Source organism: Petromyzon marinus, chromosome 62, assembly GCF_048934315.1.
Source record: "Petromyzon marinus isolate PM22_M1 ecotype Great Lakes invasive population chromosome 62, UKy_Petmar_22M1.pri1.0, whole genome shotgun sequence".
Taxonomy (NCBI): domain Eukaryota; kingdom Metazoa; phylum Chordata; class Hyperoartia; order Petromyzontiformes; family Petromyzontidae; genus Petromyzon; species Petromyzon marinus.
The window spans coordinates 10790991-10863079 of NC_133728.1; the positions used below are offsets into that span (position 1 = coordinate 10790991).

Below are 72089 nucleotides of genomic sequence, written 5' to 3' on the forward strand. Positions count from 1 at the left end.
AACGTCGTGGGTTTTTTGCTTTTATTATTTTCAATTTATTATTTTATTTCTAATTTTTGATTTAAATTGTATTTTACTATTTTTATTTTTATTGTGGGTGTTTTGCTATTATAATTATAATTTTTATTTTTTTTAATATTAAATAAAAAAATATTTTATTATTTTTCTTCTTTAATTAAAAAAAAATAAGATTCTTTGTTATCTATTTACGTGACTTTACCAAAAGAAGAAAGACTATAAAATATTTAGAAGTGAAATTTTGATTTAAAGCTTTCGTGACTGCAGTAATTCATATTCTTAGTTCTTTCGGTAAAGTCACCTTGAAGGGAAACAACAAAATAATAAAATATATATAAAACAATAAAAATTCTCACGACGTTTCGACCATAACACAAACGGTCGTCTTAAGGTGTGTTGGTTTGCAAACCAACACCGTTTGTGTTATGGTCGAAACGTCGTGGGAATTTTTATTGTTTTATATATATTTTGTTGTTTCCCTTCAACGTGACTTTACCGAAAGAACTAAGAATATAATATTTAGAAGTGAGTAATTTTTTTTAGATTTACGATTATACTGTAAATCCCTTTCATGAATCAGCCCCCCAATTATAGTATCCCATCATGTTCTCGTTATACTGTCCTTGGTAGTGTAGTGTTGTAAGGACGAGCAGACTTCTTATGGAGGCACACTCTGTTTATTGTATTATTTCCTTATACAATGCTTAACACACACAGAGGGATATTCGGTCCCCTCACCCGATACCCTAGGGAGGTACAGCCTCCGGACCTGGCGGGACTCACACGTCTACCGCTAACCTCCTTGATACCTAAGGAGGTACAACCTCCGGACTTGGCGGGACTCACACGTCTACCGCTATCCTAGTCCTCCGGCTAGGACCTAGGGGAGGCTATCTGACCCACCGCTGGCCCGGTGGGTCCTGACCACTGGGTATGCCGAGCCTTAGCCCTTAGAAGGGCTGAAAGGCTGGTCCAGGGTTCTAGCTAGGCTTCAGCACAGTCTTCTGTCTTCGTGCAGGGAGAGAACTCCTCGAGGTCCGTTGGGTCACCCGTCTTATACCCCTTCGTGGCCAGGTAGAACCAATCATACATTCCCACGTGGAACCGTCTGATTGGTTCGCACCAAACCCTGGCCACGATCCGTTTCACCTCGACTGACCCCAACCGTTGTACCCAGGGGTAATGCTGCACCGCCCTGGTGGCAACGCGGGTTACGCAACAGCGCGTAGTTAACACCTCTACAGTAGCAGCGTTCAAAGTCCAGTATATCCTGGTGAAAGCACTCGCTTGCTCCTCCGAGTACGCTCCCATGTTCTCCTTGAATTTATCAAGATGAGCAGCAAGGATATGGACTTTGAGGGACATCCTACAGCCCATTGTGCCGTAGTTCTTGACCAGAGTCTCAACCAGCTCCACATAGTTTTCGACCTTGTGATTACCCAGGAAGCCACGAACCACTGCGACAAAGCTGTTCCAAGCCGTTTTCTTCTTACTAGTGAGCTTCTTCCGGAATTTATTGCACTCGAGGATCTTATTTATCTGTTTGTCCGACGAAGACACTGGCTTTGATCTTTGCCTCAGACAGCTTAGGGAAGAAGTCTTGATGGTACTTGAAGGCTGCCGACTCCTTATCTACAGCTCTGACAAATTGTTTCATAAGGCCCAATTTGAGTGCAGTGTTGGCATCAGCACCTTCCGGGGGTTCACCAGTGGCTCCCACTTGACGTTGTTCCTCCCCACAGAGAACTCGGTCCGCTGTGGCCAGTCCCGCCTGTGGTAGCGCGCCTTGGTGTCTAAATCTTTTGTCGTAATTTTGTTATTACTTTAGTATAAATACATGTTAATTTTTATTCATATGTTGTTTTTTTCTGACTTTATGTGAACGAAAATACACATTCACCTGTTTTCTCATTGAAAATAGGTACATTTCAAAATATCAATGTTCTAGTCACAAAAACAAAGTTTGTGGGGAATAATAGCCATTTTCTGTACTTTTGAGGCGTAAGAAATTAGGAAATAAGACTTACTACCCAGGAACCAAAAATAATAATTTTGTTACACAGTTATCACGCTGCCGTTAGAGCTACACATATAGCACCATCAATGTTTCACTCACAGTGTTAGACAACCTTGAGGAACGTCTGCTTAGCGATCTTCAGAGACTTGACTACGGCATTTGATGCCGTTCATCATCACGTTCCTCCAAACCAGTTAACTCGATTTGGGCCAAAGTGAAAAGGCAACAGATTGCTTCGTGTAATTTATTTTGATGGTAGGAAACTAATGTATAACGCTGGGCAATCTCTCCTCTAACTACAGCCCACTCAGCAAAAGTGTCCCTGAGGGTCCTGTGCTGAGTTGAATTCTGTTCTCAATCTAAGTTAATACTATCGCAATTACATAATCTCATTTAAAATTCTACTTCGTGTCTTTTACATCATCAATTTGTACCCAAAAATCTTCAATAGATAATGTACAAGCAAAATTATTGGATGACTTTAGAACATTTAACACACCGAATAGCCTTGAAACTCCACCTGACTGTAAACAGGAAAATGTGAGACTTTTATGAGCCTGTAATCGACAACAGCTCAGTCCTGTTGCCCTTTGTCCTCAACTAATCCCTGCAGAACACGAATTTGCATTTGCTCCTCATACACGTATGTCATTATTTGTCTCACTAATCTTATCGACTTCTAACTTCAAATTAAAAGTTTTTTTTAATGCAAATTTAAGAATGAAAATGGGAACCCTGTATAGAAACAAATTCTAATCCTCGTCGTCTTCTTTTTTTGGCAAGCATTTTTTAAATCATCTTTCAAAAACCCGGAATACAGTAAGGAATATCAAAAGGAGGGAGCAACAACACGTAGCGTACAACAGGCCGAGGCGTTAATGCGCCCTCGTGATTGGGGGAACGAACGAGGGCATCCGGGCTCGCCACCCTACCATGGTATGGGTAACGCTCGGAGCAGCAGTGTGTGTCTCGGGCGTGGGGGGGGGGGATGGGAAAAGGAGGGGAGGGCATGAGGGGGATAACAACATAACTGAAGAGAACCCAAAATAAAATCACACAAAAACGATGTCCAATATTCTCAGTCGTGTTATTTCCCAGGAGCAACAGGTTCCCGTGTGATAGGGAAGGTGCGTGGTGTCCAGAGTCCATCCCAAGTCCCATTCTCCATGTCCACGGCTTTTCATGCTGGGTTCGTGGCCTTGTCTTCCTTCTCCTTCCCTTTTAACGCATGGCTCAGATGTCCCATTCCCGCCACTAAGAGGATACTTCTACCTACAGTCCCCAAGGGCGAGGTTCGTGGTCTTTTCAGTTGGCCAGAAGAGTTTTCCTTGCCACTAAATAAAGAAGGTTCGAAGCAGAGCGTGCTGGTGCCTTGTTAGTCCTCCCCCTTGGGGACTGTAGGATATGGTTAATGTGGTTAAAGTAATCTGTAATGTCTTGGTAAACACCTGAAATAGTAGATATCCCTGCTCCGTGTCCTGTGGGCCTCGAGGGCAGTCACGTAGGTCCCATGGATGAAATTTTAACTTGATGAGTATCAGCGACAGTGTCCTGGGGCTTGTAGCTTGGCCCCATCATATCTGTGTCCACTTCCAAAGAGGAATGTCTTGTTCCCTAAGCCTTTCCCAAGAGCTCTCTAGTTTTGGACCTTACACGGCCTGCCTCTCCATCGATCAAGTGATTACACCTCTACCAGTTTGTATTCCCCCCCCCCACCAACCAGTGCAGCATTGGGGAGGAAGAATGATCCAGGTCTTTATCCGGGGATTTGATGATGGTATCTCTGATCTGATGATATCTGAAGAAGAGTGATCGTGGGATGTCGTGGTGTGCCCGTATTTGCTCCAAATTATTCGCCCTCCCTTCCTTGGTTAACAGATCACCCACCCAATCCAGGCCAGTCGCTTTCCAACTGGGCAAGCTAAGTCCCGAGCTTCCCAACTTCAATGAAGGGTTACCACACAACAGGGATCGTCTGTGTATGGGGGTGGACATTTTTGGTATTTTATCCTTGCATATCCCCAAGATGCTAGTGGCCGTCCATGAGGGTTTCACACTTTGGGACGTATTCCTTTTAGGGAAGAGGGCAATTCCAGCTGGTGACTAGGGTCTAACGGAATCCTCCTCCCTCGATTTTCCGTCCCTTTCTTTGACGGGTTGATCCAATGTTGAATGTTCTGGAGGGGCGATTGCTTTGTGGTACTTAAGGGAATCTGGAAGGGCAAGTACCCCCCCCCCCTCCTCAATCCTAGGCAGGGTAAGTAAGTGGTAGTCTATACGCGCTAACTTATGGTACCATATGAAAGAGGCGATGCAGGAATGGAGTGTTTTGAAGAAGACCTTCGGGATGCAGGTCTGGCTCATGTGTAGATGGTGTAGGAGCATGGGCAAGACAATCATCTTTACGACGTGGGTTCTGTGATCGACTAAGAGGTGAACGTGCATTCATGCCTCAAGTGAGGTGGTGATCTCTTGGAGAATAGGGGGGCGGGGGGGGGGGAAGAGACATTGTATCAGAAGAGCAACGAGAGAGACAAAGGGATAATCACCCCCAGGCAATTGATTTGCGTTGAGCACCACCTGAAGGGCATGAGCCTCTCAGGTGGAGTTCTCCTACAATGTGGTAGCAGTTGCGTTCCTGAAAAATGCCGCGTTATGAAAAAATCGTGTTATAATGAATAATATACAATGTAGGGGTAAAGCACGATCTGCGATAACATGTGAGAAGGATGACGCATGCCACTATGTCGTTCTCAGGGCCCTATATCATTATTAAGGCGCTTTTATCATTCTCTGGGCGCTATGTCATTCTCAAGGCACTACGTCGTTCCCAGGGCGCTATGTCATTATTAGGCTGCGATGTGATTCTCAGGGTGCTATGTCGTTATCAAGCCGCTATTATCATTCTCAGGGCGCTATGTCGTTATCAGGCCGCTATGTCATTCTCAAGGCGCTATGTCATTATCAGGCTGCTATGTGATTCTCAGGGTGCTATGTCGTTATCAGGCCGCTACGTCGTTCTCAGAGCGCAATGTCGTTATCAGGGACGCTACGTCGTTCTCAGGGTGCTGTGTCGTTCTCAGGGTGCTGTGTCGTTCTCAGGGTGCTGTGTCGTTCTCAGGGTGCTGTGTCGTTCTCAGGGTGCTGTGTCGTTCTCAGTGCGCTATGTCGTTCTCAGGGTGCTACGTCGTTCTCAGGGTGCTGTGTCGTTCTCAGGGTGCTGTGTCGTTTTCAGGGTGCTGTGTCGTTCCCAGGGTGCTATGTCGTTTTCAGGGTGCTGTTTCGTTCTCAGGGTGCTGTGTCGTTCTCAGGGTGCTGTGTCGTTTTCAGGGTGCTGTGTCGTTCTCAGGGTGCTGTGTGATTCTCAGGGTGCTGTGTCGTTCTCAGGGTGCTATGTCGTTATCAGGGTGCTGTGTCGTTCTCATGGTGCTATGTCGTTCTCAGGGACACTATGTTGTTCTCAGGGTGCTGTGTCGTTCTCAGGGTGCTGTGTCGTTCTCAGGGTGCTATGTCGTTCTCAGGGACACTATGTCGTTCTCAGGGTGCTGTGTTGTTCTCAGGGTGCTATGTTGTTGAATAGTAGCATTGAGCTCAGAGTTATCAACACTCGAGTAAGAATCGTGTTTAATTATTAAACGGAACTGCGTTTACTGCTAGCAGTGCAGTTGTGAATGCGACATCGGTCTGCAAGAGGCTGATGCAGCAGCACGAGTCGTGCACTTCATTGTAATTGTGCACGTTTCTGCAGTTCATTTTCGACAGTCGTTTATAGTGACTACGTTCTAAGCGCATCACTTTGTCTGCTCGTGTTGCTGGTGCTTTCGTATCTACAATCTAACAATGACTTGTTTATGGTGATACTGCATTGGGGGCATATCTCCTTGTCTAATTTCTGAGATGTACTTTAACCACCCTCTTCGCGTACATCTTTCCTTTTTTCGCGAATTATCTATAGAGTCTGATATAGATGCAGATGCATTTGGTCACGTACGCTTACAAAGCCCTCCTTGAGAGCTTTTCAATCCTTACGTCACCTTCCACGGAATAAATTGGCTTCATGACCGATTGTATTTTGTTACTCATTTGCATTTTCTAGGATCTGGTTGATTCTTGACTTAAAGCTTTCGTGACTGCAGGAAATCATAAGAAAAATATTTTTCTTCCTGCCTCAGCAGTCCGCCTGCTGTATTTTTCACCTGAAGACGATTGCTTGTGTTGCAATCTAAACGTCGTGATCGTTTTATTTATTTATTATTTTTCTATCTACGTGACTTTACCGATAGACCAAAAGAGTAGGATCTGGTTGATATTTAGATTTTTCCCAAATAGAACTCTCATGGTTCATTAAGCGTATAACGTTTCTTTACAGTCCTATCATGTTTAGTAAGTATATGGTGGGAGGGGGGGTTAAAAATATCGGGCGTGGTGCTGGCAAACCACTCCCTCGCGTGCCATGCCGGCCTTCATAGTTGCTCGCTAACAGCACTTTCCCCAACAGTCTGTTAAGGCTATACGGAGGATCTTTGTCTTTGTTATATATATGCTTGTGTTTATTTTATTGTGCGTTACGATTACATGATATATGTAAAACAAACCTACTACTTTAGTTGTAGTTGTCTTTTTTCTACTGCAGTGAAACTAAGTGACGGTAGCCGGAGGCATTCACCCTTTGTTTATAGGCAGGCTCACAAACTGTTTATGATCTCGTATCAGGGAATGGGGCAGTAAACGTAGGTGTAAGTCAGGTCAGCACTGCCACCACTGATAGCGAAAAACAATTTGGCCAGGTGACCCATCGTCCACTGTGAGTGTGCATGTCTGTATGAATGCGGTTCTCATGGACACAACACCTTATGAGTCTTTATCCAATTTATAATTGTTTTTTTTTCATGACGTGAGTAAAATGTGTCATACACACATTTCATAATTTGCCATGTGAACAAACTTACCAGTGTATGACTGCTTCAGCACACTGGTGTGTTGGAGAGCAATCCATAACATTTGTATGCACGTACCTAGCCAACCATGATAATCTAAAGTGCGGGGGAGGGACAACAACCTTACACAAAAATTAGTTTCAAAGTAATTATTTTTCAATCTAGATGATGATTTAAAAGTGCATCGCTCCAGTGGCTTCCCAATATTGGAAAGAAGAGCGTTCCAAACGGCTGCAGAAGCGCGTCTGAAAGCGCGTGATACAGTGTTTGTCTTTTTTGATGGTCAGCCAAAAGGCGCTGCGTGAGGATGATAGTTTATGTTCCTTATCTTACCTTCATGGAATTTATATAGCCCCTTAATCAAGGTGCTTACAAAATAATAGCAATGGTACAACATTTGAATGCAATCATGGGACCTCCTTTGCCAGTACCAAAATATGAGAATAGGTTTTTCCTTTTTTTCTGGCAACAAAACAGGTTAAATTTCGATTTAAAGCTTTCGTGACTGCACGGATTCATCTTCTTTGGTTCTTTTGGTAAAGTCACGTAGAATGAGAATAAAATAATAAATTGATAAAATAAATGGAACTTTCTACAAACAAACTGAGGGCACCCCAATGGGCTCCCCCCTATCTCCGGTTGTAGCCAACGTATTCATGGAAAAATTTGAAACTGACGCCATCCAGACTGCCACTCTACGCCCGACCTTTTGGAAGAGGTACGTGAATGACACCTTTGTCATCTGGCCACATGGCCAGCCTGCTTTAGACCAATTCCGCGACCACATCAATTCCATACACCCAGCCATCAGATTTACTACCATGGAGGTCGAAAAAGATGGCAAACTACCATTTTTGGATGTCTTAATTAATAGGAGACATGATGGTTCAATGAGCCACTCTGTCTACAGGAAAGCTACCCATACAGATGCTTACTTGAAACCGGATTCCCACCACCATCCATCCCAGAAGAACTCCCTCATCAAGACTCTATACCATAGAGCCCAATGCATTTCCGACCAGGAACACATTACCAGTGAACTCAAGCACGTACACCAGGCTCTCAGGGCTAATGGTTACTCCGACTACACAATCCGCAAAGCCATCACTCTAGTCATGAAGAAGGATCCTCTTGTGGAGCCACTCAAAACCATCACCATACCCTACATTGCAGGGGTCACTAAAAATATCTCCAAAATCCTGAATAAACACAAGATCCAGGTCCGATTCAACACAGTACATAAAATCCGTGATTTAGTTCCATCTGTAAAAGATGCTGTTCCAGACATACAGTACCCGGGCGTTTACAAACTAAAGTGCCTCTGTGGTAGTAGCTACATTGGAGAAACCAAACGACATATCTCGGACCGCATCCGCGAACATAAAGCAGACTTGAAACACGGTAGAACGAACTCCTCTGCCGTGGAAGATCACTGTTATAATTCAGTGGGCTCACATGACATTGACTTCTCCAAGACGGAGGTTCTTTGCAAACCAACCGGCTACCATGTGAGATTCGTTCATGAGGCCATTCACATATACAAGCACAGAGACAATTTCAACCGAGAAGATGGATTCTGGCTTAGTAACCATTGGAAAGATGTTTTAAACCATTTCCGTTCTTAATTAATTGTATTTCACGATGACCTTCAGACCGCAGCTCTTTCGCCAGCATTGACTCTTAATACCTCTCACACCACGGTTAATGGTATGGTTTACAACATGGAGTATAATAGCGCCTCGCAGCTGTCTCTCTCCCCCTCCTCTGTTCCGACCATGGATGAACTCTTCCGTCTGAACGGGGTCCGTAGCTATCCGTGTTGCTAAAGTTGAGGGTAAGAATCCACCCATTTTTTCGCCATATAGCATTGTGATATATAACGACTTATTGTTGGTTGCTTAGCTGATTGGAGAATATAGAGTTTAATGATGACATTAAGGTAATTTATATTTTAGTTTTTTATTGGTTCACTATATAGTATTCATTATATATTGTATTGTATACCCAGTTACTGTGAATAGCTCAGATGTGTAGGCCTTGACTTCAACATAGCCATTTCTGTGACCAGTCACTAGCTAATCACTCAGTTATTTCAATGCTAAATTCGCTTAGTTATTTCAATGCTAAATTCTCCTGTTTGATTTGTACTAGGTGCCTCGGTGAATGTGTATGCTCTGACTTTAACATAGCTATTTCTGTGACCAGTCGCAAGCTAATCACTCAGCCATTTCAATGCTAAATTATATGCTAATTCCTTTGTCAAGGCGCTTTGTTTCTTCTCACACAGCTTAAAGGTCGTGATCTGAGCGTGGCTTTTTCACTACAGCGCTGTCCTACCAGACAGTCTCGTCCCTTCACCTGATGAAGGCTGCTTGTGTTGTGGCCGAAACGTCGTGAGAATATTATTGTGTTATTTTATTTTATCAATTTATTATTTTATTCTCATTCTACGTGACTTTTCCGAAAGAACCAAAGAAGAGAAAAACAAAACAGGTGTTAAGATGTTAAAAGTCCAAACTGAAACCTTTTATGAATGTAATGGTTGAGATGAGGTAAATGAAATCGATGAGAGGAAGCAAAGGCAAAATCTGTGATGTATGAATTCGGTGAAAGCGAAATTGATTACAGTAAATTATGATGTATATAGATGGAGAATTTATGGTCGTAGTTATAAGGGGGAGATTAAGGCGGGGTCGTGGGGTAAGCTAGGGAAAATAAGTAAGTTTTGAGTGATGAGTGGAATCTTATCAAAGGTAACTGCTTAATGTGGAGGGGGAACTTTGTTCCAGTGAAGGGGGGCAAGAAGAGAGATAAAGAGCGAAGGCGTGGATTGATCACAAAAAGTAAGAGATGGGGGAACAAAGAGAGACAGCACCCACTGAGAACGAAGAGGGCGAGAAGGCACACGTTGAAAGATAAAGGAGTGGCAAGAAATGGTGAGGGGCAAGACCACGAAAGAATTTGTAGACCATCGTGTGGAATTTGAACAGGCAACGGTCGTAGATAGGGAGCCAGTACAGTTGCGCGAGGAGGGCCGAGGTATGGGAATTTTAGGGAAGGTTGAATATGATCTGGGCAGAGTTGTTTTGGATTTGTTGATGGGGGCAAAATGTAAAATGGGAAGACCGAGCATAAGAAAGTTGCAGAAGTCCAGACGAGTATGGATAAGCGAATTGGTGAGGAGTGTTGTAGCAAATGAAACCAGCAAGCACGGGTAGTGGCAAAAATGTGATTGGTGAAGTAGAGGGAAAAGTTAAAGATAACAGCAAGGTTGCGGGCTGAGGAAATAGGGTAATATAGAAAAAGGAGGGGAAGTTAATGGGGAGACAGGGAGGAGGGGAATGGGCAGCAGGGAAAAAGATCATTCAAGTTTGGATAAAAACAAGGCAAGATAAGATGCAGCAGGCGAGGTCGGGGGAAAAGGAAGGAGAGGACAAGAAAATGTTGATGTCATCTGCGAATAAATGATGGGGATAGTTCAGCGAAGGAGAGATGCAAGTGGTGAGATATATATATAGAGAAAAGTAGGGGACCAAGAACAGACTCTTGGGGAACACCCCCAATGAAGGAGGCTGGAGGGGGGGGGGGAGTGGCACCGACTGAATGAAACGGCGGAGGTGCGCAGAGAGACACGACTTTAGCCAGGAAAGTGGTGCATCGGAAATTTCAAAAGAAGAAAGAGTAGAGCGAAGAGTAGTTGGATGGTCAATCATGTCGAAAGCTGAGGACAGATCGAGGAGTATAAGCGTAGAAGAGAGGCCAGCATGGGCAGAGTTAACCAGGTGATTCTGAACCGAAGAAAAGCCATATCGGTTGAATGAGTGAGACGAAAACCAGATTGGAATTGGGGGTTGAGAGAGTTAGAAGATACGTAGTGGCTAAGACGAGAGTGTACCAAGCATTCTAAGGGTTTGGAGAAATAGGGGAGAAGGGAAATGGGGCAGCAGTTGGCAGGTGAAGAGGTGTCAAGAGAAGATTTTTGAGGAGCAGTAGAATAATGGCCGACTTAGAGACTGCGGTGCAGACACCAGAGGAGAAGGAGGAATTGAAGAGGAACACCAGTTAGGTCAGAATTAAAGGAACGAGTCGGGGTGAAAGGGAAGTTGGGATGGGGTCGAGGTGAGAGGAAGTGGGATGGGCCTTAGAGATGATAGAAGAGAGTTATGTATTGGAACTTGCAGAGAAAATGGTGACAGAGTCATTATGAATATGACGTAGGGGGAAAGGCTGCTGAGGTGAGCTAGGGGAGGAGAAGGATAGAAGGGTAGAACAAATAGGGTCGATCTTCGTGGAGAGGTAACAGGCGAAGTCGAGATTTGATCAACAAGGTATTGTGGTTAATTCTAGATTTGAAGCTTTCGTGACTGCAAGGATCCATAGTCTTTGGTTCTATTCGGTAAAGTCACGTAGGTAAAAAAATAAAACAACAAAAATCACGATGTTTCGGCCACAACACAAGCGGCTTTCATCAGGTGAAGGGACCAGACTACCTCGAAGACAGTGCTGGAGTGAACACAGCTAAGCTCAGACCGCGACCTTTAAGCTGTGTGAGAGGAATCAAGGTGCCTTGACACAGGAATTAGCATAAAAATTTGCATTTAATTGGCGGACTTAGCATGATGAAAGGTGAACATGTGCAGGTCGGCGAGGGGGGGAGGTGTGAAAAGGGAAGAAAAGGGAAGCTGCGAAAGTTTGGGGTGCTACTGCTTGAAAAAATATACTGTACCATTGAAAATTAGTTTAATGTTTGGTTCGATTTAGAACATCTTTCCAATGGTTGCTCAATTTGAAACCATCTTCTCGGTTGCAATTGCGTCTGTGTTTGTAGATCTGAATTGCCTCCTAAACAAATCTCTGATAAAAACCCGTGGGTTTGCAAATAACCTTGGTATCGGAGAAAATTATATCGTGATCACCCACAGCGTTGTAACAGTGATCAGCTACGGCAGAATAATTCGTTCTGTAATCAAAGGATCATACCATGGTGGGCTGTTGCCCACCATGGTATGATTCTCACCGGGACTAAAGCAGGAAGTTATTTTTCCCCAATTACATTCCTTGAATAATTATCAAATAGAGCAAGTCAAGATCTATAAGTATCTTGGGGTCATCCTGGATTGAAGATCACATTGATTATATTGGTAAAAAGACAAAAATAAAAATTGGTTTTCTCTATCGACACAAGCACTGCTTCCCCCCAATTTTCCGTTTGGAATTGATAAAAGCTACCATACTGCCTCTACTTGACTACTGTGACATCGTGTATAAATCAGCCCCAAGTACTGTACTGAAGAAGCTTGATTCCATCTATCACTCGGCCTTAAGATTTACATTGTACTGCCCATATAGGACTCACCACTGTGATCTCAACATTGAGTCAAACTTAACATCTCTTAATGTTCGACGGCTTGTGCACCAGATCTTATTTATTCACGATGTACTTACAAAAAAATCCGCAGACTACCTGCTGGATATCCTTTTTGTTTCAAAGAACAAATTTGACCTCAGGTCTTCGCTCATTCACCAGCTTCACATTCCATATTGCCGTACAAAAACTGGAGGAAGGGCCTTTGCTATTGATGTCCCCAGGGTCTGGAATGCTATTGCCAATAAACTGCAACTTGAATCGCTACCAATGAGATATTCTTTCAAAACTGCTCGAGAGTTGTACACCCCTAGCTGCCACTGCTATTCATTGGCGTAAAATAAAATAAAATGTTTCGCTCCGGATGACGCTGCAAAGTATTATCTGTATTTTGATTTAGTGTGCTGATCTTAAAGGTGCATTGAATTTTTTTTTTACTCCGACTGATGCTTCTGTTGTTGTGTAGTAACTCATTCAGCCAGCTATGGCTCTAGGGTTTGGTGTTACATGTTATTTATGTAGTTAATTGTAAAACAATCGGTCACAGTCTCTATGATCACTGTTACATTGCAATAATGGCTTTATTTTTTGGTGATTTCGAAAAGTTTTTTGGTTTGGACATGTTTGTTTTGTTGTAGTACGGAGTTAGACTGATGGCCTTGATCTAAGTTTTCTTGTGGTTGTTGTTGTTTGACTTGCATCCCACTGGGATTTTTTGCACACAGCGTTGGTGTACGGTGCTTTTTCAGGAGTATTTTGCTGTTTTTTTCATGAATTTTCTGTTTGCACAGTCACATAGTCACTTGAAGATGTTTTCTTGTTCGTGTTTTTTTGTTTGTTGTGGTTGCGCCCGATTCAAGAGCCGAATGGCTCACAGGGCTATACCAAATAAATAAACTGAAACTGGACCCAGCCTTCCAGCCATTCTGCGTGCTAAAGCTCGGCGTATCCCGTGGTCAAGACCCGCCAGGCCAGCGGTGGGTCAGATAGCCTCCCCTAGGTCCCAGCCGGAGGACTCTAGGATAGCGGTAGACGTGTGAGTAAGTCCTGCCAAGATAGGAGGCTGTATCCTCTTAGGTTAGCAAGAGACCTGTGTGTAGGTCATGCTAAGTCCGGAAGCTGTACCTTCTTAGGGTATCGGGTGAGGGGACCGTATACCCCTCTGTGTGTTAAGGACTGTGTAAGAGAAGAATTGCAATAAACAGAGTGTGCCTCATAATAAGTTTATTCGTCATTATAAACACTACAACTGGAGTCAGAATTGGTTGAAAAATGGAAACAAGAAGTTCAGCCCACGTGCGAGGTCAGAATGGAGAAAACTCTGACGCACTTGCGGGAACCGCCAACTCCGCTGAAAATGCCGGCGCATTGCCAGCCGCCCAACCACCGGTTCAGCAGCCAATTGCTCCGCCTACCATGGGGGACGGACTCCGGGCAGTACACAGCCGTCTCGCCCAACTTCTACATGCTGCCGCCTACATTCTTGACGAAATCAACTCGGAGGTCGCGGGCGGATCGGATCAGCCGCCGGCAGATGTTTCCACCATCGGCCAAGACGGACATTTTGATTTTCCCGCCGAGGAATCACGTGATCCCGCTGGAAGCGGAAGCCAAGGGCATTCTGGGAATGCTGGGGGCCAATCACACCCCGCAGCGTCATCAGCACGCGACGCTGTTAACTCGCGCTACTCAGCCGACGCCGCATCATGACAGTACCGACAGAGTACAGTAGACACTATCGGCCAGGCGATCACCGATTTCCGGCTCGAGACTGTGCAGGCTGAGGAAGAAACGATGTCCGCCCTCCAACAGCGCCTGCCCATCTTTCGTGAATTCGCGTCTACAGGGGGCGACTGGGCGGCGTTCCAGCATTGCTTCCTGAGCCACCAAGAAATGGTGGGTTGGTCGGACGCACAGGCGCTCCGAGTGCTAACGGCCACCCTGGACAACGACACTCTCGCCTCGCTCCTCACCATCCCCAGACAACAGAGGGCGACTCTACAATCGGCCCTCCGACGGATGTCCGACGTCTACGGGCCTCTGTCCGACGTCCGCAGCCGGTTATATGACAGGCAACGCCGCCCTAAAGAATCTGTACTGGCGTTCCAGACCACTCTACTCGCGATGGCAAGAGCGGCTTACCCCCGCATGGACAATGAAGCCATCGATGCTATCGTCCTCCAGAAGATGCTGGAACTGGCGCGCGAGCTGCGCATCACCATTCAAGCGGCGGACGAGGAGAGTATGTGCTCACTACGAGCCGCTCGGAGCATCCACGCGCATCTATTGCTCCACAGGGATTCGACCATCACCGCCTCGACTTCGACATCGGAACCTGCCAGCAGGGACGACGGATTCTCCCCCGACTGGGCCTTCATGGCAACCAGGTCAACGGGCTGGCGATCGTCCGACCACGCAGGTCGCCGCGACGACCAGCAGCGGGGACGGCCTCCTCCACGCAGCGACGTATCGTGCTTCATCTGTGGCCGACGAGGCTACATCTCCTCCGAGTGCCGTGCACCTCGACGACGCTCCTCCGGATCCCGAGGCCAGGACTACAGGACGCCCACGGCATCGCGGCACAATCAGATGACACGGGAGTGACAGAGCCGTGCAGGCCACGTTCGGCCTCGATGGACCATGGGTCGTCAGGAGTCCCCACGGAGATGCCTCCGGACCCGACTGACGCTTGTGTTAATTTTCCTGCACCTCCCGTGCGCCAAAGAAGCTGCCCGTCCCCTACGATGGCCCCGCGAAACACACGCGAGCTAAATCTCGCCGGTTTTTGTAATGTTTACCTTGCTTGCTAACATGTTTCTGGTTCCAAATCGGTTTGCAACACACGTCGCCTGCTCTGTCACGTCTTTGTGTATTCTGTGGCATGCCTTTTTTGCCCTGTACATACGTTGTGTTATTAGGAGGGGTATTTATATGGGTTTCTCTTGTTCTAATTTGTTCGCGAAGCTCACTCACATTTCTTGCGTTGTTGGGTTGTTCGGGGTTTCGCATTGTTGCAGCCGGGACAGCTGGAGCTTCCGAAGGAGGTGGTGATGTAGAGGTGTTAACTACTCACTGTTCAGTAACCTGCATTGCCACTAGGTATCAAAAGGGCAGTGCAGCGTTACCTCTGTGTGAATAACAATTGGGGTCAGACGAGGTGAAGCGGATCGTAGCCACAGTTTGGTAAGAACCAATCAGACAGTTCCACGTGGGAATGTGGGATTGGTTACACCTGGCCACAAACGGGTATAAGGGTGAGCATGCAGAGCGCGGGGAGTTCTCTCCCTACACGAAGACCGAAGCCCAGGCTGAAGATAGACAGGACCCTGGACCCAGCCTTCCAGCCCTTCTGAGGGCTAAGGCTCGGCATATCCAGTGGTCAAGACCCGCCGGGCCAGCGGTGGTCAAATAGCCTCCCCTAGGTCCCAGCCAGAGGACTCTAGGATAACGGTAGACATGTGAGTAAGTCCCGCCAAGATAGGAGGCTGTACCTCCTTAGGTTAGCAAGAGAGCTGTGTGTAGGTCATGCTAAGTCCAGAGGCTGTACCTTCTTAGGGTATCGGGTGAGGGGACCGTATACCCCTCTGTGTGTAAAGAACTGTGTAAGAGAAGAATTACAATAAACAGAGTGTGCCTCATAAAAAGTGGATTCATCATTATAAACACTACACAATCTTAAGGCGATTTCAGAGGGGACTTTTGCCAATAAAACATGATGAGTGTGTGTGAGGGCTGCCACACATTTGATAACCATTGGGGTGGCGGGGGGTTGTGACAACAGCACAATTATGATGATGGGGGCTGTTTCCACAATTTGTCAGGGGCCCACTAAAGGCCACCAGGGGCGGAAGTGGTCTTGCCCATGGAGAACACTGCTGTTTCTTCTGCAGCAGTATTTCCTTCTAGACCTCTCTTATTCCGTGGAAAACACTTTGCGAGCTTGCTCAAATCTATACTGGCACAGCACACACCTAACCAAAAACGAACTTGCGTATTTTTTATCCTTGCATATGATGGCAATTTGTCCTGGAGCTAAAATTTGCCAATGTCCCAGGTGTTTGTTCGCCCCTACTGGGATTGGAACAAATGCATTGCAGCTCACTACACAGATCGCCGGCTTGAGAGAGAGGACCGGGGGAGGTGGGGAACTGACGGCTGCCTGTTGCCACCACTACACATCAACTGTAATGGGGATATGAATGAATCGGCGACAGAATGAATGATAAACTTACGTTAAAAATCAGGGAAGCCAATCAGCGTCCATGTTGGAGGTTTACTCTCCCAACACACAACCGGTGTAGTGCTGAACTATTAACTAATTGGCACGTTTTCTTTACGTTACAAACCCTTACTGATTGGTTGTGTCGGGTGGTGGCAGGTTTAACGACACATCTATATTTAGGCGATGTAACCCCCAAAAATATCTCCTCTATTATGAGTGCCCTAAATATGTGCTTTTTCGATCAACGAATCGTCTCTTTTCCAGAAATCGTGTGACAGTAATCACTTTAACCGATCGCCGTGATCACTGCTCGAACATAAAGAAACTTGGTTCCAAGCAGTTCTTCGAGATTTTCAGCGTTTAAATAAATCGTTCGATTTCCGTTTACATCGAGTTTTTAATCGTGAACCCAATTAAAATCCGTTGATTCCCGTTCCAGTATTCCTTACATGGGCAAATTCACGCCCAATAACTCCATATGTGGGCCTCAATAATGTGTTAACTTAATGTATCATTCATTCTGTCGCGGATTCATTAAACAGTGGTCCCTAGGTTAACGTTTTTTATCCGTTTTATATAACGGTTAATCGAATATAGGAATGACACATTTAACATCATTCATCCGTTCTAAGTTGACCTTAATGTAAACTTAAAAGCCAATCGAGGTCTAAACGTCTCATGAATGGTGCGTCGCTGATTGGCTGATGGTGTGACTCAGCCTCCACTTATAAGCACTCGGATTGGCCGGAATTGGCGCCCCCAGGTGCATAACGTAAACACGGTACCGTTACATCAACGTTTGTAACGTTGAGTCGACACCGTAGGGGCTCTGATGGGAGGCGAAACGTTAACCGAAAAAAAACGTTAACCGATGATGCCACTGTTAACCGAGGGACTATTGTATCTTGTTGCAGCGCAACCAATGGAGAGGGGAGGGTCGGGGGGTTGGATCGGCCACTGAACGGCACAGCAGGAGAAAGTTCGTCTGTCCCAGCTCGCTAACAATGACGGTTCTTTCCATTCCTATAATTCATAAATATATAAATATATACCGCGCCACAACCCGCTGGGGACCTTTCCCCCAACAACAGCGGCGACGAAGCACTTACTCGAGTGTAACAAAGAGGTTGGGCAAACGCTCGAAACTGGTTTTCATTGGAGTTGCGTACGATTGATTGCCGAGGTGTGGAGAGCCGCCTTTAGGCAAGGCAGAGAGACTGCAGATAAGCAACTCCTGCATAAACGGCACTGACCTTATGTAACTGAGGTTAAACAATTGGATATTTATTTTTAATTAATCACGTGATCAAATTTCGTTATTTTTTTACAGGCTACAGCAGCAGCAAATCCTGAGATAATTTTAGCAAAACTTCAAAACAAGAGCGATCGGAAGCATGTCGGAGAACGTGAATTAGTTCCATGAAAAGGAATCGTGTGAAGATAGTGTAACGACTTGTCAGTTCAAAATAGATCAAGGAAAATCTAAGTAAAACAACTGCAGACGTAATCAGGTAGAGGAGGTCTGCATGTGATGGGTGGAAGAGGGAAGGTTACCGAGACCGAGCATTGGAGTCACATCCAGACCTCTGGGCGTCACTCCAACACGTGACATGCCAGGTGGTGTGATAATGAAACGATAAGAGCACGTGTGTGGGCGTTGAACTTCTTTTGCACCGTACATCGTCAACCGTGCTAATCGGAGGTGAGTAGTCCTTGGATTTCTTGGCTGAGTAACACGGGGGGTGTGGGGGGGATGTTGGTGGGGAGAGCCTAAGAGTTGGTCCTCGGATGGACGACCGATCTAGTTCAGCCAATGTAGCCCACGATGGGTTGCTGCATGACCACCTGCACGTTGGCCACCTGCAGCTGACGATGCTTGACCTCGCGTGCCATCTGACAAATGGTGCACTGATAACAGAAGTAGAGGCACACGCAGTCGTCGCAGATGGAGCCCTGTGCGACACACACAAGCGCGAGCGGTTATAAACACACCACACCAACACAGCGCATTCCATGCACACATTCAGCTATCTATAATGTCATGGTCGCCTTGGCCGTACCTGACGGTTCTTTCCATTCCTATATTTCATAATATATATAATATATATACCACGGCACAAGCTGCTGGAGACCTTTGCCACGACAACACCGGTTACGAAGCATTTACTCGAATGTAACAAATAGGTTGTGCAAACGCTCGCAACTGGTTGCACGTCACTGGTTGCAGGTCATCGTTTTTTCTTTCGATTCCATTCCAATGACGTGCGTGTGTACGTCATCGGAACGGATCCGAAAGAAAAGGTAAAGTAAAATAATGTTATCGATACTGAGTCTCCCATCATGTCCTGATGCGGTTGATGGTTCCACCACCAGTGTGTTCGAGGAGGAGGGGGGAAGCGGGAGGAGGGAGGAGGAGGGTGAAAGCCAGGAGGTGTGATGTGTGGGTTTCAAATGAGGAGGTGTTTATTCTGGACGTCTGTGCAGTATCACTCTGTTCGACAGAGTCCTTCCGGATCTGTTTGAGATTCTAGGATGGTGACAGCAGCAGCAGCAACGCAATCCCAGAAGGGGGATCGGGACCTGGATCGGGTTGAGGTCTTGCTTGATGATGACTAAGTTGGTTGTCTTTGGTAAACAAAAAAAAACGGTGTAGACTCCCTTGCAGTTTGCATGTCTCTGTTGATGTTCGGTGGCAGAATGTGTCACCAGAACAGGGCGCCAGGGGATTGACATCACTTTAAATGCTATGTCTACGATGCTGCATTCATGTCAATTAATAGTTAATTGTGCATCTGGCAGTTTTGTGTACGAGCTGCCAGGCCAGGCTGGAGCTCAGTGCCTCTGCTGCTCCTGAGCAGATCGGTGATGGGGTGACGGATTGCAGCGCATCAGCTGAGGCACCCCCATGTCGTTCCTGCAAGTTTCTGTCGCAGGGCTATTATCTCTCTCTCTCTGTGTGTGGTCTTTTTGTGTTGCTCTCTCTGTCTGCGTGTTTGTAGTGGGGAGCGGTAGTATAGCGGTTAGCATGCTACGCTACGAACCTGGCGACCCGAGTTCGATTCCCGCTCACGGCCAACACCTGTGACGATTATTTGAACCAGTCTTGGGCCTCCCCTAGGTTGATTCAACCTCAAATCAATACCTGGTGCAGTGTGTAAACATCTCCATTGGGGAGACAAAGGCGGTCGGGCGTGCTGTTGGCCACCCAACTCCTCGTGTACCGTTCCGGCCTTCATAGGTGCTTGCTAGCAGCACTTTCCCCAACAGTCTGTTCAGGCTATGCGGGGACACTTTGTGTTTGTGTGAGTGTGTGTGTCTCTCTCTGTGTCTTTCTGTATGTTTCTTTGTCTATGTGTGTGTCTGTATTTCTATCTCTCTGCGTGTCTCTGTCTGCGTGTGTTTCTCTCTGTTTCTCAGTGTCTCTTTATATCTCTCTCTGTCACACCCGGATACTATGAAGGGCCACTGTCCGAAACGTCGACGATGATGTATTTTATTTTAATTCCACAAACAGTGTTGTTTATTGCATGAATTCATTATGTATATTAAACTTATTTTGCACCGTACGTCGCCAATCGTGCCAATCGTAGGTTCGGGGGAAGAACAACGAACTACACACAAAAAGCAGTTCTAAAGAAATTAGTATGTCAATCTAGATGATGCTGTTCGTAGCTCCAGTGGCTTCCTAATATTGTACGGAAGAGCGTGCCAGACGGCCGCAGAGAAGCGCATCTGAAAGTGCGTGATGGTGGTGACTGCGTATTCGTTCGACGGCTTAGCCAAAAGCCATCTTCTTGATTGAAATTGTATCTGTGTTTATATATCTGGATGGCTTCATGAACAAATCTTTGTTGATAGCCAGTGGGTTTGCATAGTATCTTTGTCTTGGAGAAATACATTTCATGTGTGCCCACAGCGTGAAAACAATGATCTGCCACGGCAGAGGTATTACTCCTACCGTGTTTCAGATCCGCCTTGTGTTCTATCTACGTGACTTTACCGAAAGACCCAAAGAGTATGAGTTCCTGCAGTGAGGAAAGCTTTAAGTCAAGATTTAACTGAAGCTGTTAATTGAATTCCCTTATAAGTTGAAATACACGCTTAAAAAAGATAATCAAATTTCGATTTAAAGCTTTCGTGACTGCAAGGATTAATCTTCTTTGTTTCTTTCGGTAAAGTCACGTAGAATGTGTTATTTTATTTTATTAATTTATTATTTTATTCTCATTCTACGTGACTTTACCGAAAGAACCAAAGAAAAAGATAATCAGTAAGTCTGCACAACAGAGCTGTTTCCACTGCCAGAACATAAAAACGTGTTCAAAGAATTGCATGTTCAAAGCATTCATCCGTTCCAAGAGGATCGAAAGTTGACCATAATGTAAACAAAGCCAGTCGAGGTCTCAACCGCTCATCAATAGGCGTCGCTGATTGGCTGAGGGCATGGGTCAGCCCCACTTAACAAGTGCTCGGATTGGCCAAAATGGCGCCTACACGTGCATAACGAAAACACGGTACCGTTAGTCAACATGTTAACGTTAGACGACACTGGGGCCCCTATTCATTATCGATTTACCAAGCACATTTCGGTCGATTACTATTTACTATTTTCAGTTTATTTTAAATTAAGAAAGACAATAATTCCGGAAGCAAAAGTGACATCAGTAGTTTGGGTTGGCCAATTAGCGTGCAACTGATTTGTCCCTATCTGTGGGAGTTGCGCAACAATGTAATATACGAATGTTGAAATCCTTTCGCACCATACATAGCCAATCGTGCCAATCGTTGTCAATCTAGATGATGATGTAAAGTTCGTAGCTCCAGTGGCTTCCTAATGTTGTACGGAAGAGCGTGCCAGAGGGCCGCAGAGAAGCGCATCTGAAAGTGCGCGATGGTCGTGACTGCGTCTACGTTCGACGGCTGAGCCAAAAGCCGCCGCCGCTGCTGCTGCGAGGAGTTGGCGTGGTGATGATGATGGTGGTTCATGCTCCTTGACGAGATCAGCGTGGCGCAATGCGTTGAGTTAAATGTTTTAGTTAATGCTGCTTGCTCGGCACCAGCTGTTCATGCAGCAGAAGCACAAGTGTCAGCGTCACAAGCGAGCGAGACGCTGCTCACCTCAATGCGTTAGCGCTCCCTTACACCGGTGAAATGCGTTAAATTATTTCGTTATTAATGAGTTAAATCCGCGAACACTGCTAACGCGAGCGAGGCGTTGCTCACCTGGATGCGGTAGCGCTCGCGTATGCCGGTGCGCACTGCCAGGTCCCCACCGACCAGCAATGGGGTGCAGCAGCACTCGCCGAAATCCGAGGAGACTTTGCACGCCAGGCACACCGGGAAGAATAATCCACAGCAACCTGGGGAGGGCGGTGGCGCGGGGGTGGATGAAGGTGGGGGGGGGGTTAAGACTCACTCACAGCGGCGGCTCGAGTCGTGGCTGTAACGAGTTTAGTTTATTCTGTAGGTCGTGTGGTTTTTTTGTTGTTGTAGGGCATTGATGTTGCGTGCGCGCGCGCCCGTGCCGTTATGATTGCGCGTTTGACGCGCGCGCTTCAATCGACACCGTGTTCACACCATTGCATCACGTGGTGTGTGTGTGTGTATTATCCTGTTCATCACGTGGTGTGCGTATTGGCATGTTCATCACGTGGTGTGCGTATTGGCATGTTCATCACGTGGTGTGCGTATTGGCATGTTCATCACGTGGTGTGCGTATTGTCCTGTTCATCACGTGGTGTGCGTATTGTCCTGTTCATCACGTGGTGTGCGTATTGGCATGTTCATCACGTGGTGTGCGTATTGGCATGTTCATCACGTTGTGTGCGTATTGGCATGTTCATCACGTGGTGTGCGTATTGTCATGTTCATCACGTGGTGTGCGTATTGTCCTGTTCATCACGTGGTGTGCGTACTGTCCTGTTCATCACGTGGTGTGCGTAGTGTCATGTTCATCACGTGGTGTGCGTATTGTCCTGTTCATCACGTGGTGTTTGTATTTTCCTGTTCATCACGTGGTGTGCGTATTGTCCTGTTCATCACGTGGTGTGTGTATTGTCCTGTTCATCACGTGGTGTGCGTATTGTCCTGTTCATCACTTGGTGTACGTATTGGCATGTTCATCACGTGGTTTGCGTATTGTCCTGTTCATCACGTGGTGTGCGTATTGTCCTGTTCATCACGTATTGTTTGTATTTTCATGTTCATCACGTGGTATGCGTATAGTCCTGTTCATCACGTGGTGTGTGTATTGTCCTGTTCATCACGTGGTGTGCGTATTGTCCTGTTCATCACGTGGTGTGCGTATTTTCATGTTCATCACGTGGTATGCGTATTGTCCTGTTCATCATGTTTTATGCGTATTGTCCTGTTCATCACGTGGTGTGCGTATTGTCATGTTCATCACGTGGTGTGCGTATTGTCCTGTTCATCACGTAGTGTGCGTATGATCCTGTTAATCACGTGGTGTGTGTATTGTCCTTTTCATCATGTGGTGTGCGTATTGTCCTGTTCATCACGTGGTGTGCGTATTGTCATGTTCATCACATGGTGTGTGCATTTTCCTATTCATCACGTGGTGTGTGCATTGTTGCGGAGATCACGCGCGTGTGTATGCGACGTGTGGGAGCGGTGCTCACAGATGCCCATGTCGTTGCAGCAGTCGCACATTCCCGAGGACCAATTTGTCTTCTGCACCTGTACCGTCTGCATCATGGGCTGCTGCATCACCACCGGGTAATGCTGATGCTGCTGGTGATGCTGCTGATGGTCATGATGATGGTGCGGAGGGTAAGCGTCGGCCTGATGCGCCATCCTTATGTGCTCACCTGCAAAAAACAAATATTACCCTATAGCCTTAACAGAAATGTTAGGGGCAAGTGCTGTTAGCGAAGTGTTTGGGGCAAGTGCTGTTAGCGACCAACACCTATGAAGGCCGGCACGGCACACGAGGGGTGGGTGGCCAGCACCACGCCCGGCCGCCTTTGTCTCCCTAGTGACGATGTTTACACATCACACCAGGTACTCATTTGAGGCTGAGTCGACCTAGGGGAGGCCCAGGACCAGTTCAGATGATCGCTATCACTGGTGTTGGCTGTAAGCAGGAATTGAACCCGAGTCACCAGGTTCGTAGCCCAGCACTCTAACCGCTAGACCTGCCAAACACGCACATACACATAGACACATACACATAGACATAGACACATACACATAGACACATACACATAGACACATACACATAGACACATACACATAGACACATACACGTAGACACATAGATATAGACACATACACATAGACACATAGATATAGACACATAGACACATACACATAGACACATACACATAGACACATAGATATAGACACATACACAGACATAGACACATAGACATAGGCACATAGACATAGACACATACACATGGACACATACACATAGACACATAGACACATACACACATATGCACATAGACACATACACACATAGACACATACACGCATACACACATAGACACATACATATGTATGTACACACACACACATCTCCCTCCAGCGGCGGTCAGGGGCGCAACAGTGGGGGGTGAAGACAGCGCAAGCGACGCATCGGGGCCAAGTCGCCACAAGGGGGATCAGAGGCAGGGCTACAATCTGGGTTGCAATACGGTTAGGACACGTGTCTCATTGATGAGTGTGGTTAGGGGTAGTGATCGAGTCTGGTTGTCTAGTATAGTTAGAACTAGTGTCTGCTAGTCCTAACCACACAAACCACTCACACATCGCACACACACCACTCACACATCACACACACACCACTAACACATCACACACACCACACACACCACTCACACATCACACACACACCACATCGCACAGACACCACACACACCACTCACACACCACACACACACCACACACACATCACACACACACCACTCACATCACACACACATATCACACACACCACCCACACATCACACACACACACCACACACATCACACACACACCACTAACACCACACACACACCACACACACTACACACACCACTCTCACACACACCACTAACACATCACTTACACACCACACACACCACACACACACCACACACACCACACACATCACACAGACACCACTAACACATCACACACCACACACACCACACACACCACACACACTACACACACATCACACACACCACATACACACCACTAACACATCACACACACACACCACTAACACATCACACACACCACACACACCACACACACACCACTAACACATCACACACACCATTTACACATCACACACACACCACACACACATCACACACACCACACATCACACACACACACACCACACACACACCACACACCACACATACCTCTCACATATCACACACACACCACACACCACTCACACATCACACACACACCGTACACACCACCTACACATCACACACACACCACACATCACGCACACACCACTCACACATCACACACACACCACACATCACACACATCACACACACCACACATCACACGCACACCACACACACATCACACACCCCACACATCACACACATCACACACGCCACTCACACGTCACACACACACACACCGCACACACCACACACACATCACACACACACCACTCAAACACCACACACACATCAAACACACCACACATCACACACATCAAACACACCACACATATCACACACGCCATACATCACACACACACACCACACATCACACACACACACCACTCACACACCACACACACCACACACACACCACACACGCACAACACACTACTCACACATCACACACACACACACACCACAGACACACCACTCACACACACACACCACTAACACATCACTCACACACCACACACACCACTCACACATCACACAGACACCGCTAACACATCATACACACCACACACACCACACACACACCACTAACACAAAACACACACCACTCACACATCACACACACACACCACTAACACACCACTCACATCACACACATATCACACACACCACTCACACATCACACACACACACCACACACATCACACACACACACCACTAACACCACACACACACCACACACACTACACACACCACTCTCACACACACCACTAACACATCACTTACACACCACACACACCACACACACACCACACACACCACACACATCACACAGACACCACTAACACATCACACACCACACACACCACACACACCACACACACTACACACACATCACACACACCACATACACACCACTAACACATCACACACACACACCACTAACACATCACACACACCACACACACCACACACACACCACACACACACCACTAACACATCACACACACACCATTTACACATCACACACACACCACACACACATCACACACACCACACATCACACACACACACACCACACACACCACACACCACACATACCTCTCACATATCACACACACACACACCACACACCACTCACACATCACACACACACCGTACACACCACCTACACATCACACACACACCACACATCACGCACACACCACTCACACATCACACACACACCACACATCACACACACCACACATCACACGCACACCACACACACATCACACACCCCACACATCACACACATCACACACGCCACTCACACGTCACACACACACACACCGCACACACCACACACACATCACACACACACCACTCAAACACCACACACACATCAAACACCCCACACATCACACACATCAAACACACCACACATCACACATATCACACACGCCATACATCAAACACACACACCACACATCACACACACACACACCACTCACACACCACACACACCACACACACACCACACACGCACAACACACTACTCACACATCACACACACCACAGACACACCACTCACACACACACCACTAACACATCACTCACACACCACACACACCACTCACACATCACACAGACACCGCTAACACATCATACACACCACACACACACCACACACACACCACTAACACAAAACACACACCACTCACACATCACACACACACACCACTAACACATCACACACACACACCACACACCACACACACACACCACACATACACCACACACCACTAACACATCACACACACACCACTAACACATCACACACACACTACACACACCACTCACACACCACACGCACCACACACACACCACACACGCACAACACACTACTCACACATCACACACACACACACACCACAGACACACCACTCACACACACACCACTAACACATCACTCACACACCACACACACCACTCACACATCACACAGACACCGCTAACACATCATACACACCACACACACACCACACACACACCACTAACACAAAACACACACCACTCACACATCACACACACACACCACTAACACATCACACACACACACCACACACCACACACACACACCACACATACACCACACACCACTAACACATCACACACACACCACTAACACATCACACACACCACACACACCACACACATACCACACACACACCACACACACACCACACACACCCCACTAACACATCACACACACCATTTACACATCACACACACACCACACACACACCACACACACACACACCACACACCACTCACACATCACACACACACCACACACATCACACACACCACACATTACACACCACACACACATCACACACACCACACATCACACACATTACACACACAACTCACACATCACACACACACCACTCACACATCACACACACACCACACACACACCACACACACACACACCACACGCACCATTCACACCACACACACACCACACACACCACACATCACACACACATCACACACATACCACTCACACATCACACACACACCACACACACATCACACACACACACCACTCACACATCACACACACACCACACACACACACCACTCACACACCACACACACATCACACACACACCACTTACACACCACACACACCACAAACACACCACTCACACATCACACACACCACACACACATCACACACACACACCACACACATCACACACACCACTCACACATCACACACACACACCACTAACACATCACACGCACACACACCACACACCACACACACACCACACATACACCACGCACACCACTAACACATCACACACACACCACTAACACATCACACACACCACACACATACCACACACATACCACACACACACCACACACACACCACTAACACATCACACACACACCATTTACACATCACACACACACCACACACACATCACACACACCACACATCACACACACACACCACACACACACACCACACACCACTCACACATCACACACACCACACACATCACACACACCACACATCACACACCACACACACATCACACACACCACACATCACAGACATCACACACACAACTCACACATCACACACACACCACACACACCACACACACACACCACGCGCACCATTCACACCACACACACACCACACACACCACACATCACACACACATCACACACATACCACTCACACATCACACACACACCACACACACATCACACACACACCACACACACATCACACACACACCACTCACACATCACACACACACCACACACCACACACACATCACACACCACACACACATCACACACACCACTTACACACCACACACACCACACACACACCACTCACACATCACACACACATCACACACACACATCACACACACACCACACACATCACAATGTGTATCCAATCCGCCGCGCCCTGTGTCAGTATGGAGTTTATTGTTACGTAAATTAGCGCTGCCTCCGGGCTAGAGAGAGAGAAGGGGGGAGAGGATCAAAGCGGCTGGGTGAGGCAGTGACACACAGGGTTCGGCGTCTCTGGGAGTCGGGCCTCACAAAGGACGGGCCGGGCTGCGAGAAAGCGATTGTCCCGTGCTCGCCGAAACTGGCCCTTCGACACGTGTACAAAACAAAGACAAAGATCCCCCCGACCCCCCCCCCCCCCCCCCGTATAGCCTTAACAGACCGTTCGGGCAAGTGCTGTTAGCGAGAAGCACCTATGAAGGCCGGCACCGTGGCGCACGAGGGGAGTGGGTGGCCACCACCACGCCCGGCCGCCTTTGTCTCCCCAGTGGCTGATGTTTACACACCGCACCAGGTACTCATTTGAGGCTGAGTCACCCTAGGGGAGGCCTAAGACTGGTTCAAATAATCGTCACTGGTGTTGGCCGTGAGCGGGAATCGATCTCGTGTCGCCAGGTTCGTAGCGCAGCTTAGCGCTAACCACTACACTACCGCCCCCCACGCGTGGCAAGGTCAGCTGGCAAGAAAGGGCACTTGGCCCGAAACGTCTCCCTTCGTGGCACGCCGGCAGTCACAGGCGACCTCCTGGAGACCAACAGCAGCGGCCAATGTTGGAACCGGCCCTGGGCCTCCCCGAGATCGACTGAGACCTTTAATTAATCCGCTGGCTCGCTTTGGTTGTTTGCCCCAACAGTTCGTTAGAGCCTTAGCACGGGCAATCATTAGTCGGGCACGTGGACTCTGCCGTGCCACGTTCATCTTCACAGCGCTGATGGGATACTTCCTCCAAGCCTTAGCACGGGCAATCATTAGTAGGCACGTGGACTCTGCAGAGTTTCGTTCATCTTCACAGCGCTGAAGGAACACTTCCTCCAAACGCAAAAAAAATTGATTTGGTGCTCTCTGCGATCCACCAACTCCCGGGAAAAGCGTTCGGATTGGCTAAATCACTTCAACAACCGAAACTACCGTTGCCTGTTCAACTTCCCCACCCTGGTCTACAAATCCCTTCGCGGTCTTGCCCCCACCGTATCTTGCCACTCTTGTATCTTGCTACGTGTCTCCTTCTCTCCCTCTACGTTCTCAATGTTTGCTGCCTCTCTCTCTCTCTTCCTTCACCTTGTGCTCAATCCACATTGTCGCTTTCTCTCTCTTCTCGCTGCCCCCCACCCCCCCTTCACTTGAACAATATTCCCCCTCCACATCAAACAATTGCTCACTAATATAGATTTGAAGTTTTCGTGACTGCAGGGATCCATACTCTTCGGTTCTTTCGGTAAAGTCACGTGGGTATTAAATAAAATAAATTAAATCACGACGTTTCGGGCGCAACACAAAGCGTCCGTCATCAGGTGGGACAACCCACTTCAGCAATTGTTTATTGCTTTGGTTGTCCCACCTGATGACGGACGCTTGTGTTGCGCCCGAAACGTCGTGATTTAATTTATTTTATTTTTTACTAATTGCTCACTAAGTTTCCGCTCTTCACTCAAAGTTCACTTATTGTTACCTCGAGCTCACCCCCACGACTCCCCCTTAATCTGCCCCCTCATAACCACCACCACCGTTACTGTTTCCGCTTCACATTTCATGACTAAGGCTATCACTCATTAACCCAATTCATTGAATCCATTCACCATCATCATAATTTACTGCCATCAATTTCGCTTTCACCGAATTCACGCATCACGCATCATCATCATCATCATCTCGGATTCGCCCCCATCGCTTCCTGTCATCAATTTCATTCACCTCATTAGCCACCATCACATTCACACACACGCGTTGTTGTTAATTCTATGTGAAGCGCCTTGGTTAAGGCGATATATGAATAACGTTAAGATAACAATAAGACTCAACAGTTGCTCTTATATCGACCTTCATGGGAGGAATCCGATGAGCTAGAAAGCTCTTTTTCACAGTTGTCCAGTAGGGGCGGGTCACAAAGTTACAATAACAAACACAATACAAAAACGCGAAAGCAGTGTAAAGTATAGGAAAGGTAAACACATTACAAAAACAACTACGTCTATTTTACCAGGCAAAGCCCAATGAGCTATTCGATTTTTATTTTCAGAAGCGACCTACCTATCATCAGTTACAGCTCGACGAAGTGGCTCATCATCGTGTGGAAATTTGGAGCAGCCAAATACTCTAATCGCGTGATGTTCATTCTAAATGTGGAGTAAAACACCGGAGGACCCGGAGAAAAATCCACGCGGCCACGGGGAGAGAGAGAGAGAGACAACGCAGACTCCAAATATACAGCAGGCGTGAGGGTCGGGGTCGAACCCACGACCTCCTGTGTAACAGGCGAGGGAGTTAACATTTCAGCACCGTGGCGAGATATTATATAGAAAAGAATCTCATCAACACTGTACTGACCAGAGTGGTGAAGTATAGCCGAACGACCCCCGTGGCCTACAGGGCGTGACGGAGGCCTTCATCTCATAACGGCATCTCGGATTAGCGCGGTTGGCTACGTACGGTGCGAAATAAGTTCAACATACATGGGTCTGTACAAAGAACTGAGACTAATCGTCCAACAAACACCAGCCGATATTACCATCATGTTATATACACGAATTCAATCTGAATACGATCATGCTATTATTATCTTGGAAAATGGCGCCACGTAAATCCGAAATAGAATATAATATTATCCTGATCATGATGAATATTTCATCGGGAAGCCTCAACTGAGTCTCCCTGCTCCTTTGTGCTGGCTGCTACATCTGGGATGTTTGGCCAACTCCATGAACGCGTGTTTGGCTTCTTGCAGGAGGGAACCGGAAAACCTCGATCATGAGCGCCACGGTGGCGAGATGGTAACTGCCTCGCCTGGGATACAGGAGGTTGTGGCTTCGATCCCGACCCTGACGCCCTGCTGTATGTTTGGGGTTTGCGTGCCTCTCTCTCCGTGGTGGCGGGGATTTTTCTCCGGGTCCTCCGAGTTTTCCCTTCACATTTAGAAAAAACGCGCTCAGAGTATTTGGCTGCGAAACATTTCCACGCGATAAGCCACTTCGCTGAACTATCGTCTGTGGCCAGATCGCTTCTGACAAAGAGCTACATAGTTCAGTGGCGCCTTACCTGGTAACATTAAAACTATTTTTAAACTTGTTTTATGTCTACGACGCATGTACGTATGCTGAACTTCTTTCCTAACGTACCTAGCCAAGCGTGCTGATCGGAGGTGCGGGGGAAGGACAGAAAACTAAACACAACCACATGCAGTTCTAAATAAACGAGTTTGTCAATCTCCAGGATGATTTAAAGGCGCCATAGCTCCCAGTGGCTTCCTGATATCGGAAGGGAAGAGCGTTCCAGACGGCCGCAGAAGCGCGTCTGAATGCGCGCGATAATACGGTGATCGCCGTCTTTGTTCGATGGTCAACCAAAAGCCACTGCTGCTGCGAGGATGACCAGAGTTTGGGCGATGTATCTCCCACTGGGGGGGAGGGGGGGGGGGGTGACAACTGAGAGTGGAGTCACGGGTCACGGGGATAGAAAAATCTAAGCCAGAGAAACCCCCCACCGCTATAAAACTGGACACGGCGCACGGGGTGGGGGGGGGGGCAGCGAGGAATTTCGCACCTACCCCAGGCGACAGCTTCCACGAGCCACAACGCATACATAGGTACCCCGCTTGAAAACTCGATGTAACTTTCATCTTGAAAACGTCTTTCAGAAGTGCGAGTTTAGTCCAATCCACCCCACCATAACTGCACCACGCAGTTCGTGCAATGAAGGGGTGGTGGGGGGGGTCGCTGTGAAGGTGCGGAGCAACAGACGGTGCAGTACAACAATGTCCCGCTCTCGTCAGCCCCGTGACGTTGGCCCCGCAGCCTATAACGCGCGTCAATGGGTACGCTGGTCCCCAACTTGACCGCTAACGAGACACTTCGCTTCCTGCACGGCGAACCGTGAAGGCCGAAGGACATCGCGGGCTTAACGCATCAACCCCCGCGCGTCGGCACACCTGGGCAGTGCCTGCACCGATGTCACAGAGGACGTCTGGCGCGTGTGAGACACCTGGTGCGGCTGAGACACCTGACGTGTGAGACACCTGACGTGTGAGACACCTGGTGCGTGTGAGACACCTGACGTGTGAGACACCTGACGTGTGAGACACCTGACGTGAGACACCTGACGTGTGAGACACCTGACTTGTGAGACACCTGGTGCGTGTGAGACACCTGACGTGTGAGACACCTGACGTGTGAGACACCTGACGTGAGACACCTGACGTGTGAGACACCTGACTTGTGAGACACCTGGTGCGTGTGAGACACCTGACGTGTGAGACACCTGACGTGTGAGACACCTGACGTGTGAGACACCTGACGTGTGTGACACCTGACGTGTGAGACACCTGACGTGTGAGACACCTGGTACGTGTGAGACACCTAACGCGTGTGAGACACCTGACGTGTGTGACACCTGGTACGTGTGAGACACCTGACGTGTGTGACACCTGGTACGTGTGAGACACCTGACGTGTGTGACACCTGGTGCGTGTGAGACACCTGACGTGTGTGACACCTGGTACGTGTGAGACACCTGACGTGTGTGACACCTGGTGCGTGTGAGACACCTGACGTGTGTGACACCTGACGTGTGTGACACCTGACGTGCGAGACACCTGACGTGTGTGCCACCTGACGTGTGAGACACCTGACGTGTGTGACACCTGGTACGTGTGAGACACCTGACGTGTGTGACACCTGGTGCGTGTGAGACACCTGACGTGTGTGACACCTGGTACGTGTGAGACACCTGACGTGTGTGACACCTGACGTGTGAGACACCTGACGTGTGAGACACCTGACGTGTGTGACACCTGACGTGTGAGACACCTGACGTGTGAGACACCTGACGTGTGTGACACCTGACGTGTGAGACACCTGGTGCGTGTGAGACACCTGACGTGTGTGACACCTGACGTGTGAGACACCTGACGTGTGAGACACCTGGTACGTGTGTGACACCTGACGTGTGTGACACCTGGTACGTGTGAGACACCTGACGTGTGAGACACCTGACGTGTGAGACACCTGACGTGTGAGACACCTGGTACGTGTGTGACACCTGACGTGTGAGACACCTGACGTGTGAGACACCTGGTGCGTGTGAGACACCTGGTACGTGTGAGACACCTGACGTGTGAGACACCTGACGTGTGAGACACCTGACGTGTGAGACACCTGGTGCGTGTGAGACACCTGGTACGTGTGAGACACCTGACGTGTGAGACACCTGACGTGTGAGACACCTGGTGCGTGTGAGACACCTGACGTGTGAGACACCTGACGTGTGAGACACCTGACGTGTGTGACACCTGACGTGTGAGACACCTGACGTGTGAGACACCTGGTAGGTGTGAGACACCTGGTGCGTGTGAGACACCTGACGTGTGAGACACCTGACGTGTGAGATACCTGGTGCGTGTGAGACACCTGGTACGTGTGAGACACCTGGTACGTGTGAGACACCTGACGTGTGAGACACCTGACGTGTGAGACACCTGGTGCGTGTGAGACACCTGGTACGTGTGTGACACCTGACGTGTGAGACACCTGACGTGTGAGACACCTGGTGCATGTGAGACACCTGGTGCGTGTGAGATACCTGGTGCGTGTGAGACACCTGACGTGTGAGACACCTGACGTGTGTGACACCTGGTACGTGTGAGACACCTGGTACGTGTGAGACACCTGACGTGTGAGACACCTGACGTGTGTGATACCTGGTACGTGTGAGACACCTGACGTGTGTGACACCTGGTACGTGTGAGACACCTGACGTGTGTGACACCTGACGTGTGTGACACCTGACGTGTGAGAGACACCTGACGTGTGACACCTGGTACGTGTGTGACACCTGGTGGGTGAAATACCTGACACCTGGAGTGTGAGACGCTTGACGTGGCTCGTGAGACGACACCTGGAGTGTGAGAGGACACCTGGCTCGTGAGACGACGCGTGGCTCGTGAGACTCTCAACGCGCGAGACACCTGGTACGTGGCGCGAGACTCGTGGTGGGTGATGCGAGGTGAGAGGCTCCCCGCTTAAGAACCTCAGGTTTCCCCCCACCCCACATCCCGTCCACCATTCACATTACGGGGGGTGTGGGGGGGGCATGCAGGTGATGTTGGGGTGGTGGATGAGGTGAGGGGGTTGGTTAGGACTGAGTGAGCCGTGGGGGGGGGGGGGGGGGTGTAATTTTCACGAGAGCCTCGCCGAGTCTCGTGACAGGTTTTTAGGAGAGGTTCCACCCAAGCGTTTTTTTTGGGGTTGGCAGTATTTTTTAGAAGTGACGCTTTGGCTGCTCCCGTGTGGATTCCAGTTCCGGCAGTTTGCGGTGCGGTGACATTTCTGTTGTACTTCGCGCGAGGCATTTGTGGAATACGCCGCCAGCTACACACACTGGTGCGTCTGGCGTCACGGAAAGCTTTGGCGTCCACTTGAAGCGATGCAGACGGCCCAAAGTCGCATATTTTTGGGTTAATGCACACAGCGGTAATAAACTATAAACTTTTCATTTTATTTTACCAGGTAAAGGTCCGGTGAGCTATATATAGCTCTTTTTTCGGAAGCGACCAGGCCACAAATGATAGTTCAACCAAGTGGTTGATCATCACGTGGACATTTGCAGCAGTAGCCAAATAACTCTAAACCCGTGACGTTGATTCTAAGCTTGGAGGGAAAAACCGGAGGACCCCGAGAAAAATCCACGTGACCACGGGGAGAGACAGAGAGAGAGACACCGCAAACTCCGAATAAACAGGAGCAGCTATCAAGGTCGGGATCGAACCCAGGTGTCAGGGTGGGGATCGAGGAATTTAACATGTCCGAGCCATAATAACCAGGCCAGCCGCTAAATTCGAACCACGAACTTCTGGAACAGGCGGCGAACGCGATACAGCCATGTCGTGTCACTAGTTAGGTTAATGGGGGATGAGAGGTTGGGGTGAGTGGAAGAATGAGGGGGGGGGGGGGTTACCGAGTCGGTGAGCATTATTTCATGATACACAATAAATCAAGATCCTAGCATTACACAATGTGTCTGGGTGTGCTCGGTTTGTTCCTCGGGCCACTGCTCTTGTTGTTGACATTGTCAGGGTTACTGGAACTCAATACCAAACTGAACGCATTCGTCAATAGCACGTCATCTACTGCTTCGGACGTGTAATCACCCGAAACGTCGACTAATATTTACTTTGTATAACGATACACGGCGTTGCAGGAAATTGCCATGTTCATATATTATAGACGACGTTTCGGTCAATGGCTCTATTTCACGTGCGCTGAAGGAAGGACACAGTTGTTGTAGTGACGAACGTACCGAGTGGCTTTTTATCATGGATCACATTCGTCGCGAAAGCCTACGGGTTGAACTGAGTGGCTCTTTTGTTCTTTGCGATGGAACACCCCCCAATAATTCGTTACAGTCTGTACGTATTTACGTGTTGTTGAGTTTATTTTAAAATATGCATTGTTATAGGCTTTGATTCGACTCGTTACTAGGTTTAAAGACGCGTAAAAAAAATAATGGCAAGTTTCTACTTCATGAAGCTTTGTGTGTTATGCACACACCAACAATGTGGGCAGGACATGAAAACGCGTTTTAGTCACGACACAGAGAAGATAAACATACATTCATTTTTTCACTCATTTACTGAAAACTATCATTGTTTTATTTCACCTGGCAAGGCCCACTAAGCTATGTGGCTCTTCATGCAGAAGCGACCTGGCTATCACAAATGATAGCTCGACGAAGTGGCCGATATCGTCATGGTGTGTGAATCTATAGCACCAGACAAATATTCTGAACGAGTGACGTTTATTATAAAATGTGGATGGGGAAAAACTGGACGACCTTGATCAAAATCGACGCGACCACGGGGAGAGAGAGAGAGAGACGCAAACTCCAAATGTACAGCAGGCATTGTCAGGGTCGGGATGGAACCCATGACCTCCTTATACAGGGCCAGATAAATATTGTGTAGGCCCGTGGGCTACAGGTACTGTGAGGCCCCCAGTAATATTTTCAAAAGGAAAACAAAGTTAAAGAAAAATAAAATTTATTTTGACAAGGCTAACAACAACAACAAAATTCAGCATTCACAAGTGAAATGAATTTTCACTTAATCTCTGAGAGGCCCTCCAGCTGGCGGAGGCCCCTGGGCTGCAAGCCCTCAAGCCCATGCCCTAATCCGGTCCTGCTTGTATACCGGGGGAGGTCGTTAACATATCACCGTGGAGAGAGAGACGCAAACTCCAAATATACAGCAGGCATCGTTAGGGTCGGGATGGAATCCACGACGTATACTGGGCGAAGTAGTTAACATCTCCCAGCCACCGTGGCGATCGGACATGACAGGGTTACATTCAGGTTATTATTGTTGGCCATAGCTTTCTGGTGCATTGTAAAAACCCATAAAGTTCCACCAGAATGGATCACAGCGCTTCACGTGTCGGCCACCTTTGCTGTAAGCCGCGGGCAAGTGACACATTATTCGGGGACGTCACGTGGGTTTATTGAAACGGGCAGATCTGCGCGTTCACACGACACGCGATGCACGCGGGCATTGAGCGATAGGTTCCTTTCACGTGTGCGCGTACTGCATTCAACGACGTGAAAGGGAACCGTGGACGGTAACCGTGACCTTCAATCCCTTGACGTCAACAACGACGACGTCACCGAGATTGATGTCTGCTCAAAGTCTCCAGCTCCGGACATGGCATCATCATCATGATCGCCGTCATTATTATCATCTTATCGTTATAATATATTTTTTTAAGTGATCATGGGATGATAGTGGTTGAGATAAAGAGTGGTGTTATTGAAAGTGGTGGTGTAGTTATTGTGTAGCGGTTAGCACGCTGCGCTATGAACCTGGCGACCCGGGTTCGATTCCCGCTCATGGCCAACACCAGTTACGATTATCTGAACCTGTCCCGGGCCTCCCCTAGGTCGACTCAGCCTCAAATGAGTACCTGGTGCGATGTGTAAACATCTTCACTAGGGAGACAAAGGCGGCCGGGAGTGGTGTTAGCCACCTACCCCCTCGTGTGCCGTGCTGGCCTTTATAGGTACTCGCTAACAGCACTTGCCCCTACAGTCTGTTAAGGCTAAATGGGAGATCTTTGTTTCATAGTTATGGTGACAATCTAGATTTGAAGTTTTCGTGACTGCAGGGATCCATACTCTTTGGTTCTATCGGTAAAGTGACGTAGATATAAAATAAATTAAATCACGACGTTTCGGGCACAACACAAGCGTCCGTCATCAGGTGGGACAACCACAGCAAGAAACAATTGCTGAAGTGGGCAAGAGGGCTGCTGTCACAAGAGGCTTCTCCCCCCTCTCTGTCTCTCCTCTCTGGCTCCTCCCCCCTCTCTGTCTCTCCTCCCTGGCTCCTCCCCCCTCTCCATCTCTCCTCCCTGGCTCCTCCCCCCTCTCTATCTCTCCTCCCTGGCTCCTCCCCCCTCTCTTACCTATATAGCCTCTGGTGACAGCAGCCCTTTTGCCCACTTCAACAACTGTTTATTGCTGTGGTTGTCACACCTGATGACGAACGCTTGTGTTGCGCCCAAAACGTCGTGATTTAATTTATTTATTTAATGCCTACGTCACTTTACCGAAAGAACCGAGGTTATGGTGATCGGAGGGCAGGTGGAAGGGGTTGGGTAGTGATGGGGGCCCTGGGTAGTGATGGGCTTTGGGGTAGTGATAGGGGTAGCGATAGGGGTAGTGATAGGGGTAGTGATAGGGGTAGTGATAGGGGTAGTGATAGGGGTAGTAATAGGGGTAGTGGTAGGGGTAGTGGTAGGGGGTAGTGGTAGGGGTAGTGATAGGGGTAGTGATAGGGGTAGTGATAGGGGTAGCGATAGGGGTAGTGATAGGGGTAGTGGTAGGGGGTAGTGATAGGGGTAGTGATAGGGGTAGTGATAGGGGGTAGTGATAGGGGGTAGTGATAGGGGTAGTGATAGGGGTAGTGATAGGGGTAGCGATAGGGGTAGTGATAGGGGTAGTGATAGGGGTAGTGGTAGGGGTAGTGGTAGGGGTAGTGGTAGGGGGTAGTTATAGGGGGTAGTGATAGGGTAGTGATAGGGGTAGTGATAGGGGTAGTGATAGGGGTAGCGATAGGGGTAGCGATAGGGGTAGTGATAGGGGTAGTGGTAGGGGTAGTGGTAGGGGGTAGTGATAGGGGTAGTGATAGGGGTAGCTATAGGGGGTAGTGATAGGGTAGTGATAGGGGTAGTGATAGGGGTAGTGATAGGGGTAGTGGTAGGGGGTAGTGATAGGGGTAGTGATAGGGGTAGTGATAGGGGTAGTGATAGGGGTAGTGATAGGGGTAGTGATAGGGGTCGTGGTAGGGGTAGTGATAGGGGTAGTGGTAGGGGTAGTGGTAGTGATAGGGGTGGTGATAGGAGTAGTGATAGGGGTAGTGGTAGGGGGTAGTGATAGGGGTAGTGATAGGGGTAGTGATAGGGGTAGTGATAGGGGGTAGTGATAGGGGTCGTGGTAGGGGTAGTGATAGGGGTAGTGGTAGGGGTAGTGGTAGTGGTAGTGATAGGGGTAGTGATAGGAGTAGTGATAGGGGTAGTGGTAGTGGGTAGTGATAGAGGTAGTGATAGGGGTAGTGATAGGGGTAGTGGTAGGGGGTAGTGATAGGGGTAGTGATAGGGGGTAGTGATAGGGGTAGTGATAGGGGTAGTGATAGGGGTTGGGGTCGGCCTGGCGTAGCTGGGGGGGGGGGGCGGCAGGGAGTAGCAGTAGCAGCATGGGCTCCGGAGAAGAGTTGGGGGTTGGTTATAGTGAAGAACATTGCTTTATGTGCAATGAGAGTTTTGTTCCAGCGAAAGGGAGCAAGAAGGTAAAACGAACGACAGTGCGAGACTGAGCGCAGGAGAGTAGGGGACTGGATGGGACAATTAGATACGAGAGAAACAGGAGAAGGTGTGGGGCTTGGAGGGAAATTGTAGACGCGAGTGAGAAATGTAAACAGACAGCGATCGTGGGCAGAGAGCCAGTGTAGTTGGGAAAGCAGCGCAGATGTGTGGGAGTTTGTGTGGGGTTCTTAAGATGATCTGGGGCTGTGGCGGGTTGTATCTATTGTTGGAGGGGAGTGAAGGCGTAGGGAGGAAGGCCGAGACGAGGTATGGAGTTGCAGCAGTCGAGTTGAGTGAAAACGGGGCAGTGAACCAGGGGTTGAGCAGCAGCGGGTGAGACGAAAGATAATTTTATTTTTTGAACGGTGAATGGTGATAAGGGCGAGCAGTGGCAGAGAGATTGTGGTTGGAGAGGGAAGAGTTGAAGATGAGCCCGAAGTTGCGAGCTTAGGAGAAGGGGGGGAGGGGGGCGAGAGGGAAGGGAGGGAATGAGGTGATAGGCGAGGGTGGAGGGGAGCGAGGAGAAATTAAAAGGATTTCAGTTTTGTAAGGATTTATGGAGTGGCAGTGGGCATGGCATCCAGGATTGGATAATGTATGCGGGAAGCAATGTCAGGGACGAGGCAGGGAAAGGAAAATGCAATTTGGGTGTCGTCGGTGAAGAAGTGATGGGGGGGGGGGGAGTTAGATGAAGAGTTGACAGATTCCAGAGTTGAGATACAGGGGGAGATGAGCTGTAGGGGCAAGTGCTGTGAGCGATCACCTATGAAGGCCGGAACTATACACCAGGGGGTGGGTGGCCAGAACCGCACCCGACCGCCTTTGTCTCCCCAGTGGCGATGTTTACACACCGCACCAGGTACAAGTTTCGTGTTGGCCGTGAGTGGTAATCGAACCCGGGTCGTCGGGTTCTTATTGCAGCGTAGCGCTAACCGCGACACGAACGCTCAGCCCGGATTAATTAGGGTCCTGTAGGAGATATCTTCGCTGGACTCCCACAGTGACGGGGGAGGGAGGTGGTGTGGTTGGAAGACATCGAGGAAGTGCGTGAAGAGAGACGCGACTGGGTACACGAATGCATCTCTGGGTCGATGTAATAATCCATCGAGCACCAGAACATGAACTGACTTCATCGCTACATCTCTCTGCGCTGTAGACCGCGTCCGCTAGGATGCGTTCCCATTCCTCGGCCACCACTCCATGATTATTCTTGGCTGCTGCAGATCATCGCTAATCGACCTGCCACATCCCATTTACTTCTGTTACCAGGTCAGACATTTGTGACGATGTGTGACGATGGGGGGGGGGGGGTGGGTTTAGAAATGTGACGTCACGTCAAAATGCGCAACTTTAAATAAATATAGACAACACGTTCTACTTAATTAAATACGCACTACAATGACTATAGTTTAAAGCGATTTGAAGCATGATTTGTGACGTCATATTTGAGGGGGGGGGGGGGGGTCTCACTTTTTGTGACGCCGTGTGACGAAGGGGGGGTTAAAAAATCGTCCAAAATTCCGTGACGTCATTTATGGACGGCCCCTTATGCCTTTGTCAGTGTTTCTATAGTATGGCAACAGGCGGTGAGGCACAGTTGTGTGTCCTCACAGCAAGCATTGCACGGGTTTGACTCCCGACTCGGGCGCCTTTCTGCGTGGAGTTTGTATATTCTCGCCCTGTTCAGAATCAGAATATTTATCCACACTGGAGGAATCAGATGAGCTATAAAGTTATTTTTTCACAGATGTCCAGTTGCGGCGGGTCAAAAAGTTGCAACAATACCAAAACACGAAAGGAGTGTAGCGCCTAGGAACGGTAAGATATTAATCTTGATTTGAAGCTTTCGTGACTGCAGGAATCCATACTATTTGGTTCTTTCGGTGAAGTCACGTAGGTAGAAAATAAAATGTATCACGACGTTTCGATCGCAACACAAGCAATCGTCCTCAGGTGGAAAAAATATAATCCAGCAGTGGAACAGCAATCCAACAGTGGAACAGCAATCCAGCAGTGGAACAGCAATCCAACAGTGGAACAGCAATCCAACAGTGGAACAGCAATCCAACAGTTCCACTAAAGGTTGGAGGGAAGTTCCACTACTGGATTGCTGTTCCACTGCTGTATTGCTGTTCCACTACTGGATTGCTGTTCCACTACTGGATTGCTGTTCCACTGCTGTATTGCTGTTCCACTACTGGATTGCTGTTCCACTGCTGTATTGCTGTTCCACTATTGGATTGCTGTTCCACTACTGGATTGCTGTTCCGCTGCTGGATTGCTGTTCCACTGCTGTATTGCTGTTCCACTACTGGATTATATATTTTCCGCCTTAGGACGACCGCTTGTGTTGCGATCGAAACGTCGTGATTTATTTTATACCCACGTGACTTTACCCGAAAGAACCAAAGAGTATAGGTAAGATATTACTAATGTTTTATTTTATTTGACCAGGTAAAGCCCACTGAGCTATTAGCTTCATTTTTCAGAAGCAACCTGGCCACAAATTATAGCCCCACGAAGTGGCTTCTCACGTGCACACTTTATAGCAGCCAAATCATCTAAACGCGTGATGTTTCTTAAACGTGGAGGGGAAACCCGGAGGACCCGGAGAAAAAAATCCACGCGACCACGGGGAGAGAGAGAGAGAGAGACACGCAAACTCCAAATGTATACCAGGCGTCAGGGTCACCATCAAACCCTATCCTCTTGCATATCAGGCGATGAAGATAACATCACGCCTCTGTTTTAATGGGTTTCCTGCCATAGTTGGTAGCTATTGGCCCCAACATGCCTACGCTGAAAAGTTAGCTGCAAATTACTAAATTTAGATTACATGCAGCTGCGACATTGCCCTCCTACTGTGCATAACCGGCTTGGTCCATGTGCACGTGTGATTTCATGGGGTGGGTAACAGGCGTAATGCAGTCTGACCTGAGTGGGGACTTTGTTACAATGCTCCATGGAGACCGAATTTGGTGTTCAACCCACAACTCTAAAATTCCTGGGAAGTGAATTGAATGTTAAATACGACACGAGTATATAAAATGTCAATAAGAGGACGCGGGCGCTGAGTGAATGGAAAATAACCCATTGTGAGCCCTTAGCAACAAACATCAGGTGGTGTCTATAGAGACCCTGCGTGTGCGGTGGTGGAGCGGTTTAAACGCTGCTCGACTACCCCCGTCTTCCGGGTTCGATTTCCTGCCACCGTCAACACCAATGACAATTATCTGAACGGGTTTTGGGCCTCCCCTCGAGGTCGATTGAGCATTGAGTACATCGTGGGGCGTATAAATGTCACTACTGGGGGCTAACAGCACTTGCCCCAACAGTCTGTGAAAGGCGACGCGTCAGAAATGTATTGGACACGAGCCCCCCCCAGTTTATGTCACGCACTGATACTTTGTATTGTCTTCGGGAGGCTCACACTCACCGTCCATAGCCCCTGTGTCTCACCAACTGAGATGGTGCCTATCCTGCCCACTCACCCTCTATAACTCCTGTGTCTCTCCAACTGAGACGGTGCCTATCCTGCCCACTCACCCTCTATAACTCCTGTGTCTCACCAACTGAGACGGTGCCTATCCTGCCCACTCACCCTCCATAACTCCTGTGTCTCACCCACTGAGACGGTGCCTATCCTGCCCACTCACCCTCCATAACTCCTGTGTCTCACCCACTGAGACGGTGCCTATCCTGCCCACTCACCCTCTATAACTCCTGTGTCTCACCAACTGAGACGGTGCCTATCCTGCCCACTCACCCTCCATAGCCTCTGTGTCTCACCAACTGAGACGATGCCTATCCTGCCCACTCACCCTCCATAACTCCTGTGTCTCACCCACTGAGACGGTGCCTATCCTGCCCACTCACCCTCCATAACTCCTGTGTCTCACCCACTGAGACGGTGCCTATCCTGCCCACTCACCCTCCATAACTCCTGTGTCTCACCCACTGAGACGGTGCCTATCCTGCCCACTCACCCTCTATAACTCCTGTGTCTCACCAACTGAGACGGTGCCTATCCTGCCCACTCACCCTCCATAGCCTCTGTGTCTCACCAACTGAGACGATGCCTATCCTGCCCACTCACCCTCCATAACTCCTGTGTCTCACCCACTGAGACGGTGCCTATCCTGCCCACTCACCCTCCATAGCCCCTGTGTCTCACCCACTTAGACGGTGCCTATCCTGCCCACTCACCCTCTATAACTCCTGTGTCTCACCAACTGAGACGGTGCCTATCCTGCCCACTCACCCTCCATAGCCTCTGTGTCTCACCAACTGAGACGATGCCTATCCTGCCCACTCACCCTCCATAACTCCTGTGTCTCACCCACTGAGACGGTGCCTATCCTGCCCACTCACCCTCCATAACTCCTGTGTCTCACCCACTGAGACGGTGCCTATCCTGCCCACTCACCCTCTATAACTCCTGTGTCTCACCAACTGAGACGGTGCCTATCCTGCCCACTCACCCTCCAGCCCCTGTGTCTCACCAACTGAGACGATGCCTATCCTGCCCACTCACCCTCCATAGCTGACGATTAACTGAATGTCCCTGCAGACGTTGTCGTACTGATGCCTTGCCGTGTGGAGATGCCCTACAGCGGGGGTTTGCGTGCGAGTTGCATTGTTGGTGCCTCGTGTCGGTGCCGAGACTAATTGCTGTTATTTGCTGTGTTATTGTGTTCCCGGTTCGATTTAAGTTCTCGAATGGTTACACGCAAAGTACTTTGGAGAAGAGACCTATGGTCGTCTGCCAAATCTCCTCACATGCACGCACCAAGGCCAACCCATTCCACTGCATGACACCATCATTTTTGTCTCAATACTTATTCAAGAAATGTAACTTACATTTCTCTTAATCATTATTATGAATTATATATCTTCGCATACCTGCTCCCCGTAGCACGTTTTTTACGCATCTTGTCTGTCCATGTAATGTATAACATCCTCATCCTTTAAAAAAAAAACTACATATCTGTTGTCTTCTTTGCAATCGCCCGGCTTTCACATTCGTACAGGAGACCAGACTATGTGTAGCACTGCAGTAGTGTTATTATCATTTTTGTTGTAATTACAATTGCAGTTTTTTTTAAATATTGATCACATTTTTTGTTCTATTTTGCCAACTCTATCGTTCTGTTCTTCCCGTGATATTTGAACTCGTAACCTTTCGACGCTGCATTCTTTATTTTGGGTTCATACGTGCGTGCGCGTGTACGTGTTTGTGTGTGGGTGTTGGGGGCACAGTAGGGGGCACAGGTGGTGCATCGGCCAGTCATCTCAGTCAGTCGACCCACGGCACCTGGGTCTGCGCCGTGACCTCCTCCTGCCGGCGAGCGTTCGACGTGGCCTCAACGTGCACCTCGCCTCGCACAAGCGCCGTGGTGACGTCACCGCCAGTTAGTGGCGAATGGCGGGTGTTGTGTGTGTGTATCTAAGGGGTAGTGGAATGGTTATTGCTGCAACATCTCCCGCAGTTGTTCTGCGCACTCGCTTTGTTGCCGGTGGAAATGTCAACACCCCCCCCTTCTCCCATTGAATCATTTGCGGTGGCACGGTGTGGCAGGGGAGCCGGCAAAGTGTACGTTACCCCAGGGCCCTAGACACTTCTGTTTCGTAGGCCTTCAGTGATGACTCTCCAAAAGTTGCTACTGCTGCTGCCTCGTTACTACCACTGCCGCTGTGGTAGAAAACACACAGTGGCGGTGGACATATGTCGTTACTGACACGTTCATTATTTAATCTGTGCCCTAGTTCGATGGGAGCGTGCTCTGTACCCCAGATACGCCGATTTCATTTGAAACAATGTTTCTGTCCTTGCTATATAAATATATGTATTCCATAAGATGTATTGATTACATGTTTTGTTTATCATACGTATAAAAAAAGACATGCTCACTTTTTTTCGTAGGCCCTTTGAGTTTGCATAGGCCCTAGGCACAGTAACTACTGTGGCCTCTGCGTGACCCCCCCCGCCTCCGACTCAGCCCGACTCGCTGAGCGACTCACACAATAGGGCAACGTACGCCTTCAACGAAAACCATTGTTGTTGTTCATGGCAGGCACCTTCACGCTCTGGGAATCTCTATGCCGGCGCAGAATCGACCCTCTGTCCGACAGTGCGAGTAACAACCACCGTCGTCTGGCTTTCAGGGTTCTTCCCTTCAGTGAACTGTCGATGCATCAGGCGCCTTTCTGAGCGGGTGTGGAGAGTGTACGCGTCCTCTCTCCCCTCCTGCTCCGCGTGGATTTGCCTCCAGAAATCCAGAGGGAACAAGAGAGCAGCGGATCCTTCTTTTGAGGAGCGATTTCTGTGAAGTGCCAAGCAAATAAAAACCCTAAAGAGATTGAATCAGATCGCAGAGGACCACGTTTAGTAAGCCGGTTGAACCCGATGTCGCGTTCGAGAATCTTGGAAACGACTGGCGGCGGCGGGGCAGTAGTTGACTGTAGTCATCAAGGTATGTGGGGGCCGACGCCCGCCTACCCGCTCCCTGCGAGCGGGCGGGGCGCGACGTCTACCCCCTCCACTCCCCCCTCATCCTCGTCGGCCGCCTCTCGCCGGGCCCCCGCCAATCGAGTGATCGCCTTCCCCGCGCCAGCACCCTCCCTGACGGACATAGATGACGGGCTAACCGCAAGTGTTCTCCTTGCGGTTAGCCCGGTGAATTTCTGTGCGCCCATAAGCCAATTTAGTGCCATCGCAATGTAACCTGTCCTGTGAGGGTCGGCCAATCTCCTGGCACCGGGAAACCGTGGTAATCTCCCTCTAGGAGCCCTTCGGATAAAAACCCGATGTTCCAGGCAATCCCCCGCCAGGACACTACGTGCGTGCGCTGCATGCTGGTGTGTGTTTAGTACGGGGGCCGGGAGGAAATCATGGTACTTGCGGAGTTGCTCCGCGGTCGGAGCACCACAGATGTTTGGTTGATAAGGATGGAGTGAAAGCATTCATTACTAATGCACGCGGAATCGTTCAGGGAGAGAAACACTGATAAATATTATTTGAGAAATGTAGATGAGAGAGCCAAGGTAGATAAGTGGAGTACAATACGCGATGTTGGTCAAGGATTCATTTTGGAGAGTGACGTTTGTATTGTGTTGGTAATGGGCTTTGTAGGATGGTGGATGGTTTGGCTTTATTTTTACGTATTTTAGTGATTTGTTTACTCCTGATTTGATCCATTCGTGACTGCAGGAATTCATATTCTTTGGTTCTTTTGGTAAAGTCACGTAGATAGAAATAAATAACCGAAATGCTGACGTTTCGATATCACCACAAGCCATCGTCTTCAGGTGAAACAATACAGCAGGCGGACTGCTGAGGAGGAAATGTAGCGAGATAGCTACTGCAACCAGAGGTTTTACGTGTTTGTGGTGGCTACAACCAAAGGGTGCGTGAATTTACTGAAAGAACCAAAGAGTATGAATTCCTGCAGTCACGAAAGCTTCAAATCAAGATTGAACCACCTCTATGGGAGGATTTCCACACAACTCAGACATGACTTCAAGCGAGAAGATGGATGCAAAATTTAGCAATCTTTGGAAGGACGTTGATGAACCAGGTAAAGTGTTAACCATTGTGTTGGCCGACTTTCTGAGTTGCATTACATTTCTAAGTTTGCTAAGTTTGATATATTTTATCTTTTTTCTCTCTATCACCTTTCACCCATTGCGGCAACCCCTCCTCTTCCCTCCTCGGATTAGCCGAGGTCACCCACCCCGACCCTCTGCGATTACATTGACTTACAAATTCAATTCCTAGTCCAGCCTACTTACCCTTGGGTTGTGCCCACAACAAACGTATATAAACTCTGGTTGCAGTAGCTCTCTCGCTACATTTCCTCCTCAGCAATCCGCCTGCTGTATTGTTTCACCTGAAGACGATGGCTTGTGTTGCTATCGAAACGTGATTTATTAGTTATTTTTTCCAACTACGTGACTTTACCAAAAGAACCAGAGAGTATGATTTGTTTACCTTTACTATACTTTGCCCTAATATCGTGTTTTTGTATTGTTTGTTGTTGTAACGTTCTTACCCAGTGCCCCTACTGGACATCTGTGAAAAAGAGCTTTATAGCTCATCAGATTCCTTCAGTATAAATTAAATATGCGGATTCTGACCGCCCCTTTCTTTAATTGGTGAGGAATTTTATCTGCTATTTACTGTTATCGTGACATTGTAAAAGGTTTGTTTTACGCGAAGCCCGATGCATGAGCAGTCTTTATAAGCGATCATTTTTTGATCATCAACCATGTGTCAGTTTAACACGTAGTAGGCTTTCACGACCAATATTATCCATAATAGAAGTTTTTAGGGTTGTATCGCGTAAATATAAATGTGTCGTTAAACTCACCACCATCATACACAGCCAATCAGTAAAGGTTTGTCACGTAAACAAAAGGGGCCAATTCGTGAATAGTTCAGCACTCATCGGTTGCGTGTTGGAGCGTAAATCCACTACAATATTTACAATTCGAGTACGCTTGTAACATTCGCCAGTTATTAATTATTATTTAAGACCGAAACAGGAGGAAGATTTCTCCACAACTCTGGCTGTTGCCTGAAGAAGCTGGTTATAATTACCGGCGGCAAAATGTCACGGTACTTGAATTGTGAATGTTGTGGTGGGTTTATTCTCCAACACAAAAATGGCGAGTGTTGAACTAGCAACGAATTGGCACGTTTTGTTTACGTGACAAACCTTACTAATTGGCTGTGTCGGGTTGTGGCGGGTTTAAAGACACATTTATATTTATGCGATCTAACCCCAAAAAACCTCTATCATTTAACCTTGTTGAACGTGTCCAAAGTGTTGTGACTAAATCGTGACGCTAGGATGGGATCGCGAGGGGAAAATGTGTACAAGAGAATGAGGTGTGGCAATCACGGTGCGGTGTTTGTGATGTTGGTTGTGCGTGGTGAAGTAGGCCCAGCAGCCAATCTGATCGGAGGGTGAAAGCTTACCACTGCGATGGCTGCTATAAATGTCCACGTGATGATGATAAGCCACTTCATTTGTGATTGCCATGTTGCTTCTACAAAGCTCAGTGGGGCCTTACCTGATAAACACATTTTTTTTTAAATGCCCGGAGCGTGAGAGCAAACTGGTTTGTTCCACACCCAGGATCCAAAAATGACGTCCAAATTGGCCACTGGCAAAGAAATGATCAGTCTATAATTTTAATGGTAGGTTTATTTGAACAGTGAGAGACAATAACAACAAGAAAATCCAGAAAAACTCATGTCAAAAATATTATAAATTAATTAGCATTTTAATGAGGGAAATAAGTATTTGACCCCCTCTCAATCAGAAAGATTTCTGGCTCCCAGGTGTCTTTTATACAGGTAACGAGCTGAGATTAGGAGCACACTCTTAAAGGGAGTGCTCCTAATCTCAGCTTGTTACCTGTATAAAAGACACCTGTCCACAGAAGCAATCAATCAATCAGATTCCAAACTCTCCACCATGGCCAAGACCAAAGAGCTCTCCAAGGATGTCAGGGACAAGATTGTAGACCTACACAAGGCTGCAATAGGCTACAAGACCATTGCCAAGCAGCTTGGTAAGAAGGTGACAACAGTTGGTGCGATTATTCGCAAATAGAAGAAACACAAAATAACTGTCAAACTCCCTCGGCCTGGGGCTCCATGCAAGATCTCACCTGGTGGAGTTGCAATGATCATGAGAACGGTGAGGAATCAGCCCAGAACTACACGGGAGGATCTTGTCAATTATCTAAAGGCAGCTGGGACCATAGTCACCAAGAAAACAATTGGTAACACACTACGCCGTGAAGGACTGAAATCCTGCAGCGCCAGTAAGGTCCCCCTGCTCAAGAAAGCACATATACATGCCCGTCTGAAGTTTGCCAATGAACATCTGAATGATTCAGAGGACAACTGGGTGAAAGTGTTGTGGTCAGATGAGTCCAAAATGGAGCTCTTTGGCATCAACTCAACTCGCCGTGTTTGGAGGAGGAGGAATGCTGCCTATGACCCCAAGAACACCATCCCCACCGTCAAACATGGAGGTGGAAACATTATGCTTTGGGGGTGTTTTTCTGCTCAGGAGACAGGACAACTTCACCGCATCAAAGGGACGATGGACGGGGCCATGTACCGTCAAATCTTGGGTGAGAACCTCCTTCCCTCAGCCAGGGCATTGAAGATTTGTCGTGGATGGGTATTCCAGCATGACAATGACCCAAAACACACGGCCAAGGCAACAAAGAAGTGGCTCAAGAAGAAGCACATTAAGGTCCTGGAGTGGCGTAGCCAGTCTCCAGACCTTAATCCCATAGAAAATCTGTGGAGGGAGCTGAAGGTTCGAGTTGCCAAACGTCAGCCTCGAAACCTTCATGCCTTGGAGAAGATCTGCAAAGAGGAGTGGGACAAAATCCCTCCGGAGATGTGTGCAAACCTGGTGACCAACTACAAGAAACGTCTGACCTCTGTGATTGCCAACAAGGGTTTTGCCACCAAGTACTAAGTCCTGCTTTGCAGAGGGGTCAAATACTTATTTCCCTCATTAAAATGCAAATCAATTTATAACATTTTTGACATGCGTTTTTCTGGATTTTTTGTTGTTATTCTGTCTTTCACTGTTCAAATAAACCTACCATTAAAATTATAGACTGATCATTTCTTTGCCAGTGGGCAAACGTACAAAATCAGCAGGGGATCAAATTTTTTTTTCCCTCACTGTACATGTTATGTATATCGTTTGTTGTTGGATTTGAATCACAGTTCCTATGATCACTGTTACATTGTTTTTGTGGCTTTATTTTGGTGATTTTGAGGACGGTTTGGTCTGGCCATGTTTGTTGTAGTGCAGAGTTGGCCTGATAACTTTAATCTACATTGTCTTATGGTTGTTATTGTTTGAATTGCATCCCATTGGGATTGTTGCACACAGCGTTGAAATGCGGTGTTTTTTCTGGAAGACTTCGCTGTTTTTTCCAGGATTTTTTGTTGTTGCGTATAGTCACTTTAAGATGTTTCTTGTTCATGTTTTGGTTTTGTTGTCGTTGCACCCGAGTCAAGAGCCGCATGGCTCACAGGGTTATACCTAATAAATGAAAAACTGCACTTATATCAGCGAATGGCGGGTATTGATATTGGTGTGGGGAGCGGTAGTGTAGCGGTTAGCACGCTGTGCTACGAAAGCGGCGAAACAAGTTTTAGTCTTGCTCACGGCCAACACCGGTTACGATTATGATGTATAACAAACAAAAAAGTGTTTTGTTCCTGGGTAGTGTTATTTTTCGATTGCTTATGCCTTAAAAGTACAGGAAATGGCTATTATTCCTCACAAATTTTGCTTTTGTGACCAGGACATTGATATTTTGAAAATTACCTATTTTCAGTGAGAAAACGTGTGCATTTGTGTCATTCCTTCACATAAAGTCCCGGTCACAAAATCAACGTTTGTGGGGAATAATAGCAATCTTCTATACTTTTGAAGCATAAGCAATTAGAAAATAACACTTACTACCCAGGAACAAAAATCGTGTTACACATTGTTATCTGAACCGGTCCTGAGCCTACCTAAGTCGACTCGGCCTAAAATGAGTACCGAGTGCAGTGTGGTTTGGTGGGTAAAACTTTTGAACACAAGATATCTATCACTGAACCAATACCCTAGTCCTATGGTACATGGCTATCATCTATCACATTCGCCGCTGAGTATTTCGAAGGATTACTACGCATATGATAGAAATAGCACCACACACCATGAGCTAGCTACACACTCCATTTCTAGCCTTCAGCGCACTTACATCAAATGTGTTTCTGTCCAACAATAACAATCACCTACCCATCAACCAAGACCTCTATATTGTTCCTCTCCATCGCCTACTCGAGGCCCGATCCCCGATCGTACTGCTGGTGCTGCCACCACCATCCTAGAATCTCACCCGAATCCGGAAGAATGCCGATCGCGAATAGAGTGGAACAACGCGGACGTCCCGGATAAACGCCTCCTCATTCGAGACCCAACATCGTCACACCTCCTGGCTTTGACATTCCTCCTCCTCGAAGACACCGGTGGTGGAACCATCAATCGCATCAGAACATCTACAGGCCGATGTGCCACATCGCCTTCATAAATGTAAAAAATTCAGACAAGCCCCAGGAGAGCAATTGTGGCCATGCAAACCCAAACTGTGGACCATATGGCAAACCACTGTGGTCTGCGCTCCTTCAACAGTAGAGGAACACGAACTCTCTCCTAAAAACCTCTCGTGGATAGTCTACCTCAACATATTTCCATACGCGAGAGTAGATAGATCAGAAGATACTGTATAGGTTGATATTTCCATTGCAAACAATACACTTTTAACGTTTACGTCTGCTGCAGCAGCTGGGCAAAACACGGATTTGTCGGCTGCTTACAGTACTTGAACAACCCTTTTTCAACTCGGTCGTTCTGAGGTGAGTCTTTGACTAAAACGTGGCCTGGGGCTGGCTACTTGGGACAAAACACAAACCGACCCCAGTTTGTGTTCTCAAGGCCAAGTTGGGGGGGAGGGGGGGGGCAGTCGAGTACATTTATGCAATTGTAGTGTTGTAAGGACGAGCAGACTTCTTAGGAGGTACACTCTGTTTATTGTATTATTTCCTTATACAATGCTTAACACACACAGAGGGATATACGGTCCCCTCACCCGATACCCTAGGGAGGTACAGCCTCTGGACTTGGCGGGACTCACACGTCTACCGCTAACCTCCTTGATACCTAAGGAGGTACAGCCTCCGGACTTGGTGGGACTCACACGTCTACCGCTAACCTCCTTGATACCTAAGGAGGTACAGCCTCTGGACTTGGTGGGACTCACACGTCTACCGCTATCCTAGTCCTCTGGCTAAGACCTAGGGGAGGCTATCTGACCCACCGCTGGCCCGGTGGGTCCTGACCACTGGGTATGCCGAGCCTTAGCCCCTAGAAGGGCTGGAAGGCTGGTCCAGGGTCCTAGCTAGGCTCCAGCCCAGTCTTCTGTCTTCGTGTAGGGAGAGAACTCCCCGAGGTCCATTGGGTCACCCGTCTTATACTCCTTCGTGGCCAGGCAGAACCAATCATACATTCTCACGTGGACCCGTCTGATTGGTTCGTACCAAACCCTGGCTACAATCCGTTTCACCTCGACTGACCCCAACCGTTGTACCCAGGGGTAATGCTGCACTGTCCTGGTGGAAATGCAGGTTACGCAACAGCGCGTAGTTAACACCTCTACATCACCCCCTCCTTCGGAAGCTCCAGCCGTCCCGGCTGTAACAATGGGAAACTCCGAAATTACCAACGGTAGAAGAATTGTGAGTGTGCCTCACGAACAACAAGAACAAGAACAATAAAACCCCTATAAATACCCCCCTTAACAACATAACGTATGTACAAGGCCCTAGACATGTCAAAGAACATCATAACAACCGGCGAGATTTCGCGCCCGTGTGTTTTGCGGGACCCATCATAGGGGATGGCAGGTTTTGTCGGCGGCACAAGGGAAGGAGGAGGATGAGCAAGAGCATCCGGTGGGCCTTTAGGCATCTCCACGGGGACACCTGCTGCTCCACGGTCCATTGAGGCCGAACGTGGCCTGCATGGAGCCGTCACTCCCGCGTCATCTGCAGGAGGAATGACACGCTTGCACTGTGGGTTAGGCACCAACGGGGCAACATCTGGCTCGTCGGACACGTCGCACACTCGCCCCCCATGTCGTGGGTGTTGTGGAGGGACGCGTGGCGTGACGAAGGGTTTCAACTGACAGGGGTGAACGCACCAGCGACGCCGTTCCCAGCGAATTTTAACACATTGGGGACGCAGGATTTCCACTACCTCAACCGGGCCTCGCCATGGTCTGAGGACACCGGCACCTGGGGGCAGTGGAGCCATGCCCTGTTTCCCGGTGCCCACCGATGCGTGTACGTCCGAGGGTCACGCAGTCGCAAATTCGCCCGTTGGCGGGAAGCCGAATTTTCAATGGCAGCCTCCCGTGCCTCGGCCAACTTACGGAGGTTGAATCGCAAGTGGTCAACGAGCTTTGACTTTTGCGGTGGCTGTTCGATTTCCAGCCGAACGTCGGCGGGAGGAAAGGCATCCTTGCCGTACATTAGAAAGAACGGGGAAAATCCCGTCGCTGCGTGAGGTGCCATACGGTATGTGGCGAGGACCCCCGGAACCTGCAAGTCCCAATCGAGGTGGGATTCATTGACCTGATGGCATAACATAGCGGTGAGAGTTCTATGAAGGTGCTCCACCATGCCGTCGGTCTGGGGATGGTAGGGCGAAGTGCGCACTTTCTTAGTGCCCAACAGGTGGCACACATCATTCAGCAAGGCTCCCGAAAAATTTCTTCCCTGATCAGTCAGCAACCGTTCTGGTGCGCCCTTGTCCAGGACGTAGCCCTGAACAAAGGCATCCACAACGGCCGCCGCCAACTGGTTGGGGAGGACCCAGGCCATAGGCCACCACGTAAAATACTCTACCCCAACCAGAAGGTACTTATTACCCCATGGCATAGTAGGAAAAGGGCCCAAAATATCGAGAGCCACCAACTCATTTATACGAGAGACCGAAATGGGTTGCAGGGGTGGACATGCCGGTTTAGCCGGCGGTTTATGTTGCGCGCAATGGGTGCATCCCAGCAAAATGTCAGTGACGTCACGCAGCATGGCCTGGCCAGAAAAATTGCAACAACCCAATGGTCTTATGAACACCCAGGTGTAATAAACGCTCATGCGCTGCCCATACGGCTTTGCATCGCAAGGCGGACGGCACGACGATTTTATGTTGACACGAGTCAGCATCCCAATGCATCAACAAGCCATGCTTCATGACGAATTAATTAAATTCGCCCTGTCTGGGAGCCGCATTATTCGCGTGGCGACGCAACCGCAGTAACGACATGTCATCGCTCTGGTGCCGACCCCATTCGGCCAAAGTTAGCCCCAGCAAATCGTCACTGGCCATTGGATCTGCATGATCCAACATCGGCGCTGAGGCGGCGGGAAGTGTGGCTGACACCGTTGTGAGAGGCGTGACTTGTGCAGGCAGTGGCGGCTTACAACGGCCCGAGCCCAAAAAACACGCACATTTTTGAGCCGGCGGGAGGCGAGACAACGCATCGGCATTCGTGTGTTGTGCACCCCTACGGGAAGTGACATTAAAATCGTAGTCCTGAAGGACTTCGAGCCACCGAGAAAGCTGCCCGGATGGTTGGTCAACTCGCAGAGCGTACTGTAAAGCCGAATGATCAGATCGCATGGTAAAATGCTGACCCATACAGGTACGGCCTGTATTGCTGAATTAAAAAAACAATGGTCAGCAGCTCACCTCGGGTCACACAGTATCTTTATTCAGCAAAAGACAAGACTCTGCTACCATAGGCAACAACCCTTTCAATGCCATCAACTTTTTGGGACAGAACACCCCCAATCTCCATATTGCTAGCGTCGGTGTCCAACACGAATGGCACGGAAAAATCGGGGTACACAAGGGACGGTGCCATCACGAGCGCGTTCCGCAAGGAGTTGAACGCGGCCTGTTCTGCATCCCCCCAATGAAACGCCACCCCTTTTGACGTAAGGGCGTGGAGCGGCTTGGCAATCGTCGCGAAGCCAGCAACAAACCGGCGGTAGTACGACGCAAAACCAATACAACTACGAACATCGCCCGCAGATGTAGGGGTCGGCCATTGTTGAACACATTTGTTTTTTTCAGGGTCGGTAGAGATGCCCGAGCGGCTAACTATGTGGCCCAGATAGCGCACAGACTCACGCAGAAGGTGACACTTCTGCGGCTTGAATTTTAAGTTAGCGACCCGCATTTTTAAGAAGACAGCACGCAACCGTTCAATGTGTTCGCTGAACGTGCGGCTAAAGACGATGACGTCGTCAAGATAAATGAGACATGAGTCCCACTGGAGCCCAGCGAGGACCAGCTCCATGAGCCTCTGGAACGTCGCTGGGGCCGAGTGGAGACCCATGGGCAATCTATTAAACTCGAAAAGGCCCTGTGGTGTCCGAAAAGCAGTCTTAGGTTTTGACGCTTCGTCGAGAAGGAATTGCCAAAACCCCAACAGAAGGTCCAAGGTGGAGAAATAGTGCGCCCCTGCCAGGGCATCCAATGACTCATCCATACGAGGGAGAGGGTAGGCATCCGCTACGGAGACTGCCATCGTGCTTTTTGACCAGCACTATTAGAGCACCCCAGGGACTAGTGGAGGGAGAAATTATATCGGCCTCCAGCATGTCATCCACAGCCGATTTAACATGCTGTTTCTCCGCCGGGCTAAGCCGAAACGGGTTTTGTCAAATCGGGGCAGCGTCACCAGTATCAATGTGGTGACGCAGCAGCTTGGTGCAGCCAATATCAAATTTAGATTTACTGAAGACATCGGAAAATTATCTCAGAAAAGCGCGCAATTTAATTCGCTGCGAACGAGACAGATCACCCGTGTCTGTGCAGAGCGTGTCCAAGCATCTCTCATCCGATTCGGAAGGAGGTGGGACCTGTGGCGTGTCACGCACATGTCCCGCGACTCCGGTCCCCAACGGCACCGGGGTCGTGTGAGCGAGCACAGTTCCTTGGGGAATGACGGTTGTGGACAATCCGACATTCAAAACCTGCAAGAACGGCTCCCTGTCGGCTGCTACGAGGGTCTGTGCAGCCACCAAATCTAACCCCTTAGCAGCTGCGTTTGAAGGCTCCAGCAAAATGCCATGTGCCGAGGCCTCCGGGGATAGCGGTTTTTTAAGTTGCAAGGGCACAAGCATTTGTGTCCCTGGCGGAATGCGGACTGTGCTCGCGACAAATGCCTGCACCGAGGCACTAGCCATGCGCGGATGTGAGGGTGTGGGCAAGAACGCCATCCGTCGATCGGACGGGAGTTCGATGCAGCCTTGATCTACAAGGATCTTAATAGGCATTTTCGCGAGAAAATCAGTGCCTAACAAACACGGCACGGCGAGGGAAGAAGAGACCAAAATAGGCCCTGCCAATTTAATGTCTCCAATCTAAATTTGTGCCCGAATTTGCCCGATAATGCCCAGCGAACTGCCATTAGCGGCGAAACACAGGATAAAAACCCGTTCCAAGGGGCGGCATCGTGCGGGCAGTAAATTGTAAATCAAATCTGAAATGATCGTAGCCGACGCACCAGTATCGACCAGCACGCAAAATTCCATACCCTCGATTGATCCGACAACCACGGACGAACCTGCCGTCGCCACGACTACCCTATGGGCCAACTCAGACCACTGCCCAGGTTCGAGTGGCCGCGAACAAATGCCAGAATACCCCCCATCACACGCCGAATCGTGAGCCCTTCTTATGGTGCGTTGCGGTGTGTATGGTGTGAATGAGGGCCGAGCGTGAGAGGCGTCGCGACTTGCCTGGTTTTGCCGCGATGCCGTGGACGTCCTGTAGTCCTGGCCCCGGGATGCGGAGGGGCATCGTTGAGGCGCACAGCAGTCAGAGGAGATGTGGCCTCGTCGGCCACAGTTGAAGCACGTTATGTCGCCGCGTGGAGAAGGCCGTCCCCGCTGCTGGTTGTTGCGGCGACCAGCGTGGTTGGACGATCGCCGGCCCATTGACCTGGTCGCCATGAAGGCCCGGTCGGGGGAGAACTCAGTGTCCCTGCTGGCAGGCTCTGACGTCGAAGCCGAGGCGGCGATGGTCGATTCCGTGTGGAGCAGCAGATGTGCATGGATGCACCGAGCGGCTCGTAGCGAGCACATACTGTCGTCGTCCACCGCTTGGATGACGATGCGCAGCTCGCGCGCCAGCTCCAGCATCTTCTGGAGAACGATGGCGTCGATGGCCTCGTCGTCCATGCGAGGGTAACCCACTCTTGCCATCGCCAGTAGAGCGGTCCGGAATGCCAACGAAGACTCTTTAGGGCGGCGTCGCCTGTCGTAAAATCGGCTCTGGACGTTGGATGGAGGCCCGTAGACATTGGACATCCATCGGAGGGCCGATTGAAGAGTCGCCCTTTGGTGCTTGGGGATGGTGAGGAGCGAGGCGAGAGCGTCGTTGTCCGGAGTGGCCGGTAGCGCTTGGAGCGCCTGTGCGTCCGACCAGCCCACCATTTCTTGGTGGCTCAGGAAGCGACGCTGGAACGCCGCCCAGTCGCCCCCTTCAGATGTGAATTCTCGGAAGATGGGCAGGCGTTGTTGGAGGGCGGACATCATCTCCCCCTCAGCTTGCACCGTCTCGAGCCGGAGATCGGTGATTTCCCGGCCGATAGAGTCTACTGTACCGTGTCGGTAGAGTGATGACGCGGCATCCTCTGAGGAACTTGAACTCGCAGCGTCGCGTGCTGATGACCCGCATTCCCAGGATGCCCCTGGCTTCCGCTTCCAGCAGGATCACGTGGTTCCCCGGCGGGAAAATCAAAATGTCCACCCCGGCCGATGGCGGGAACATCCGCCGGAGGCTGAGTCGGCCTGCCCGCGACCTCCAAGTTGATCTCTTCAAGAATGGAGGCCGCGGCGTGCAGGAGTTGAGCGAGACGGCCATGTGCTGCCCTGAGTCCGTCGCCCATGGCAGGGGGAGCGACCGGCTACTCAACCGGCGGCTGGGCAGCCGTCAACGTGGCAGCATTTTCAGCGGAGCTGGCAGTGCTTGCAGGTGAGACAGCGTTATCTTCGTACTGGCTTCGCGCGTGGGCTGAACTTCTTGTTTCCATTTCCAACCACTTCTGACTCCAGTTGTAGTGTTGTAAGGACGAGCAGACTTTTTAGGAGGCACACTCTGTTTATTGTATTATTTCCTTATACAATGCTTAACACACACAGAGGGATATACGGTCCCCTCACCCGATACCCTAGGGAGTTACAGCCTCCGGACTTGGCGGGACTCACACGTCTACCGCTAACCTCCTTGATACCTAAGGAGGAACAGCCTCCGGACTTGGTGGGACTCACACGTCTACCGCTAACCTCCTTGATACCTAAGGAGGTACAGCCTCCGGACTTGGCGGGACTCACACGTCTACCGCTATCCTAGTCCTCCGGCTAGGACCTAGGGGAGGCTATCTGACCCACCGCTGGCCCGGTGGGTCCTGACCACTGGGTATGCCGAGCTTTAGCCCTTAGAAGGGCTGGAAGGCTGGTCCAGGGTCCTAGCTAGGCTCCAGCCCAGTCTTCTGTCTTCGTGTAGGGAGAGAACTCCCCGAGGTCCGTTGAGTCACCCGTCTTATACTCCTTCGTGGCCAGGCAGAACCAATCATACATTCCCACGTGGAACCGTCTGATTGGTTCGTACCAAACCCTGGCTACGATCCGTTTCACCTCGACTGACCCCAACCGTTGTACCCAGGGGTAATGCTGCACTGCACTGGTGGCAATGCAGGTTATGCAACAGCACGTAGTTAACATCTCTACACAATGTTAGTATATGTGCAATGTTAGTCTATGGGCAATGTTAGTCTATGGACAATGTTAGTCAATGGGCAATGTTAGTCTATGGGCAATGTTAGTCTCTGTGCAATGTTAGTCTAGGGGCAATGTTAGTCTGTGCAATGTTAGTCTCTGTGCAATGTTAGTTTATGGGCAGTGTTAGTCTATGGGCAATGTTAGTCTATGGGCAATCTCAGTCTATGGGCAATGTTAGTCTATGGGCAATGTTAGTCTATGGGCAATGTTAGTCAATGGGCAATGTTAGTCTATGGTCAATGTTAGTCTCTGGGCAATGTTAGTCTATGGGCAATGTTAGTCTGTGCAATGTTAGTCTATGGGCAATGTTAGTCTCTGTGCAATGTTAGTCTATGGGCAATGTTAGTCTATGGGCAATGTTATGCATGTTCACCAGCTCACTCCTTGTTTAAAAAAATGTTGCTTTGAAGGTCTGGCTCTCAGAATAACTCTCCCAAATAATCAACAGATGTTGGTAGTGTGCTGCTATAGACCGCCTTGTGGGAAGGATGTTGAAGCTGCATCGGCACTGAGATAAATTTTTGGGGGCCTCCCTAAAGGTGAAATAATTTTAGTGGGTGATCTAAATTGGAATTGGCTAAACCCGCCGGCCGTGGCCACAAATTTTACAGATGAATTTAACATGTTTCAATTAATAAATGTCCCCACAAGACCCAACCTAAAAAATCCCGGACAGTCAACTCTGCTTGACGTCCTATTGACAAATGCCCCTCACAATTTCGCACTGACTGGTGTTCTGGGTAATAACCTTAGTGATCACTCCATCATTTTTGGTGTGAGATCATCAGACAGACCCAAAGCCCCCCCTAAAATTGTTGAGAAGCACTATTTGAGGCACTTCAGCACTCAGGCATTTACAAATGATGTGCTTCAGTCGGATATTGATAAGGTCTGTGATATCCCCAACCTGACTACGGCTTGGGAGACTTTCAGGTACACGTTTCTCCAAATTTTTAACAAACGTGCTTTGTTGGTTAGATTTAAAACAAAAGGCAACCGCCCACCATGGTATGATCATTTGATTACAAAGCTCATGAAAACTAGGGACAAGGCTTGGGCATGTGCTCAGAAAAGTAATTTGGTAAATGACTGGCTAGAATACAGGATTTTAAGGAATAGATGCGTAAAAAAAATACGGCATGCAAAAAATGTCTACTTTTCCTCCACTCACCTGGAATCACATGGAAATGCCAGGATTTTTTGGAAAACAATCAAATCTATCGAAAAGGCATCCAAAACAGAAAATCTGCCCGTTGAGCTTAACCGAAATGGGGAATATTTTTCAGATCCCCAAAAAATAGTTGACAATTTTAACCTTCATTTTTCTGAAGCTGGTAATCTTTTTGATAATGTATTGGGAGTCACCCCTGCTCCTGCAAATTCCTACACCCCTGTCCAAACATTAAACGAGTTTAGTTTCCAACCAATCCACGAAAGTAATGTTCTGAAACAACTGTCCTACCTCAAAGGGTCCTCCTCTACCGGAGCAGATAGTTTTCCCGTCTTTGCTCAACTAACTGTTGGTCACCTAATATACAAACCTATAGCCCATATTTTCAACCTGTCCATCAAAAGAAGCATCAGTTCCTCTAGAATGGAAACATTCCTATGTCCGTCCACTTCACAAAGGGGGCCCTAAAGATGATCCCAATAACTACCGACCTATCTCAATTTTGTCCCCATTGATGAAAATTTTTGAAAAATTATTGAACTACCAAATTAGCAGTTTCCTGTCCACCAACAATCTACTACATCTAAAACAATCTGGGTTCCGGAAAAAATGCAGCATCACATCTGCTGTATTAGACTCTTTGAATCAAATTTACAATAGCCTTGATAATAAGCAGTACTGTGCCTGTCTTTTTCTTGGCCTGTCCAAAGCTTTTGATACAGTAAACCACAACACCCTGCTTAGTAAACTAAGTTGCCTCGGTTTTTCCGAGAACACAGTACAATGGTTAAAAAATTACCTCTTTTCTCGCACCCAAACTGTATTCACAGATGGTTGGAGGTCAAACAGTGTTAAGATAACAAAAGGGGTTCCACAGGGTTCCATCCTCGGCCCCCTCTTGTTCTCTCTTTATGTCAATGACTTGGGCACTGACCTGTATCATTCCAGTGTAAATCTTTTTGCAGATGACACGATACTGATTACTGCTGGCTGCTCTCCGGATGACGTGATTGCTAAGCTCCAGGGTGATTTCAACAAACTACAACATCAGCTAGTTTCTCTTAAACTAGTCCTGAATACCTCCAAAACCAAGGTGCTATGCTTCTCACCGGGACTAAAGCAGGAAGTAATTTTTCCCCAATTACATTCTTGAATAATTATCAAATAGAGCAAGTCAAGATCTATAAGTATCTTGGGGTCATCCTGGATTCAAAACTTGGTTTTGAAGATCACATTGATTATATTGGTAAAAAGACAAAAATAAAAATTGGTTTTCTGTATCGACACAAGCACTTCTTCCCCCCAATTTTCCGTTTGGAATTGATAAAAGCTACCATACTGCCTCTACTTGACTACTGTGACATCGTGTATAAATCAACCCCAAGTACTGTACTGAAGATGCTTGATTCCATCTATCACTCGGCCTTAAGATTTGCATTGAACTGCCCATATAGGACTCACCACTGTGATCTCTACATTGGGTCAAACTTAACATCTCTTAATGTTCGACGGCTTGTGCACCAGATCTTATTTATTCACGATGTACTTACAAAAAAATCCGCAGACTACCTACTGGATCTCCTCTCTGTTTCAAAGAACAAATTTGACCTCAGGTCTTCGCTCATTTACCAGCTTCACATTCCATATTGCAGTACAAAAACTGGAGGAAGGGCCTTTGCTATTGTTGCCCCCAGGGTCTGGAATGCTATTGCCAATAAACTGCAACTTGAATCACTACCTATGAGATCTTCACTCAAAACTGCTCTAGAGGAGTTGTACACCCCTAGCTGCCACTGCTATTCAGTAGCCTAAAATATGGCTCTAGATTTTGGTGTTATAATTTATTTATGTAGTTTATTGTTAAAAATTCGGTCACAGTCCCTATGATCACTGTTACATTGCATTTATGGCTTTTTATTTTGGTGATTTCGAAAACGTTTTTTTTGGCCATGTTTTTGTTTATTGTAGTACGGAGTTAGACTGATGGCCTTAATCTTAGTTGTCTTGTGGTTGTTGTTATTTGACTTGCATCCCACTGGGATTTTTGCACACAGCGTTGGTGTACGGTGCTATTTCAGGAATATTTTGATGTTTTTTTTTCCTGGATTTTCTGTTTGCACAGTCACATAATCACTTTAAGATGTTTTCTTGTTCATGTTTTTGTTTGTTGGAGTTGCACCCGATTCAAGAGCCGAATGGCTCACAGGGCTATACCAAATGAACTATGAACTAGTCTATGGGCAATGTTAGTCTATGGGCAATGTTAGTCTCTTTTGCAATGTCACTCTATGGGCAATGTTAGTCTACGGGCAATGTTAGTCTCTTTGCAATGTTTGTCTATGGGCAATATTAGTCTATGGGCAATGTTAGTCTATGGGCAATGTTAGTCTATGGGCAATGTTAGTCTCTATGCATTGTTAGTCTATGGGCAATGTTAGTCTCTATGCAATGTTAGTCTATGGGCAATATTAGTCTATGGGCAATGTTAGTCTATGGGCAATGTTAGTCTATGGGCAATGTTAGTCTATGGGCAATGTTAGTCTATGGGCAATGTTAGTCTATGGGCAATGTTAGTCTCTATGCATTGTTAGTCTATGGGCAATGCTAATCTATATGCAATGTTAGTCTATGGGCAATATTAGTCTATGGGCAATGTTAGTCTTTGGGCAATGTTAGTCTATCTCTTTATGTGCATCCTTTCTCAGAGAAGTCAGTAAACTTGGCCTTCCTTCCATTTCGCTCTGACCATTATAATTATTGACACAAGACATCTGCAATAGACACTCCCAATTGCATCAAACCGGTTAATTTGCTTCTGCAAACTTAATTCACCGTCTTCCTCGGCTTCTTGTAGCTCTCATTTCCCCAGTCAAAAAGCAAATTCGTATTCAGTCTCTTGATTTCTCATGTACATGTCCAAGAAATCTAACTTGCCTTTCCCTAATTTTCCACTTGTGCATTTGAGATTTGCTTCGTCCCTGGTTTGTGCGAAATGGTTTAATAAATCCTTCAAATGATTGCTAAGCCTGAATCCATCTTCTCGGTTGAAATTGTCTCTATGTTTGTATATGTGGATAGCCTCACGAACGAATTTCTCATGGTAGCTTGATGGCTTGCAAAGAACCTCTATCTTGGAGAAGTCATTGTCATGTGAGTCGACTGAATTATAATAGTGATCTGCCATGGCCGAGGTGTTGGTCATCCTCTCAGCCAACAAGAGCAAAGCCACTGTCATCACGGATAAAATAGAATATAACAACAAAATTCAAGAATTACTCAACGATGGAAGCTATACAAAAATAAAAAGATATCCCACCAACAGCCTCATCATACAAACCAACAAAATAATTTCTGATTCAACCACATTAATTGATCAAACCAAACAGTTTTCGTTGAAACCTTCTGCTGCCAGGCCACCAAGATTATACGGCTTACCAAAAATACATAAAGTGGATTCACCCCTTCGTCCCATCGTCTCTACTATCAACTCCCCCACTTACAAACTGGCTCGTTTTCGGTCTGAAATCCTGCGGCCTCTCACTGGAAACACCACCTCTGCGGTACAAAATTTTACTCACCTGGTATCGACAATCAAGGGTATTTCCCTGTCCCCAGACGACCTGCTTGTCAGTTTTGATGTAGTTTCCTTATTCACCAAAGTCACTGTACCTGACACCATCGCAATCATTGAAGACTTGCTTCATCAAGGACTAAACACTGAGGTACCCCCCCCCCCCTGGTGGGACACTGCTTAACCAATACATACTTCACTTGAAATAGAACTTTCTACAAACAAACTGAGGGCACCCCAATGGGCCCCCCCCTATCTCCGGTTGTAGCCAACATTTTCATGGAGAAATTTGAGACTGACGCCATCCAGACTGCCACTCTACGCCTAACCTTTTGGAAGAGGTACGTGGATGACACTTTTGTCATCTGGCCACATGGACGGCCTGCTCTAGACCAATTCTTCGACCACATCAATTCCATACACCCAGCCATCAGATTTACCATGGAAGTCGAAAAAGATGACAAGCTACCTTTTTGGATGTCCTAATAAAAAAGGGACCTGATGGTTCAATGAGCCACTCTGTTTACAGGAAAGCTACCCATACGGATGCTTATCTGAAACCGGATTCCCACCACCATCCATCCCAGAAGAATTCCATCATCAAGACTCTGCACCATAGAGCCCATATATCTGACCAGGAACACATAGCTAGTGCACTCAAGCACGTACACCAAGCGCTTAAGGCGAATGGTTACTCCGACTACACACTCCACAAAGCTATCACGCCAACCTTGAAGAAGAACCCTCTTGAGGAGCTTTTCAAAACCATCACTTTACCCTACATTGTGCGGATCACAAAACATATCTTCAAAATCTTGAATTAACACAAGATCCAGGTCCGATTCACCACATTACATAAAGTCCGTGATCTGGTTCCGTCTGTAAAAGATGTGATTCCGGACATACAGTACCCTGGCGTCTACAAACTAAGTTGCCTCTGTGGTAGTAGTTACATTGGAGAAACCAAACGACATGTCTCAGACCGCATTCGTGAACACAAAGCAGACTTGAAACACGATAGGACGAACTCCTCTGCCGTGCCAGATCACTGTTATAATTCATTGGGCTCACATGACATTGACTTCTCCAAGACAGAGGTTATTTGCAAGCCATCTGGCTACCATGAAAAATTTGTTCATGAGGCTATCAACATATACAAACACAGAGACAATTTCAACCGAGAAGATGGATTCTGGTTTAGCAATCATTGGAAGGATTTGATAAACCATTTCTGGACTTAATTGATTGTTCATGCTTACGGTGGCTTTCAGACCGCATCTATTATTTTCGTCTCCCCCCCTCCTCTTTTCTGAACACAGATGGACTCGTCCATCTGAACAAACTGTCAAATCCCTCTCCATAGTGCTAACGTTAAAAAACGCCACTTTTTTCAAATGTTCTTGCTGTGGTTTTCACACCTGATGATGATTGCTTGTGTTGCAGTCGAAACGTCGTGAGAATTTTGTTGGTTTATATTTTTATTATTTTATTGTTTCCCTTCTACGTGACTGTACCGAAAGAACCAATAATAAATATCATGCTAATCTCTCACATTAACATAGCCACTTCCGTGCCCTCGTCCAGGAGGCTGCTCTCCTCTTATCTTACAGTTACATGCTAATTTCTCACATTAACATCACTAGCCCAGGTCACTTCTTTACGACCCTTAGGCTACACCCAGTTCAAACCTTTTAAAACAGTCTGCCTCAGCAGCAGACCATGCTTTCCCACCTGAAGACGGACGCTTGTGTTGCGCCCGATACGTCGTGATTTATTTTATTTTATACCTACGTGACTTTACCGAAAGAACCAAAGAATATAGATTCCTGCAATCACGAACGCTTCAAATCAAGATTATACTGGGTGAGTGAAGTACCACGCCATGACAGCGCCAAGCTTCGCCACCTACTGTCTGCTCGGCGCTCTGGCCACCATGCAATAATGTGTATCTAGAAAAGGGCAGTGGCGCCGATACGTCGCATGAAGGAGGAACGCATGGCGAATGGTGATCAGCTTCAGCGGCGTGTAGCGAAGATCGAACCTGGGATGCACTGGCGCAGCCCCAGAGATGAAAACAACCCTGTCGTCCGCGTCCAACACTATATTTCTAAATATCATCTTCACCAACAACATCACAATCACCATAGCGACCTGCGCATGAGCTAAGGCCATGTCACGTTACGTATAAAGGATGGGGAAATAAGCAATACTTTCAGCTCTAACTATAACAGGACTACCATCATCTGCCCTGGAGTGCAAGCTGTGAAGGGGACTGGGCCATTTCAGGGCACCAGCAAATGCTGCAGCATCAGCTTCTAAGTGCACACCTTGCGTGAAGACTACAATACACTATATATACGAGACATACACACAAACATTACAAGACACACACCATACCCACACGTCCTAACATTTCCTTCAGAGTATTATCTATGCACTGGGGGTATTGTGAGCAATGTGTAACGTGGTAACACCGTGGGGGTATTGTGAGTAATGTGTCACGTGGTAACACTGTGGGGGTATTGTGAGCAATGCATCACGTGGTAACACGTGGGAGCCTTAACCCACTTATACGTTAGGTCGATTTTGGAAACTTGGGAAGGGAATGACGTAGCAAGCTGAAAATAGTCGCGTTGACTTAGAAATTCCAGACAGCATGAGCTGTGCAAATTTCATGACGCCAGAGCTCAGCGTTCGAGAGTTTTCTGCTGCTTTACACAAACAAACAGATGTATTTTCGTCTTTATAATTAAGATTTACACAAACTTACATTGTAAGTCTTTCACTTATGATTTCACATAGAGGGGCATGGGCGGTTGAGGGTTGGGTGTGTGTGTGTAAGAGTGCATAGGTGTGCAATTTTCACGGTTGACATTTGTGGTGGCTTTTCCTCTTGATGTAAGGAAGTCGTTGATTTTGCCTTGAAAACCAAAACGGTGCTCCCCTACGGATTTGCCTCTTGTCTATTGGGTAGAACAACCAATCATTTTTCCACACAGGGTAGAAACCGTCACGACATAACGGTGACATGGGGGAATTTTGTTTTTAATTTTGATGCGTTTGTATTTATCACGATTAATGGTCAGAAACAGGGAAGCAAAATTTAAAGCGTTCCTTGCATTTATTTTAAAAACATGAATTTGTCCAGCAATGACTGCATACTACAGGGCGACAGAAACAAAACACGTGCAATAGAATTTCAAAACACACAACAACTGACTGTAAGCGGTAAAGGTAGAGCCCATGCAATTACTTGATCACATCTATGCTGGTGGAATGGGCCTCCGCTGAAATTAGCTCAAAAGCAGATATTTTGGCGTACTCTTCCACGATGGCTGGATATCCTAGCAGAGAGGTGCATGCACCCACATTTTACCCAACTATATGCCAGCTATAATACATGTTTTTGGGGTTAGATCGTGTAAATATAAATGTGTCGTTAACCCACCACTACCCGGCACAGCCAATTAGAAAGGTTTGTCACGTCAACAGAACATGCCATTTAGTTATTCGTACAGCATGCAGGTGTGTTGGAGAGCAAATGCAAAACATTTACAATCCAGGTACTACGTTCATGGATTGTATTGGTCACGAAAGGATACATATATGCCAGCTGCTGATCAAATTTAATATTTTTGTATGTCTTTACATTCCCGGGTGGATAAAGGCATGGGGTGGATTTAGGGTTAATGAACTAAATGCATGCTGGGAAATCGAACTAAGCTGTTTTTTTTCATAGAAAACTTAGTTAAAGTCCATGGCCATCCGTACTTTCATGTGCAGCACACGCAGGGAGAGGAGACGTAATTCTTCTTCTATTTCATGATCGACAACTTCCTCATCGCTCTCCTCCAGCCTATTGATGCCCTCAAAATCGTACGAGTGTGCAGAGGGCAAACACTCAGGCTCCACAACACGAGGTAAGGGAGGCGTACGTGGGTTAGACAGTGCGGGCAGAGTGGCATCATCATCATCATCGCTAAAGGAATCCTCATCATAATAAAGTATTAAAGCTTTCGTGACTGCATAAAATTACTAATTTGTTTTTCCGGTAAAGTCACGTATGTAGAAATACAATAAAATGATATTAAAACAAAAAACAATGACGACGTTTCGATCACAACGCAAGCGATCTTCTTCAGGTGTCAAGAACAAATCACGGAGGTAAATACAACAAAAAGATGAGAGACGAGAATTCAACAAACCTGATAAAAACATTATGTGAAGCACATCCAGTCAAGCCAACAACACAGTTAGACACTTCCTGGCGGACCACGAATTTCAGAAGAGTGTTAAATTTCGTGTTCAACCTTTGAATTGCACATACCAGCATAGGTAGAATGAAAAATACGAGGTACGCGGTCAGTAGAAATACATAAAGAAGTCCACCAAGAGGTAAGGAGGGAGGAAAGACGGAAAGGGAGGCAGAGAGAGAAAGGGGGGGGGGCGGAGGGAGGAACAGAAGCTTAAATAGGAAATACGGTTGGAGGGGGGGGAGGGGCCTGAGCGAGAGTGGCAGCTCAAACACGCACATATTAGACATACAAAACAGCAGCTCAAAAAAGGACCACCTCTTGTAAATACAAAACGGCAGCTAAAAAAATTACCACCTCTTGTAAATACAAAACGGCAGCTCAAAAAAGGGCACATCTTACACGTAATTACAACGGTAACTTCCCCGTCGAAGTGTGATAATAAAGTATTAAAGCTTTCGTTACTGCATAAAATGACTGATTGGTTTTTTCGGTAAAGTCACATATGTAGAAATACAATAAAATTATATTATTCTATCTGTAATGCCGTGAATTCACTCGGACGACAACCGTCTTCCACCGTCACTTTTATTCCATGGATCCGTACACACAGTAACTCTTCTCTTCGCGCTCCGCCAACTACGACACTCCGATTCATCTCAGCACCGTCCACACATACTCTTCCACCCACAGTGGTTCTTCCTCTATCTCCTCACACACAGTGTCTCTGCTATCTCTTCACACGCAGTGACTTCCTCTATCTCTGCACACAGTGACTCTATCTGTAACTCTCCCTGTACCTATCTCCTCCGTAACTACTTCTCCGCTAACGCTAACTCTCCCTATCGCTATTTACTGTCCCTTGGGTTCGGCTCTCAATCTATTCTTCCATAACATTGCCAGCTGTCCTCTTTGTAACTCTCCACCTCTCGCCAACAACTGCCCAACAACAACTCCAACTCCCCGTTCAAATCACCTAGCGTTTTATCCCCTTTCCAATTAGCCTTAATCAATTGCCACGTGGCTCGCTGGCATTTTCCCGCCAGCTCGCACCTGTCCAACGGTCAGACTTCGAGACGCCGCCACTTAACGCTAACAGCCTCTCGACTAATCACAGCCCTCGTGCCACGACTCCTTTAATTACTTCGGGTTGTTTACGCCACCCGTGACTCGACCACCTGTTCGACCTCATGTGACCCACTCTCCTTGTATGTCTCTATGTACTGTATGTGGCCAATTCCTATGCGTATCGTTTACTCCACTACATATCTATTAATTCTATCTGTGCTGGTATGTGCAATCCAAAGGTTGAACACGAAATTTAACACTCTTCTGAAATTAGTGGTCCGCCAGGAAGTGTCTAACTGTGTTGTTGGCCTGACTGGATGTGCTTCACATAATGTTTTTTCAGGTTTATTGAATTCTCGTCTCTCATCTTTTTGTTGCATTTACCTCCATGATTTGTTCTTGACACCTGATGAAGATCGTTTGCGTTGGGATCGAAATGTAGTGATTGTTTTTTTGTTTAAATATAATTTCATTGTATTTCTACATACGTGACTTTACCGAAAAAAACAATGAGTAATTTTATTGCTGTCACGAAAGCTTTAATACTTTATTATCACACTTCTAGGGGGAAGTTACCGTTGTAATTATGTAGTAGATGTGCCCTTTTTTGAGCTGCCGTTTTGTATTCACAAGAGGTGGTCATTTTTTGAGCTGCCGTTTTGTATTTGCAAGAGGTGGTCCTTTTTTGAGCTGCCGTTTTGTATGTGTAAGATGTGCATGTTTGAGCTGCAGCTTTAAATCTGGCCCCTCCCTCCCTCCAATCGTATTTCGTATTTAAGCTTCTGTTCATCCCTCCGCCCCCCCCCTCTCTCTCACTGCCTCCCTGTCCATCTTTCCTCCCTCCTTACCTCTTGGTGGACGTCTATATGTATTTCTACTGACTGTGTGCCTCGTATTTTTCATTCAATCAATGCAGGTATGTGCAATCCAAAGGTTGAACACGAAATTTAACACTCTTCTGAAATTCCTGGTCCGCCAGGAAGTGTCTAACTGTGTTGTTGGCCTGACTGGATGTGCTTCACATAATGTTTTTTCAGGTTTGTTGAATTCTCGTCTCTCATTTTTTTTGTATTTACCTCCGTGATTTGTTCTTGACACCTGATGAAGATCGCTTGCGTTGTGATCGAAACGTCGTGATTGTTTTTTGTTTTAACATAATTTTATTGTATTTCTACATACATGACTTTACCAAAAAAATAATTGAGTAATTTTATGCAGTCACGAAAGCTTTAATACTTTATTATCACACTTCTCCGGGGAAGTTGCAGTTGTAATTACGTGTAAGATGTGCCCTTTTTTGAGCTGCTGTGTTGTATTTACAAGAGGTGGTCATTTTTTGAGCTGCCGTTTTGTATTTACAAGAAGTGGTCCTTATTTGAGCTGCCATTTTCCATGTGTAAGATTAGCGTGTTTGAGCTGCCGCTCTCGCTCTGGCCCCTCCCCCCCTCCAACCGTATTTCCTATTTAAGCTTCTGTTCCTCCCTCCGACCTCCCCCCCCCTCTCTCTCTCTTCGCCTCCCTGTCTGTCTTTCCTCCCTCCTTACCTCTTGGTGGACGTCTATGTATATTTCTACTGACCGTGTACCTCGTATTTTTCATTCTATCAATGCTGGTATGTGCAATCCACAGGTTGAACACGAAATTTAACACTCTTCTGAAATTCGTTGTCCGCCAGGAAGTGTCTAACTGTGTTGTTGGCCTGACTGGATGTGCTTCACGTAATGTTTTTTCAGGTTTGTTGAATTCTCGTCTCTCATCTTATTGTTTTATTTACCTCCGTGATTTGTTCTTGACACCTGATGAAGATCGCTTGTGTTGTGATCGAAACGTCGTGATTGTTTTTTGTTTAAATATAATTTCATTGTATTTCTACATACGTGACTTTACCGAAAAAAACAATGAGTAATTTTATTGCTGTCACGAAAGCTTTACTACTTTATTATCACACTTCTAGGGGGAAGTTACCGTTGTAATTATGTATTAGATGTGCCCTTTTTTGAGGTGCCGTTTTGTACTAACAAGAGGTGGTCATTTTTTGAGCTGCCGTTTTGTATTTGCAAGAGGTGGTCCTTTTTTGAGCTGCCGTTTTGTATGTGTAAGATGTGCATGTTTGAGCTGCTGCTTTAAATCTGGCCCCTCCGTCCCTCCATTCGTATTTCCTATTTAAGCTTCTGTTCATCCCTCCGCCCCCCCCCCCTCTCTCTCACTGCCTCCCTGTCCATCTTTCCTCCCTCCTTACCTCTTGGTGGACGTCTATATGTATTTCTACTGACTGTGTGCCTCGTATTTTTCATTCAATCAATGCAGGTATGTGCAATCCAAAGGTTGAACACGAAATTTAACACTCTTCTGAAATTCCTGGTCCGCCAGGAAGTGTCTAACTGTGTTGTTGGCCTGACTGGATGTGCTTCACATAATGTTTTTTCAGGTTTGTTGAATTCTCGTCTCTCATTTTTTTTTTATTTACCTCCGTGATTTGTTCTTGACACCTGATGAAGATCGCTTGCGTTGTGATCGAAACGTCGTGATTGTTTTTTGTTTTAACATAATTTTATTGTATTTCTACATACATGACTTTACCAAAAAAATCATTGAGTAATTTTATGCAGTCACTAAAGCTTTAATACTTTATTATCACACTTCGACGGGGAAGTTACCATTGTAATTAAGTGTAAGATGTGCCCTTTTTTGAGCTGCTGTGTTGTATTTACAAGAGGTGGTCATTTTTTGAGCTGCCGTTTTGTATTTACAAGAAGTGGTCCTTTTTTGAGCTGCCATTTTCCATGTGTAAGATGAGCGTGTTTGAGCTGCCGCTCTCGCTCTGGCCCCTCCCCCCCTCCAACCGTATTTCCTATTTAAGCTTCTGTTCCTCCCTCCGACCTCCCCCCCCTCTCTCTCTCTCTTCGCCTCCCTGTCTGTCTTTCCTCCCTCCTTACCTCTTGGTGGACGTCTATATGTATTTCTACTGACCGTGTACCTCGTATTTTTCATTCAATCAATGCTGGTATGTGCAATCCAAAGGTTGAACACGAAATTTAACCCTCTTCTGAAATTCCTGGTCCGCCAGGAAGTGTCTAACTGTGTTGTTGGCCTGACTGGATGTGCTTCACATAATGTTTTTTCAGGTTTGTTGAATTCTCGTCTCTCATTTTTTTTTTATTTACCTCCGTGATTCGTTCTTGACACCTGATGAAGATCGCTTGCGTTGTGATCGAAACGTC

At 47.7% G+C, this 72089-nt stretch overlaps 1 protein-coding gene across 1 annotated transcript; it reads right to left on the reverse strand.

Moving 5' to 3' along the window:
• Positions 1–12365: 12365 nt before the first annotated feature.
• Positions 12366–34609, reverse strand: LOC116955940 (cornifelin homolog). Its single transcript, XM_032977300.2, has 4 exons — positions 34357–34609; positions 23198–23386; positions 21783–21919; positions 12366–18512 (listed from the first exon to the last, which is right to left on the reverse strand). The coding sequence occupies exons 2-4, from the start codon at positions 23370–23372 to the stop codon at positions 18366–18368; spliced, it is 459 nt and encodes a 152-aa protein (XP_032833191.1). The 5' UTR covers positions 23373–23386; positions 34357–34609; the 3' UTR covers positions 12366–18365.
• Positions 34610–72089: the final 37480 nt, after the last annotated feature.

What these genes read in the sequence shown, in the direction of transcription:
- LOC116955940 (XM_032977300.2), bottom strand. Translation starts at nt 23,372, where the DNA reads ATGGCGCATCAGGCCGACGCTTACCCTCCGCACCATCATCATGACCAT. An exon ending in CTGCAACGACATGGGCATCT is followed by an intron (nt 21,920 to 23,197) that starts GTGAGCACCGCT and finishes CGCCCTCCCCAG; the next exon opens with GTTGCTGTGGATTATTCTTC. An exon ending in GCGAGCGCTACCGCATCCAG is followed by an intron (nt 18,513 to 21,782) that starts GTGAGCAACGCC and finishes TGTGTCGCACAG; the next exon opens with GGCTCCATCTGCGACGACTG.